General features: G+C 55.1%; 3 protein-coding genes and 1 long non-coding RNA gene across 6 annotated transcripts in view; 1 reads left to right on the top strand and 3 right to left on the bottom strand.

Moving 5' to 3' along the window:
- The window catches only part of BNIP5 (BCL2 interacting protein 5), a 15,187-nt gene extending 537 nt beyond the window's left edge, over positions 1–14,650 (bottom strand). Inside the window, exons 1-11 of the mRNA XM_017345069.3 lie at positions 14,375–14,650; positions 9,186–9,747; positions 8,486–8,605; positions 6,141–6,205; positions 5,767–5,953; positions 4,772–4,894; positions 4,144–4,202; positions 3,689–3,905; positions 2,442–2,573; positions 1,723–1,787; positions 512–775 (exon numbers count right to left, since the gene is read on the bottom strand). Of these exons, the coding sequence (XP_017200558.2) occupies positions 512–775; positions 1,723–1,787; positions 2,442–2,573; positions 3,689–3,905; positions 4,144–4,202; positions 4,772–4,894; positions 5,767–5,953; positions 6,141–6,205; positions 8,486–8,605; positions 9,186–9,744 (1,791 nt within the window). The 5' untranslated portion in view covers positions 9,745–9,747; positions 14,375–14,650. The remainder of the gene's footprint in view (positions 1–511; positions 776–1,722; positions 1,788–2,441; positions 2,574–3,688; positions 3,906–4,143; positions 4,203–4,771; positions 4,895–5,766; positions 5,954–6,140; positions 6,206–8,485; positions 8,606–9,185; positions 9,748–14,374) is intronic.
- On the top strand, positions 10,509–11,903 carry LOC138849669 (uncharacterized). The gene is made up of 2 exons (XR_011388692.1): positions 10,509–10,766; positions 11,595–11,903. It is a non-coding gene; the product is annotated as an uncharacterized lncRNA (long non-coding RNA).
- Positions 14,651–31,322: 16,672 nt separating the features above from the next.
- On the bottom strand, positions 31,323–46,302 carry ETV7 (ETS variant transcription factor 7). 3 transcript variants are annotated; one of them, XR_011388691.1, is made up of 9 exons: positions 46,005–46,302; positions 44,752–44,887; positions 39,569–39,733; positions 38,712–38,834; positions 35,794–36,042; positions 34,651–34,793; positions 34,320–34,517; positions 33,281–33,381; positions 33,143–33,179 (listed from the first exon to the last, which is right to left on the bottom strand). XR_011388691.1 is itself a non-coding variant. In XM_070074148.1 (8 exons), the coding sequence occupies exons 1-8, from the start codon at positions 46,008–46,010 to the stop codon at positions 33,080–33,082; spliced, it is 1,023 nt and encodes a 340-aa protein (XP_069930249.1). In that variant the 5' UTR covers positions 46,011–46,246; the 3' UTR covers positions 31,323–33,079. The 3 variants fall into 3 exon arrangements, 2 of the variants coding, with proteins under 2 accessions (XP_069930249.1, XP_069930250.1); XM_070074148.1 differs by lacking the exon at positions 34,320–34,517 and having other exon boundaries at positions 31,323–33,179; positions 46,005–46,246; XM_070074149.1 differs by lacking the exon at positions 34,320–34,517 and having other exon boundaries at positions 31,323–33,179; positions 35,794–35,868; positions 46,005–46,243.
- A 4,015-nt stretch (positions 46,303–50,317) lies between these two features.
- Positions 50,318–67,605, bottom strand: PXT1 (peroxisomal testis enriched protein 1). The gene is made up of 3 exons (XM_008263255.4): positions 67,421–67,605; positions 57,759–57,889; positions 50,318–51,435 (listed from the first exon to the last, which is right to left on the bottom strand). Exons 1-3 carry the CDS (start codon positions 67,590–67,592, stop codon positions 51,331–51,333), a joined length of 408 nt encoding a protein of 135 aa, XP_008261477.3. The 5' UTR covers positions 67,593–67,605; the 3' UTR covers positions 50,318–51,330.
- Between the last annotated feature and the right edge of the window lie 934 nt (positions 67,606–68,539).

Genomic DNA, 68,539 nt, shown 5'->3' with positions numbered 1-68,539 from the left:
TCTCATCTACCTCAGCCACACGTTATTTTGAGATAGAACCTCGCTATGTGTGTGTGATTTCAATTTCACGACAGCTGGAGCTGGGAGCCACGCAGCAGGAGCCGTGAAACCATAACCAAAAAAACGTGAGTGCACGTGGACCACAGAATCTACCAGATTCGACCTTTTCATTCCATTTCCACGGACTTTTTGAAGTTCCCCTGTAGTAGCCCATCCAATGTTCCGTGACATCCCAAAATGGGATACTGTACATAGATTTTGGAGACCAGAGTCAAATAAAGAAGTGCTAATTGTCGTAAGGTACGTGTGAAACCAGCGAGGGTTCAGACAGGAAAAGGGCCCTGGTGGCTTAGGGTTGTGTCTCAAGGCCTGCAGGGAGGTAGCGTTTGAGCTGGACTCTGAACTTTCTGACTCAGCCGGGGAGGGGCGAGGACAGTGGATCCCACTGGAAGCTGCCTACCAGTCGTGTCACACCCTCCCCTGTGCCACCGGCTCTCCCACCCTCTCTTACCAGCTGGCCCTCCGTGTGCGGGAAGTGGGCATAACTGTGTTGGCAGCAGTGGCCCCTGGAGCCCATGAGTCTGCAGCTGGCGTGGCTGTGGTTGCCAGCAAATTTGTTAGCCAAGCTCAAGACAAACGGGTAGGGTTTCCCGACGAGGCTCCGAGCCGAGCCGGGGGAGGGGGCCTCCTGGCTGCGCAGGGTGGCCACCAGCGTCCTGAGAGAAGAATCTGGAAACTCATAAAAAACCATCTTGAGGCTAGGGTGCCGCCTGATCTGGAAGCAGAAATAAAGACGGCCCATCAGGGTTGCTGGCAGGGGCCCCGCCCCCTGGGCACCCGCTGGTCCCCAGGATGGGCTCCGCTTGTTAGGGTTGCCGCTGCCCTGTGCCACCTGTGCACTGGGAGGAGCCATCTGCCCCTCCCCCAGAGGCCTGAGCTGCTCTCTGTGGAGGGCTCAGCATAGAACAGCCCTGGGTGGGTTCTAGTTCCCCCCGAACGTGCCAGGTGGGCTTGTCCCCGGGGCAGCCCCACAGACAAGGCCCTAGCATGCTTAGTCTGCTTTTGTTAAGTGACCCTGGGAAGGGCACAGGTGGAGCTTACACACGGGGAGCCAGCACAGAGCCCCTACCTTGGAGTGACACTGCCCAAGGGCTAGGGAGCTGGGGTCTTTATGCAGGGGAGGGCGGTGGCCCAAGAGCTCTAGGGCCCCAGGCAAAAGGATGCAGGGGCTGGCGGGCGGGAGTTGGGCTGCACTGGTGAGCGGGCAGCACACCCCCTGCTGGCGGCTCTGGGTGTGTCTCGCCAAGGGGCAGGCAGCTTTCTGTGGCAGGCAGGGGAACACCTCCAGCCATCAGAGAGCTGAGGTGTGTGGCTGGCAGAGAGGAGGGAAGAGGAAAGGCCGGGCGGGATGGGGTGGGGCCAGGCCTAGGCTTCCAAGGAGGCGGGCTAAGCAGCAGTGGGGGATGGGGGGGGGGGGTCCTGGCTGTCTGCGGACGCCACCTGTGCGTTGCATCATTTGAAGCCAACGTTTGCCTTATCTGCCATGTATCTGGCATTCTCTGTGCATGCACTAAGTAGGCCGTGAGTCCCCCTTTTGCCAAAGAGGAAGCTGAAGTTCAAGGAGGTGCAGCGGCCCCCAGAGAGGCAGATGTCTGAGCTCAGATGCGGGGTCTGGACAGATGAGGCCCTGGGCGGGGCTGGGCAGGAGGGGGCGCCACTCACCTGCTTCCCCAGCTGGCCGTCCCACGCTTGGAGAAGGGCCACCAGCTCCCGGACCAGGAGCTCCTCTACGGCAGAGAAGACGGAGTTAAGGGACTGAGTGATGCCCCGGTCCACCCCCGCGACACCTGCTACAACCGCACAGGACGGCCTGCAGCCACAATCAGCTGCCTGTGGCAGATGGGGACCTCCGTGCCAGGACTGAGACGAGGAACAGCAGACCTGCCATGGCTACTGACACAGCAGAACGTGCCCGCCCCGCCCCCTGGGTTGGACTTGGCCAAGGTAGAAATATGTATGCTCCAGCATTCTGCACACCCTATGTGTGGGGCCTTCCTCCCTCTGCACACCCCCAGCCTGCCTGCCAGCACACCACTGCCCTGGAGACCAGGGCCAGCCAGGATGTCACTGGAAACCTTCAACACGCCAGTGGGGTGGCCAGCACACTGGTGATCTGCAACCCTTCCTTGAGCAAGCCACTGCCGCCCCATCCAGCAACAGCCCACAGAAGGCACAGGTGCGAGCTGCCCACGAAGGAGCCCCCACTCACAACTCTGCTCCCACAGCCCCCATCCAGAGGCCAGGCCCAGGGCCCCGCCCCTATTCTAGAGTCTTCTGGGGTACTGGCCAGCGGCCCTCCCAGCTGCCCCCTTGGAAATGTTCCCCGTCCACCCTGGGAAAGCACCCAGGAACTGTCCTAAGCAGAGCAGGGCGGGACTCACTGGATCCATGCGTTTCGTCCAGCGGATGTCCCCCTTCGGCCTTGTGGCTTCCGGCCTGGGGAGCTGCTTCTGAGAAGCTAGCTGGAGCCCTTGCTGCAGGCGAGCGTGCCTGGAACTCGGGGTCTTCGGAATCTGATGAAAACAAAGGTTGGGTGAGTGTTTCGTGCTGGTCTCCAATGCACACGTGCAGAGCTGCGTCTGGGCCGGAGCAGCTGCTGTTGGGGGCACGGGCAGGAGAGGGCTCCAGGCTTACGGGCCCCACACAGAGGGGCCACGGTGCTCTCTTTTCTCCTCTCCAGAAATCTGGCTTTCATCCAGCGCCCCCTCTGCCTCCCACAGCCCGAGAGTGGGGCAGTGAGGAAAGCAAGCAGGGGGCAATGGGTCCCACCAAGTAGCCCGTTCCCCCGTCCCTCCTCAATGCTTGCTGAGCCTGTCCGAGCCTCACTTCCTCCATCTGTCTAATGGGAGTCATGAGATGGACCTCACAGGGTTGTGAGCCGGTCAGATGTGACAACATGTGTCAAAGGGGCCCGGAGCCAAGTGTCAGGGGGACCGTGGACGCCAGTGGTTCTCACGCTTTGATGCAGTAAAAAAAGCAAGCAAACAAAAGCATCAGAGAGAGAGGCCCAGGTCTTGCCGGCTGCTTTAGTTTCCCTGCTAGCTTCCCAGGGGGTTCTCTCTAAAAAAAATATTTTTTTCATTCATTCATTCATTTGAAAAAATTACAGAGAGAAAGGGGAAGACAGAGAGCTCTTCCATCTGCTGTTCACTCAATGGCTGCAGCGGCCAGGGCTGGGCCAGACTGAAGCCAGGAGCAATCACCCAGGTGTCCCACGTGGATGCAGGGACCCAAGCACTTGGGCCAGTCTCTGCTGCTTTCCCAGACCATTAGCCGGGAGCTGACTCGGAAGTGGAGCAGCCGGGACTCAAACCAGCACCCGTGTGCTGGTTAGGCACCAGCTTAACCCACTGTGCCACAGCGCCTTCCCTCCAGGGGGTTCTGACAGGTGCGGGGATCTCACACCAGGTGTGTGGAGGGAGGGAGGAGGACGTGTGTGGGGAGCCCTGGGTCCTGCCTTCAGCAGAACCTTCTCTTCTCCCTCTCTCTCTCCTCTGCCTCGCTCTCCCCGCGCTGCCCACAGCTCAAGGCAGAAGTCAAGACTCAGCCACCCTGGGGCCACCCCTGCCCTGGAGGAAGCCTCCGTTACCATGGCAATGCCCTTCTCACCCTCCCCCCGCCTGCTCACCAAAGCTGCCGGACACGGAGGGCCGGTGGCCTCCAACACACAGGGGCAGAAAGCCGGGCCTCTTGGGCGGCCGGGGGTCCGGGCTGCTGGCAGCTGCGGCCCCTGCCCTCTTGGGCTCCTTGGAGCCATGCCTCTTCTGAGCGAAGGCCTTCTTGCGTGTGGACTTTTTCTCGTGAGATGTGCTCCTGCAGGGCGGGGCCTCTTGGACTTGAAACCGCTGTGGGGAGATGCGAGAGGCTGAGTCAGGGCCCCACCTGGAGGCTGCAGGTGAGCTGGGGGAAGAGAACACTTCGGGCTGGAGGGTGCGACCCAGAGAGGAGAGTGGCAGGTGCTCGGTGCCCGGGGGGGAAACCAGTGCAGCCTTCAGGGAGCTGGGATGGAGGCTGGCTCGGGCGGGGCACCGAGCAGAAGGGGGCAGGGGAGCTATTCTGCCAGGCAGGGAGGGGGCTCCTCACCTCTGCCCCCTGCCCCTCCACGTCTTGAAGGAGGGCAGTGATCTTCCGGATGAATTCCTCTACAAAAGACCAAAGAACTCGCTTAGTTGCAGCGCTTGGGAAAGCTTTGCAGCCGGCCGTCTTCGTGCGGAAGGACAAATCGCCTCCATGGGTGGGTCTCCCAGGCCGTGACCCCTGCCCTCCTGGGCGCTGAGGTCCTGCAGCTGGCTCTCTGGGAGCTGACTGGGGGCGGCCGCTAGGGGCGCCACTCCGGCTGTGCGATGAGCAACGTTAGCCTCCCGTTCACATTACAGGAAACCAAAGCCAGAGAAAAAGTGAGTTGCCCCAAGTTCGCACAGCTCCCAGTGGCCAGATGCAAACCCAGACCTCCAAGGTGGCCGCATGCAGCGAGCTCTGTGCGGCCAGCACCTTCACCAACGGCCTCGTGACTGGCTCAGCAAGGCCGGCGCCGTCACCAATGTTGCACGCCGTTTGAGGCTCAGGCTGAGACAGACGGGCGGGGAGGGGATGCTCTGGGCCCGTGTTGCTTCCCGCCCGAGGCTCTCAGGAGAAGGTGAGGACAGTGCAGGAGCCAGGCATGCAGTTTCGGGGGCGGGGGAGGCTCTGAGCAGAGGAGGGCGGTACTGACTGGATTCTGAGGCTCTGTCCAGCTGCAGCGCCGCTTCGGGTCCCTGAAGTCCTGCCGGGGTGGGAAGCGCAGACGGGCTCGGACTTCCGCCACCTGCAGGCTGTGCCTCGGGTTCTTGCAGGCCTGAGAAGCAAAATGAGACCGCCGGTGGTGTCGGGGTCAGACTGCAGCGGGGGCCTGGCTGAGCTACCCGGGAGCCGGGGCGGGGCGACCTACCGGCCCACAAGCTCCCAGTGCATTCGCGCTCCTGTAGAACCAGCTCTGGGAAACTTGCTGCCCTCTCCTCCCTCCCCAGGCACCCCCAGTCTTCACTATTTTGGCTTTGTCCACAAGGTGAAGAGCAGGTGCCTGATTCTGTGGCTTCAAGTAGGATTATGGCCAGAGTCCTCTGCAGGACATCTGTCCCCAGGTGGCATGAGCCCTGCCACTGGGGACAGACTCTGGTCCCCTCTTTCGCCCAGCCAGGAAGGCCTGTTATTGTCCCTCCTGACACCCTGGAAGAAGCAGGTGGATCCTGTCTCCCTGTGGCCGGATACTGATGAGCCACGTGACCTTGGACACATCAGCCTCAGTCTCCCCACATGTAAGATGGGGTGATAATTGGACTTTCTGAGATGGTTGTGAGAACTGGTTGAGATACAGATATGCAGTGGGAAATGTCTTCTTTCACAGGCAGGGAAACTGAGGCACGGAGATAGGGAGGAAGTGGGACGTGCAGCTGGGATCCAGGTCCTAGCTTCTTCCTGCACACAATGCCCCCCCCACCAGGGGTCAAAGGTGAGTCTGTGGGGGGGTGAGAGGTGGGACTTATCCAGGCTGTCAGGATCACAGAGGGGCTGTGCTTGGAGGAGCCCTGCTGGCCATCATCCTCTCCTTCCCCTCCCCTCCCCATGCAGCTCAGGGCCCCCTGCAAAAGTCAGAACGGGAATGGCCACCCTTCTGGGGGCCAGTTCCAGCCCTGGGGATGTTGCTATGGCCACCGCGAGCCTGCTCACCTGGGCTGCCAGACACCGAGGGCCGGTGGCCACCAACGCACAGGGGCAGAAAGCTGGGCCTCTTGGGCGGCCGGGCGTCTGAGCTGGAGCCGTCTGCAGGCCCCGCCGCCCTGGGCGCCTCGGAGCTGGGCTTCCTGGGAGAGAAAGCGCTCTTGAGGCTGGACTTCTGCTTCCTGAGAGCGCGGGCCTGGGGGAGAGGAGAGAACCTGAGTCAGGCCCCTCACCTGGGAAAAACCCGAGGAGCGGCCAGGGCTGCAGGGCGGCCCCAGGCTGGGGCGGGGTGAGCTGGGCTTGAAGGACAGGACAGGAGGGGCCGGAAGCGGGGCGCGGAGGAGGCAGGGAGCCGCGGGGGTCCCCCCGCACCCCGCCCTCACCTCCTCTTCCAACTGGTCTCCCACTCTTCTGAGCAGCCGCACGATCATCTGGATCACCGCCTCCTCTGTAAGACAGCACACGCCCGTCACCCTTCCAAAGGATGGCCTCGGCCTGCACCTGCGGCGGCTCCCAAGGCCATGGGAAGCGGGGACAGCATGGCTCCCGGGGGCCGGTCCTTTCAAGAGCAGATTGGGAGACCCTCAGCGAAAGTGGAACGTTTGATGCAGGCACTAGCAGGCCAACCATGCCGGCACTCAGCTTGAGCCTGCTACTTCGTCACACTCCGCAGATGCCTTTTGGCAAGCTGTGTGACCTTAGGTAAGTCTGTCAGCCTCTCTGGGCCTTTATCTCTTTCCCTTCTGAAAGGAGGCTCATCATCCCTGTCCTGGCACCATCAGCAGGCTGCCAGGGGCCGGGCCTGGCAACACGTAGCAAGGCCAGTGCTGACTGCCCAACCTGCACATTTCCAGTGGGGACATGGTGGGTACCCGGCCTAGCTCAGGTGGAGGACACAGGGACATCAGCAGACGGGGCACAGAGAGCGCGGCTGTGCCACCTCCACCGCGTTGCCAAGCCTTCGAGCAGAGGCCACGAACCATGGAACAGGGTCCTTTCATGCCCTGGCCGACCCGCTCCGGGGCTGCTGCCCACTGTCCTCTGGCACTGCGAGCATTTGTGCTTACACCGGGAGAGGCAAACACGGTTCCCAAAGACCCCCAGGCTGTCCGCAGCGTTCTCTGCACCCTCACTGCCCTCCTTCAGCTCCCTCTCACTTGTGCGTGCTGTCTGGCTTATTACAAAATGGTTCTATGATTTTTTTAAAAAAGATTTATTTTATTTGAAAGTCAGAGTTACACAGAGAGAGAGGCAGAGAGAGAGAGAGAGAGAGAGAGAGAGAGTCTTCCATCCACTGGTTCACTCCCCAGATGGCTGCAATGGCCAGAGCTGGGCTGATCTGAAGCCAGGAGCCAGGAGCTTCTTCCGGGTCTCCCATGCAGGTACAGGGGCCCAAGGACTTAGGCCATCCTCCACTGCCTTCCCAGGCTGTAACAAAGAGCTGGATTGGAAGTGGAGCAGCCAGGTCTCAAACCGGCGCCCATATGGGATGCTGGCACAGCAGGGGCTAGGGCATTTACCCACTGCGCCACAGTGCCGGCCCCAGTTCTATGATTAAAACGATACCCATACAAGGGATTTCATAAAGCTCATGGAAAAAAACGGAATTAAAAGTTCATTTTGGCCGGCGCCGCAGGCTAATCCTCCGCCTAGCGGCACCAGCACACCAGGTTCTAGTCCCGGTCGGGGCACCAGATTCTGTCCCGGTTGCCCCTCTTCCAGGCCAGCTCTCTGCTACGGCCCGGGAGTGCAGTGGAGGATGGCCCAGGTGCTTGGGCCCTGCACCCCATGGGAGACCAGGAGAAGCACCTGGCTCCTGCCTTTGGATCAGCACAGTGCGCCGGCAGCGGTGGCCATTGGAGGATTGGAGGGTGAACCAACGGCAAAAGGAAGACCTTTCTCTCTGTCTCTCTCACTGTCCACTCTGCCTGTCAAAAAAAAAAAAAAAATAGTTCATTTTAGGGCTGCCGTTATGGCGTAGTGGGTAAAGCCGCCACCTGCGGTGCTGGCATCCCATATGGGTCCAAGTTCATGTCCTGGCTGCTCCACTTCTGATCCAGCTCCCTGCTAATGGCCTGGGAAAGCAGCAGAGGATGACCCAAGTGCTTGGGCCCCTGTACCCACGTGGGAGTCCAGGAAGAAGTTCCTGGCTCAGACCGGCTTAGAAGACTAAACTGAAAAGTCTCATTGGGCCTGCGCTGTGGCGCTGTGGGTTAAAGCCCTGGTCTGAAGTGCTGGCATCCCATATGGGCGCCAGTTCTAGTCCCAGCTGCTCCTCTTCCAATCCAGCTCTCTGGTATGGCCTGGGATAGCAGTAGAAGATGGCCCAAGTCCTTGGGCCCCTGCACCCGTGTGGGAGACCCAGAAGAAGCTCCTGGCTCCTGGCTTCAAATTGGCACAGCTCCAGCGGCCATCTGGGGAGTGAACCATCAGATGGAAGGCCTCTCTCTCTCTCTGGTTCTACCTCTCTCTGTAACTCTTTCAAGTAAATAAAATAAATCTTAAAAAAAAAAAAAAAAAAAAAAAAAAAGTCCCGTTACTACCTAAGGCAGAAGCATCTGCCAGCAGTCTTTCCAAACCGAGAGACTCCCTCCTGGGAAACCCTAAAATAAGTCAGCGTGGCCACAGCACGGGGAGAGGCGAGAGGGACCAGCGGCCCGGGCTCAGCGACCATTCTGAGTGATCGGCTCATCCCAGCACTGCCCTGGCCGCAGGGACAAGGACTCACGGTCGGGCTTCGTGAGCGCCTCTTCTTGCCGGTGATCTGTGGCTTGGGGACAGACGTCTGCGGCTCCAGCACCTTCCCCTTCGGTGAGCAAGGACTGATGGAGTTGGTCATCTTCCCCACCTGGAACCCAGAGGACAGCAGGTGGCGGTGTGCGCGGGGCGGGGACATGCTCCTGGACTGTTCATCTCCGGGAGCGCAGAACCCCAGCACCCCGGGGGCATGGCCAAAGCTGGCATTTGAAAAGCAGCAGCCCCCGCTCAGGCATCCTTCTCACTGCCCCTCTCCCTAGTCCTGGAGCTTCCTGAGCTCGCCTCAGGGAAGCTCCATCTTCCTGCAGCTGCGGTGGGATTTCAGCTCCAGGGCCCAGGAGTCAGGCCAGGGAGGCACCCTGGGGACCGGCTGTCTCACTGGGGGGGTCAGCCACTTTCTCAAGGTCACACAGCAAGTTCACTCCTGATGGAGCCAACTCTAGGACCAGGGTCTGCAGCCAGCTGGGTGATGGCGTTCTCCTCTCTCCCCCTTCCCATTTCTCCTGGGTCTGTTGCTGGCCCCAGGCCACACAGCTGGAGAAGGGAGGCCCTGCCAGCCATCAGCCCTGGTGCTGAAAATGTCACAGCAGTGCTGTCCCCAGCAGTCCCCCTTTCCCTGTCCCCCCTGGTGCTGGGCAGGGTGGTGGAGCCGCCAGGCGCAGTATGCTCACCTCCGTGAGCCGGGCTCAGCCTGGGCCGCCCTGCCTGTTGGTCTCCAGCCTCCATGTCTTGAGTCCCGTTGGTTTCCTCAGGGCTGGGTTTCTTAGAGCCAGATTTCCTGCGGCTGGCCTTCGTGTCCTGGACTTTCTTCCTGCAGGCTGGTTCCCCTGCAGCCTCTGGGGGCTCTGAGGCCTGGGGGAAGCCCTCCTTCCCTCTTGGCCTCCTGCTGGCCTTTTCTTTGGGCTCCTCGGACGCCCTCAGCAGGAAGCTCAGGAGTGTCTTTAACCATCTCGGCTGGGCCCACCACCTCGGGGCCTTGTCTCTCTTGGCGTCTTGTGGGGGCCTCTGCTCTCCCATGTCTTCCGGAGGCAGGGCTGCTGACCCCACAGACAGAGCCGGGCTCTCAGGACCCCTGGCGCCATCGCTGGCCGTCCGGCGGAGCGCCCTCCTGGGCGAGGCGGCCAGGGAGAGGTTCCCTGATGTGCAGCCCCTCGGCGGGGCCTTCGGCCTGTCCAGAGACCGGGTTCTCCTGGCTGCCGGGGGCTTCCTCGGGCCCCTCTGGTTCTCCATGGGCTGCAACAAAAGCAAAGAGCCGCTTCAGGAGAGGCCCACTGGACACGGGCGTGGGGCCCTCCCGGAAGGGGGTGTCCCCGTCCCCGCTCTCGGTGGGGGAGATGGGACCACGGGGAGACAGTGCCCCCATCTCACAGAGACTTGGCAGCCCCTCCTGGGATGCCAGCAGGACGCCAGCCCCGGCCACGCCTGGGTTCAGTCCTCAGACACTGATGCGGACTGGGGCCCCCAGAACTGCACGGTGCCTCTTTCCTGTTGCTCTGAGGCGCCGAGTGTGTGCGATTCTGTGCCCGCGCAGCCTCGGGAAACAGACCCCTTCCCCGCCCTGGGGAGCTCTGGCACCTCTGCGGGCTCACGTCCTCATCGGAAACGTGCCCCACCCCTGTCCTGTGCGTCTCCCGGGCTGCCGGGGGCATTTTACGGCTGGGCTCGGGCCACGCCAGCTCTGCACCTGCAACTGAAAACCTGCCATCTGCCCTGACTCTGTTCTCTCCCTTCCACGGCTGAGCCAGCCGTAGGGCTTCCCGCCTCACTCCAATGCCCGTCTCCAGCTGTGCTCACCTGGGCGATCACACTGGCTCCTGCGGGGTCTCCCTCCTCTCCTCTTGCCCTCCTCCCAGGAGCCCCTCCCTCCAGCAGCCCCAGGGGCTCCCTCCCTTCTGGGAGCTCCTGCACTGGCCATGGCCCCCTGGGCCATCACCTCCCCCTCCCCTCTCCCTTAGCCACCCCACCATGCCTGCTTGCTGTCGCTCAGTCCCGCTCCACCTCCTGGCCTTTCTTCTGGCCAGTCCCTCTTTCTAGAACGTTCTTCTCTCAGAAGCCAAGGATATGTTCAATTGTCTCCTGCTCCTGGAGGCCCTCCCTGGCCACTGCCTCTGAGCGCTCCCTCTGCCCGCCCCCCACCTGCCGCGGTGCGAGATGGGGCACTGAAGCCCCCCTGCCTTTGGTCCGTTCTGCCAGGTCTTGCATCCTCAGCGCCCACAACAACGTCCCCGGCAGACTCCTTGCTCCATGAACAGGTACATGTGTAACGCTGAAGCGTTCAGTAACCCGTGCGACCCACTGTGCGTCCGGGCTGGGCCCATGTGAGAGGCCCTTCTGCTCCCCACGAGGAGCCAAGCGGCTTCCAGGGGAACCGGGGAGAGAACCGCCTGTTCCGGCGGCGTCTCCTGCAGGCCTGGGTGTGGGCGGCGCCCTGGGGTGCGTGTCTTTTGTCCCCCAGGCTGCTCAGAAACCTTTGCTCCTTAATGGGCCATAAAAGAAAAACAGGATGTGGGTTAGAATCCCTAACCTGTGCTCCCAGGCAGCCGTGCAGTTAGGCCAGGGGGTCATCTACGCTGATTCCCCACTGTGGTTTTTCCTGTGTTGATGAAGGTGATTTAGTGGTAGGGGCCGTAAATGTTTTTACGTCATATCCCCTGCCTGTGCGAGGTGATTCATCTACTCTGAAATGTACCCCCTTGTTATGTCCAGCACAGAGGTGTGAAGCGGGCTTCCCATATGAACCCTGGCTTGAATCCTGGCCGTACCACTTCCCATCCAGCTCTCTGCTCATGTACCTGGGGAGGCAGCAGAAGGTGGCCCAACTGCTTGGACCACTGCTACCCTCAGGGAGACCTGGAGGATGCTCCTGGCTTCTGGCAGATGGAAGACCTCTCTCTATATATTTCTGCCTTTCAAATAAATAAATATTTTTTTAGAAAAGCTGCCATCACTATGGAGATGGTTTGCAGCATGGCTGATGGCCGCAGTGTCCCCTGCCCCATTCCAGGAACACCTGTGCCTCCTAATCCGAGCATCATGCAGCTGCACCAGAAAATGCTCTTCCTTCTTTGTGTTTTTTCCAGAAAACGGACTGATTTGCCCACCGCCTCCCTCGAAGAACCCAGATCCTCGGCCCAGAGGAAGGCGAAGGCCATTGCAGCTCCATTGCTCACCCTGAAGGTGCCCTGTCCGATTCCCCTTCCTGCTGTGACCAGCGCAGCCCAGCTCCGCCCACCTCTCTGAATGCCCCACCCCCTAGCTGCCCTCATGGAAGCCAGGAGAAGCACCGGTTTCCATAGCAACACCTCCCCGTGCACACAAGCCACAGCGACGTCTTCCTAGGCTTTCTGAACGACCATTTCCAGAATTCATCAAAGCAAGGCTTTCCTTTCCTTTCCTTGTTGTCTGTCTGTGCCTCACGGGGACTCCCTCCTGTTGGAAACAGTCCCCCACCACCACCTGGGCTGATACACCTAGGCAGCAGCACAGCCTCACTGCCTGGGCTCCCAGCTGCTCTCGGGAAATTGTGGATGGCCTTGACAGAGAGTGGTTTTCAGAGCAAAGTCCACACTGGCTCAGAAACACCCCAGGGACTTCTGATAAGACAGGGCAAGTCCCATCAGCAGTCAGCAGAGAGAAAGCTGACCCCGAGCAGGAAGCCGGCCTGTTTTCCTTGTCACGCAGCTGTTTGGTTTGCTTCTGAATTGCACGTTGACCTCATCCCTGTACTGGTTTCTAATGGGTGCACCTGGCTGGGTTCCCCTCTCTGACCTCACAGAGATCCTTCACCGCGCCCCTCCCAGCCCTGTCCCTCATTCAGTAAATATAACAGCCGGCTGGCTACACACCCACCAGCTGCGCCAAGGGACCGTGCGTGTGGCACTCATGTGTGGACCCACAGCCCACACCCAGCCGTGTGTGCACAGTCTCAGAAACCCAGGGCTGGGGCCGGCATTGTGGTGCAGCAGGTAAAGCCACTGCCTGCAAAGCCACTGCCTGCAAAGTCGGCATCCCATACAGGTGCCGGTTTGTGTCCTGGCTGCTCCACTTCCCATCCAGCTCCCTGCTAATGGCCTGGGAAAGCAGTGGAAGATGGCCCAAGTGCTTGGGGCCCTGCACCCACGAGGGAGACCTGGAAGAAGCTCCTGGCTTCCTCCTGGTCCAACCCCAGCCATTGTAGCCATCTGGGGAGTGAACCAACAGAAGGAAAACTCTCTCTCTCTCTCTCTCTTACACACACACACACACACACACACATCTCCATCATTCTTTCAAAAAAAAAATCTTAAAAAGGAAAGAAGCCCAGAGTTTCTCCCCCAAATCAATGGGTGACCGCCACCACCTTGCTGCTTGCCACTTGCCCCCCTGTCCGTGTTCTGTTCTGTGACAGCAGATCCAGGTCTTGTGGCTCTTCACTGCGGCCTGCGCCTGGGAGGCCTTCAGCATCTGTGGAATGTGTAAGCGATACACAGACACAGAGCAGCCCAACTCCGCGAGCCCTTTCCTCTCCATTGACTCACTGAAACTTTGCTGTGAGACAAGAGGCCCTAAGCTATACAAGACTCCCCCAAGGTCCCACAGAAAGCCAGCAAAGGGTTGGGACTGGAATCCACCTATCTAAGATTTTAAGCCTATCTTTTTGCTCCTACCCCAATTAGCTTCCTGTAAACGCAGACACGTGCACACAGGTGAGCAAATCTGCTGTCTCATGCCACCAGAGAGAGCCACACCCACACACACCCACTGTGACCTGTGGCTGTGGAACCACACGTGCACACACGCGCACATGAATGCAGGGTGAGGCTCCCCGATCCCTGGGCAGGAAGCCAGGTGGAGGGCCAAGGGCTGTGCCCTGAGCTCAGGTTCTACTTCTCACGGCCACACTCAGGAGCCCGGGGGGACAGCTGTACCACTTGGAGCAGAACCAGACCCCCGTCCTGGTGTGGCTCCGTCCATAGCCCTCACTTCCTTGCATACCGGGCTGGCCTGGGTGACAAGTGGTCACCTCCGCCCTCAACGCTGGACCCCTTCTGCTCCTGCACCTCCTACGAGAACATTGTATTCCAGCAGGCAGCCGTACAACCTCTGTTGCGTCATTTGCAACAGGGGGAATTCGCCCCCTTTCCAGGTAGAGCATGCCACTGTGGCCAGCCTGGACTTTAAGGAAAATCCACCTCGGGCTGAGACAAAGTCGGCAGTGGTCCCCTCATCGTTACTCCTCCCTGCTCCAGCCCAACACCTGGTTGCCTAGGACTCTTGGCGGCTCCTAAACCAGGTTGCTTCTAGACCCATCACCCTCCCCTACCCCCAAGCCCTCATCTGAGAGCAATGGAGTCTCCATGAGATCTGCTGTCCTTAGATTACTTCCAAGGACCTTAACCACCCCAGAACCTAATCCTCCCTCTAGCTGGATGATTCCTTTGCTACGCACCGCCACCCAAAGCCTGCGACAGAATCCCTACAACAGCCCACGGGAAACCCACAGGAGCCACGTGGAATGCTGTCCCCATTCTGCAGCTGAACAAACTAAGGCCCGAGGAAGTGAAGCATCTTGCTCACGGCGGGGGGGGGGGGGGGGGGGAGTTGGGGGGGGTTGGGCAGCTGATGGGCCAGGCTGGGATTTGGTTCAGAGCTTTCAAGGACAAGCTACTCTGGGGTTCTCTGAGCGACCCCTGTTTGAGATCACATCCATGAACTCTGCTCCGTCTTTCTAGAAAAAAAGCAAACTGAGGCTTGGGGGTGGGGGGCCCAGCAAGCTGGCAGCAGAATTGGAATGGGATTCAGAGCCCGACCCCTTCCTTCTAGAACAGCAGCGAACCCACTCACAGCCCATCCCCAGAGAAGCAGGCGTTGTTCAGCCAACCTTGGATCACAGAAGCCGCTCAGGTCCTCGATGCTGGGGGCTGGGGCCTCTAGACCAGGGCCCTCTGTGTCAGGCAATGCTCCTTGTCGGCTGCAAGTGGTGTCCGGCGCGGGCTCGGGAGCAGCTCTTGCCGGGAGAAGGTGCTGGCGATTTTCAGAGAAGACGCTCTGGCCGTATATATCCTAGCTCCCAGGAGCTGAGGTCACAGGCAACCAATCCTGGGAGCCAGGGGCCAGCCCGGCCGCCTCCACCTGTCGCCGCCCAGCCCAGGGCTGCCTCCCGCTTCTCTGGGGACGAGAGGCTGAGCTCAGCTACCCTGGAAAACAGCAGTTTCACTCCACGACTTCCTTATTGTCCCCAGGCCCCAGAAAGCAAGCAAAGCTCAGACAACAACCTCGTGCCTGGCTGGGGAAGGCCCAGCCTGTGGTATTGAAACCCGGGTGGGGGCGGGGAGCCAGGGCTGCCTCCTCACCGCCACACCCTCCCTCAGTTCTCCCTGAACATCAGCGGGGACGGATGGATCTAGAAAGAAAGGTTGTTGGTGGAAAAATACATTTCATGACCTGAAGACAAAACCTGGAAGGGCTGATAAGGATCCTGCCACCCCTGGATAGGGTGGCTGTGAATCTTGGGCAACCACTATACGTTTTTGTTTTGTTTTGTTTTTTAAAGGTTTTGTTTATTTATTTGAGAGGTAGAGTTACAGTGAGAGGAAGAGGAGGCCGAGAGAGAGGTCTTCCATCTGCTGGTTCACTCCCTAGATGGACACCATGGCCGGAGCTGCGCCGATCCAAAGCCAGGAGCCAGGAGTTTCCTCTGGGTCTCCCACACAGGTACAGGGGCCCAAGGACTTGGGCCATCTTCTACTGCTTTCCCAGGCCACAGCAGAGAGCTGGATCAGAAGAGGAGCAGCCGGGACCAACTGGCGCCCATATGGGATGCTGATGCTTCAGGCCAGGGCGTTAACCCGCTGCGCCACAGCGCTGGGCCTGATTTTGTTTTATAGAGAGCACTTGCATGTTTATAATCAGAAAAGGAACATGGGCTTTACCTAAATGAAAGCAAAAAATAGTTAGACATCTCATTTTGGTGATTGACAGGGAAGGCATTGCAAAATAAATATGGTAGCCCTGCGGTCGGGAGCTGCCCGTACCTGGGACCCTCTGCTGGCTGTGTGACCTCAGGCAGGGGCCACAGAGTCTCTGAACGTTCTCACTTACCAAACCAGCAGTCACGTTGGAGATCACGTGCCATCACGCTTGTAAGGAGAAGAAACTGTGCTGAGTGCCAGACACTTTTCTGTGCGCTCCCAGCACTTGGCAAATCCGCACCAGCAGGTGATGGTTCTATGGCGTGGAGCAGAGTTATCCAAGCTTCACTCACTCCGCCACCCAGCAGCCTTGGGATCCAGCTCTGGGCAAAGCGCTGTCTCAGCAATGCATTTAGGGAAGGCCTTAGCCCAAGGGTGACCCGGGCTTCGGCCTTGGGTTAGGTAATCTTATGCTGGTGAGCCAAGCCCTCCTCCCGTTCTCTCGAATCCTGTGTGTTCGTGTGAGGTTCTCTTTCTTATTCAGAGGGGAAGAAACCTGGCCTAGTTCTGCCTTGGTGGAGTCCACAGGGCGGTGAGAAGAGAGAAAGGCACAGAAATATCACCCAGGCAAGGAAGGGAAGGGTCACTGCTTCGTGGGAGGAGAATGGCAAGTGCCAGAAACAGACACACTCAACACCCCTGCCCGGGCCAGGCTCATCAAAACTTTCATGCAAAATGCAGATTATTATTAAAAAAAAAACTTTTTGCACCTAAATAAACTTCTCTTTGAATCCTATTTCCCATTATCCTCATACTCTTAAACATGGCTGGCACAGCTGACTTTATGTCGTGAGTGTTTTTCACATACAGTAACAAAACAAATGAACAAAAAAACCAGACAGAGGGCGGTGAGAGCGAGCCGGGGGGGTGGGGTGGGGAGAATTGTGCAGGCGCCTGCCCTCTGAGCCAGAGTTGCCTGCCTAGCCTCCCGCAGGACCGAGAGGCTGCCCTGAGCTTTCTCTGCCTCCTCGCACAGGGGCAGTCCAGCTCTGTCCTCGGTGCCTGGGATCTGGGGACAGACTGTGGCGGCTGCCAGCCGAGGGGACCAGGGCCAGCTACACCACATGTGAAGTGGAAGTGAGGGATCCCTTGTGTTGAGAGTTTCAAGACGGGGCTGGCGCTGAGGCTCAGCAGGTTAAAGCCGCCGCCTGCAGTGCCTGCATCCCATAGGGGCGCCAGTTCAAGGCCTGGCTGCTCCACTTCCGATCCAGCTCTCTGCTATGGCCTGGGAAAGCAGTAGAAGATGGCCCAAGCCCTTGGGCCCCTGAACCTGTGTGGGAGACCCAGAAGAAGCTCCTGGCTCCTGGCTTTGGATCAGCGCAGCTCCAGCTGTTGTGGCCAACTGGGGAGTGAACCAGCGGATGGAAGACCTCTCTTGCTCGCTCTCTCTCTCTCTGCCTCTCCTCCTCTCTCTGTGTAACTCTGACTTTCAAATAAATAAATAAGTAAGTCTTAAAAGAAAAGTTTCAAGACAGACACCATGGAGCGTAAAGCCAAGCCCCGGGCACTTGTGCAGGTCGCACACTGCGAAGGGGATTCTGGGGATTCAGGGGACAGCACCCCATTGGGTGCCATGAGGAGGGACGGCAGGAGACTGAGAGAGCGTTTCGTTTCTTTAAGTGTGCCATACAGAACAGAGCCCACGTCACAGGCGCACAGCCCCGTGAACGTCACAGATGCAGCAGCACCCTTGTAACCACCCCCAGACAAAGCTTTCTCGGCACCCCAGAGTCCCCCGTGTGCCCCCCACGGCTACCACTGTCCTAATGTTCTAGGTGTATATATCTATTTGAAAGGCAGAGTGACAGAGAGAGAGACACTCAGACAGACGGAGATCTTCCATCCACTGTTTCCCTCCCAAAATGTCCCCAGCAGCCGGGCAAGACCAGGCCAGAGCCGGGAGCCAGGAGTTCCATCCCGGTCCCCCACATGAGCAGCAGGGACTCAAGTACTCACTGCCTCCCAGGGCGTGCATTAGCAGGAAACTGGGTCCCAATCAGAGACAAGATTGATCCAGGGCACTCTGATAGGGGATGCCTGTGGGATCTGGGGACAGACTGGTTTATCCCGCTGCACCACAGTGCCCTCCCCACCAGCCCCCCGCCAGCTGAGCTGCACGCTGCCTTTTTTTTTTTTTTTTTTTTTTTTTGACAGGCAGAGTTAGACAGTGAGAGAGAGAGACAGAGAGAAAGGTCTTCCCTCCGTTGGTTCACCCCCCAAATGTCCACCACGGCCTGTGTGCTGCACCGATCCGAAGCCAGGAGCCAGGTGCTTCTTCTTGGTCTCCCATGTGGGCGCAGGGCCCAAGCACTTGAGCCATCCTCCACTGCCTTCCCAGGCCACAGCAGAGAGCTAGCCTGGAAGAGGAGCAACCGGGACAGAATCCAGCACCCCAACCAGGATTAGAACCTGCGGTGCCGGCGCCAGAGGCGGAGGGTTAGCCTAGTGAGCCGCAGTGCCAGCCACACTCTGCTTATTTTTAGCACTGTGTAAATAGGCACGGGACTGTGCACTTTCTCTCCCGCCCGGCTTCTTTCACTCGACTCTGAGCTGGTGAGATTCACCCGTCTGCTGTCTGTGGCTGGAGCTCTCCCTCTGATAGTGACAATGTCAGATGTCACTGTGAGAGGGCTTCCATCCACAGGCTTAGCAATTAGTCAGTAAGGACCCCAATGCCCAGGAGCAGGGGAATGGCTAGGTGAGAGGTGGGCTAGACACAAATCGAGACAAATCGAGGCTGTTCTCTCCCGTTTACCTTCCAGTGTGGCCTGGGAGTGCCACACGGGGCACAGGAGATAAACCTGCAATTAGCGGGTGGGCGGGCGAGCAGCTCCTGCCCCTGGGATGGCGTCAGGCGGTTCTGAGCAACAGCTCTAAGCATTTCCACGAGGGACGTGCAAATCTCCCGGATGGCGGAACCCCGCTTCCCAGAAGTCTGCCTGTACCTGGGCAGCAGACTTTGCCCTGGGACTCCCCGGGGTGCAGAGCCAAGTGCAGAGCTGTGAGCAAGCTCTCCTCTCCAGAGCCATACCCCTGCCTGGAGTCTGCCCCCACCTGGGTGTGAGCCCCCAGCCCACCCAGCTCCCTGGGACGCCTTGCCTGCTCCGGCCTCAGGGACACCGGAGGACCACAACCACACGCCGCCTCCAGCCCCGTCAGGATGGAGGACAAAGCTCTGTTGGGTGGAAGGACTGGGTTAGGGCTTGTCGGGCTACCCCGACACTCAGTTTTCACAGCCATATAATGGGAATAAATGGTACCAGCTGTGCAGGACTGCTGGGAAACTGCAGAGAGGGGATTGGCGTGGGCACTAGCAGGCCCCTGGGTGGGGGCAGCCCTCGCTGTCGAGGTGCCCACAGTGAGACCTCCCCTGTGAGTCAGGGTCCTCAGCCGGAGGAACTCCCCCAGCTTTTCTTCCCTGCACCCCCAAGGGGACGTGGGGCCCTAACTGGTCTTTCATACCTCCTACCAGCAAACAAAGCCAGTGTTTTCTTTGGACCAGATAGATATTTGTAGGCGGGCAGAGGGTGGAGGGCCGTGCTAGGCATTGTGGGGTGTCTATCAGCAAACCGGGCCTCTAACTGCTGGGTGACAGTACCAGGAGTGAAAAGCAGAGATGTTCCCAGGCATTGTCAACTGTCCAGCCCGGTCATGCGTCCACAGGTGGCTCCAGGCTTGGTGCAGCAGCCTGGGGATGTCCTGATGCTCTTTCCTCCTGATCACAAGGTGGCTGCCACTTATCCCACTATGCCGCCATTGCAATCCCATTCAAATGCAGAGGAGAGGGAGAAAGTGATGGTGTCACTTGTGCCTTAGGGGCCCAAACATGCAGCCCCAGATGAAAGGGAGCCTGGAAAGTCAGTGGCAGTGGAGAAGGGGACTGGGATGGAGTGCCCCCCTCCCCCAGGACCTGACATGGCAGTGCTGGCCCTCCTCATCCTTAGGGGAATCTCTCCTTTCAACTTATTTGTTTGAAAGGCACAGTTACAGAGAGACAGAGGAAGAAACAGAGAGAGACACACACATGCAGAGAGGAATTTTCCATGCACTGGTTCACTCCCCAAATGGCTGCAACAGCCAGGGCTGAACCAGGGTGAAGCCAGGAGCCAGGAACTCCATCTGGGTCTCTCCCATGGGTGCAGGGGCCCAAGGACTCGGACCATCTTCCATTGTGTTCCCAGGCACATCAGCAGGGAGCTGGATTGGAAGAGGAGCAGCCAGGACTTGGACCCGCACCCATATGGGATGCCGGTGGCATAGGTGGCTTTACCCTCTGCACCATGCGCCGGGTCCATGGGGCTCACTTCCCTCCCCATCTGCTTTCCTCATTAGACCGTGCGCATGCTCAGCACAAGGGTCCTCATGCTTTCCTCTGTGTGCTCAGCCCCGTGCACCACACTTGGAAGGTGCTCCATCCACGCTCGCTGGATGCATGGATCAGTCGGTGAGCTGACTGCCCTGCTTCTACCTCTCAGAGCCCAGAACCCGCAACTCTGCATTCCTCTGCAGACGCAACAGCATCCAAGCACAAGTCAGCCTGTGATGCAAGTGACCACGCGAACAGAGTTGAACATCCTCCGACCTCGGCCACCCCTCCCCGCCTGGCCAGCTCCCTCTCACCCAGGTCTCGGCTGTCATGGCCCTGCCTCTGGGGAGCCTTGGCCGGTGTCCCCAGGGCGGCTGAGCCCAGCCCCTGCTCCCTGTGTGTGGTCTCTGCCTGGCGGCCCGCTCCTCACCTGCAGGCTTCCCGTCACCCCAGGGTCTGGGAGCGCTTCTCTGCGGAGGGCTGGCCCCTGGGTGTGTTCCTCTAGTGGCCATCCTACCTCTGCCGCACCTGCTCAGCTCTGTGGCCGGGTGAGAAAGTGGCCTGGATGACGTGAACGCAAGTGAGCTTAACGGTGCCCAGTAAACTCTCTTTACGGCCCGAGAATTCGCATCTCGTGTCAATGGTATGGGTCACGAAATCGCATTCTTTACAGAAAGCGTCTTCCAACCATCTGAAGCTGCAGAAGCCATCCTGCGAGCATCTGGGGCCGCATGAAGACAGGTGAGAGGCCACCGTCTGCGGGCCCGTGAGGCCCGAGGGGCACCTGCTTTGGGTTTCCCAGGCCATTCTCAGCAGTTAATAGCCAGCATTTCTTAACATCAAGCAGCAAATTTACATGAAACTCTATTAATTGACTCAGCCATCACAACCCAGGAGACTATTTCCTGGAAAATAAAAGACCGGGGCTGGCGCTGTGGTGTAGCGGGTAAAGCCGCTGCCTGAGGCACTGGTGTCCCATATAGACACTGGCGTCCTAGAGGGCGCCTGTTCAAGTCCCGACTGCTCCTCTTCCTATCCAGCTCCCTGCATATGGCCTAGGAAAGCAACAGAAGATGGCCCAGGTGCTTGGGCCGCTGTACCAATTGCACCCGTGTGGGAGACCTAGCTGACACTCTTGGCTCCTGACTTTGGTCTGGCCCAGCCCTGGCCATTGCAGCCACTTGGGGAGTGAACCAGCAAATGGAAGATCTCTTTCTCTCTCTCTGTCACTCTGCCTTTCAAATAAACAAAATTTTAACAAGTTTTTAAAATTTAAAAAAATAAAAATACATCAAATAGCCCTAAAATTAATGTGTGAGATCTATGAGATATGAAAGAATTGAGGAAATATAGAGAAATCCATCTTTTGGAATGGAAAGCTTATGAAAAAAATTTAGATCCTCCCTGATTAATATGTAGTTACCACACTTCTAAACTAAAATTCTAGAAGAATTTGGAAATTGACAAAATTTCCCTGGCTATATTTTACCTGGGAGATCAATAGGTAAGATTACTATGAGATTTTTGGAAAGAAAAATAATTGAGATGCAGAAAGGATTTCTTTCTCTGTTGTTTATTAAAGGAATCACAAAGCTTAGGAAGTAAAACGTCTGGATGAACTTTTGTTTCATTAATGGAAAAAAAATTTAATATGCACCCTGGGAGCAGAAGTTGATAACTTACGTGTTTGGGTCCCTGCCACCTGCATGGGAGACCTGGCTGGGGTCCCCAGCGCCTGGCCTTGGCCTGACTGAGCACCAGCTGTGTGAGCATTTGGGGAGTGAACTTCCAGCAGGTGGAAGACCTCTATTTATTTATCTACCTACCTACCTACCTACCTATCTATCCATCCGTCCGTCCATCATCTCCCTATCTATCTATCCGTCATCTATCTTTCAAATAAGTAAATTATTCTTAAAAAGAATTGATGAGCTAACCAAAGTGGGAAAAGCTCTGAAGCCATCGTGTCTAACCCAGAAATTGCACACACGAGGCAGGAATCTCACCAAGAAGGAAGCAAGCATTGGAGAGCCCTGTGGGAGGCTGGGGGATCAGCTAGCATCCACGCGTTGTCCTGTGCCAAAAAAGTAACTTCAGCTAGACTAATGTATCACATGTAAAACTAATACCACTTTTAAAAACTCCCCAAATGGCAAGACGACTAAATTTGGGTGCAGAGCTTCCTAAGAAGAAACACCATCATGGGAGGAATCCTAGAAGGAACGAATGAAAGGCTTGACTCCATCAAAATCACAAACTTGTGCACATAAAACATCATAAAATTGAAAAGGCAGACAAACTAGAGCAAATCACTTGCAACAAATAATACAGGCAAAGCGTCACTCCTTTAAAAAGGATTCAAAAGTAAATACACGAAAGTAAATTGTGAAAATAACGCACCAATGCATAATAAGTGCGTTCAGTGTCACTGATGTACAGCTGTACCTCGTATACCTGGTTACTTCTGTGGATAGAGGCTTGACACAATATTAAACAGAAACTTTGGGATTGAAATTGCATATGCAGAATCAATCAAATATATTAAAACGCATACATTTATTTATTTATAAATTTATTTTATTTATTAAAGATGTATTTATTTATTTGAAAGTCAGAGTTACACAGAGAAGGAGAGGTAGAGAGAGAGACAGAGAGAGGTCTTCCATCTGCTGGTTCACTCCCCAATTGGCCGTAGCGGTCGGAGCTGTGCCGATCCGAAGCCAGGAGCCAGGAGCTTATTCTGGGTCTTCCAAGTGGGTTCAGGGGCCTAAGGACTTGGGCCATCCTCCACTGCCTTCCCAGACCATAGCAGAGAGCTGGATCGGAAGTGGAGCAGCTGGGACTCGAACCCGTGCCCACATGGAATGCTGGCACTGTACCAGCCCCTGTTCTTTTTTTAATGGAACAATAATTGCGTAAATATTTTAATGATTTCCCTTTGGAATAGAATCAAGATGATTTTTACTTACTTTCTTTTTTATTCTTTGTCAAGTGCTCAAAACGTGTGTGTGAGTATTATTTATGCAGCCAGTTGAAAATGAGTTAACAGTTTCTCTGGGTTGGACCCCCAAGAGGAGAATCACAGAAACAGATCCTGTTGAGGGGAGGGCATTTGGCTCAGCAATTAGGACACCACTTGGAATTCCCATATCCCACACTGGAGGGCCCAGGGTTCAAGTCTAGCTCCACCCCCAATTCCAGCTTCTCGCTGATGCAGGCTCGAGGAGTCAGCTCAAGCAGTTGGGTCTCTGCTATGTGTATGGGAGGCTTGGGTTGAGTTCCCGGCTCCTGGCTCGGACAAGAAGCAGGGAGGGGAGAGAGGGCTCTAGAAGGCCCGTGGTCCTCTGGAGCTAACTATCTTGCCCAAACGCCCTCCACGTCGCCTTCCATGGAGAGCCTCGCTCTCTCCTGCAGATGGGCCCAGGCCAGATCGGAATGGACTTAAAGGATGCAATGGAGGCTTCAGGAGCTGGGGCCTCTTTTACAGATGTGAGGTTGTGCAGATGACAGGGCAGAGAGCCCCGCGGCCACGCCAGCAACGTGCTGCCGTGGCGTAGCTGCTGTGGCTTAGACAGCAAGGAGCGCAGCCAGCGTCAACGGTGGCCTTGTGTCCCTCGCAGTACAATTTGGCTCCCAAAAGATATGTTCCAATGCTGATGCCCAGAACATGTCTGTGTGAAACTGATTCAGAAAAAGGCTATTGCAGAGGTGAGGAAGTTAGGGATGCCAAGCTGAGAACATCCTGGCTTTACAATAGGTCTTAAAATCCAATGATGGGGCCGGCGCTATGGTGTAGCGGGTGAAGCTGCCGCCTGCGGTGCTGGCTCCTGGCTCCTGGCTTCGGATCGGCACCGTTCTGGCCGTTGTAGCCATCTAGAGAGTGAACCAGCGGATGGAAGACCTCGCTCACTCTCTCTCTCTCTCTGCCTCTCCTTCTGTCTGTGTAGCTCTGACTTTCAGATAAATAAATAAATCTTTAAAAAAAGAAAATCCAACAGTAGGGGCTGGCACTGTGGCGTAGTGGATAAAGCTGCCTCCTGCAGTGCTAGCATCCCATATGGGTGCTGGTTCAAGTCCCAACTGCTCCTCTTCCAATCCAGCTCTCTGCTATGGCCTTGGATAGCAGTGGAAGATGGCTCAAGTCCTTGGGCCCCTGTACCCATGTGGGAGACCCAGAAGAAGCTCCTGGCTCCTGGCATTGGATCGGTGCAACTCCGGGTGTTGCGGCCAACAGGGGAGTGAACCAGTGGATGGAAGACCTTGCTCTCTCTCTGTGTGTGTGTAACTCTGTCTTTCAAATAAAAATAAAAAATCTAAAAAAAGAAGAAGAAGACGACGACGAAGAAGCACATAAAGGACATAGAAGGGCAATCGTTAACACCGAACACCCATGTCGAGGGAATTGAAGCCCAAACTCACAGCCTACGCAGCGCCTCGTGATGACCTCTGCTGGTAGGGACTTTCCTTCTCAGCCAGCGCAGACGTAGCAGAGGGCCCACGTAGCCACCAGCAGAGGTTTCCGAAAGGCGAGAGCAGAGCCCAGCCCGGGCGGCCCAGCAGCCTGTGAATTCCCGGCCGGCCGGCGTAACCTGGAAGCAGCTGGTTTCGGGAAGGGGCGGGCCCTCGTGTAGCAGGTGACTCTGAACTGATTAGAAAGGACACCCCAGGAACCAGAAAACAAGTTCAGGAGAAACCATAAAATTCTTATCAACGCAACAGCCCTGATATGTCTTGGTTTATGCTGTCCGATAACTGGCTCTTTTTTTTTTTTTTTTTTTTTTTTTTTTTTGAGAATGAAAGAGACAGAGGCAGACGGAGTTCCCATTCACAATTCACTCTCCCCAGTGTTTACGATGGCCTGGGCTGAGGAGGGCTGAAGCCCGAAGGTGGGAACCCAACGCAGCTCTTCCTGTGGACGACAAGGACTCAATTACTTGAGCCATCAGCTGCTGCCTCCTGGGGCTGCCACAGCAGGGAGCTGCAGGCAGGAGCTGGCATGCCCCTGGGGAATGAGGGTGTCCCATCAGGCGCTTAATCACTGGCCCAAATGCCCGCCTCCGGCTCTACAATAAACATTGCCCCAAGGAGTTTTTGGCCACAGAGCGGGAGGGGCTTCCTTCTCCTTTCCCACACCCCTAGCAGTCTCCTTTTTAAACTGAGTGGGCAAAAGACCTCAGAGCTCCAAGACAGATGGGTGGTGGGGTACTGTGGGTTAGGCCACTGCTTGGGACACCACATCCCATATCCGAGTGCCAGTTTGGGTCCAGGCTGCTCCACTTCCCATCCAGCTTCCTGCTAATGTGCCCTGGAAGGCAATAGGTGCTGGCTCAAGTGCTTGGGTCCCTGTCACCCACATCAGAGACCTGGATGGGGTTCTGGGCTCCTGGCTTCAGCCTGGTGCAACCCTTGCTGTTGTGGGCTTTTGGGGAGTGAATGAACAGGTGAAAATGTGTGTGTGTGTGTGTGAGAGAGAGAGAGAGAGAGTGTGTGTGTGTGTGTCTTTCTCTGTCACTCTGTCTTTCAAGTAGATGAGAATAAACATTAGAGAAAAGGGAACCCGGAGATCATTCGATGCTCGGGAGGCTGCTTGGCACATGAGATGTCACCGAGGAGTTTGCTTTTTACCCAACTTGCTCAGCCTTTAGTCCATGACCCTCCCTCTGGACGCCACTGTCCATCACGTGGGTCACTCTGGTTTCCATTTGGTCTTTATTTAATTATTAGGGAAGCTAACCATGTTTTATTTATTTATTTTTAGTTTTTGACAAATTCAATGTAGTTCATAGATATGGTTCTAAGAATATAATGATATTTCCTTCCTCTCTCCTTTTCTTTCTTTCAAGGTTTACTTACTTATTTGAAGAGTGGAGTTATAGAGAGAGAGGGAGAGACAGACACAGAGAGGTCTTCCATCCACTGGTTCTCTCCCCAGATGGCACAACGGCTGGAGCTGAACCTGTCCCAACCCAGGAGCCAGAAGCTTCTTCCAGATCTCCTACTCGGGTGCAGGGGCCCACGCACTTGGGCCACCTCCTGCTGCTTTCCCAGGCCATCAGCAGGGAGCTGGATCAGAAGTAGAGCAGCCAGGACTGGAACCAGTGCCCATATGAGATGCTGGCAAATGCTTAACCTACTACACCACAACACTGGCCCCCGTTAAGCATCTTCTTAAGTGCTTATTGGCCTCTGAGTTTGTTTTTGAGCTGATTCATAACTGAAAAAATAACATTCCACTTGGAAGTCATACTGCTTCCTCCAGAAAGCGCTCATCATGCTTGAGAGAATTTGTGGATGCCCTTTCTCCCCAAAACACACAGGTCTCGCCCTGGGGAGGGGGAGACCGCTCACGGCCCCCACAGCCACAGGCAGAGCCTGGGAGACCCGGGAGCCAGCACTCAAGGGCTGGGTGTCCACAGACAGGCCTCCCACGTGAATTCATAGGGGCCAGAGACAAATATTACTACGTATCGCAAAGGTGATTTTCATGCCGACAACATAGAAGTGTCCGATGTCTCCGGTACGAGTTGAACCACAATCAACGCTTCAGTCCTGGGGTGAGGAGGTGTCCTGTGGGGCCGGCCTCTCACGTCCATTCTAACCTCTCTCAAGGGCCCCTCGGTCACCTCAGAGTCTGCGAAGCGGAGAAGTGCACTTCCCAGACTTCCTTGCGGGTGGAGTTTCTCATGGGGATTGGGATCTGAACACTGGACGCTCCAGCCCGAGACTGGGGAGGAGGAAGCAAGAGGCTTCCTGTGGCTCCCAGCTACTGCGGGCATAAGCCAAGGTTTCCAGCAATGTTCCTGCACTTCCTCATGGGGTCACAGTGGCTGCCGCTGCCATGGTGGTGGTGACCAGCTCGTCCTCGGAGGCCTCACCCCGAACCCACTCCTGCAGTCTCCCCAGGGAATCAGAAACCCCTAACTCTTTCTGTCTGCCCAAACTGGCTGCAATGGTTTCTGTTTACTGCAGCTGAACCCCGACAGCTCACAAATCACTCTTCCTCTCCACGGAGCCACGTGAGAGATGAGAGAGAAAAGTCTAGACAAAGGGATACACAGTCACGAGTCATGCTTATTATGATTTTCGTAAAAGCATTGTAATCAGATCCCGTGTCCCTGGAGAGAATTAGAAAAGTACACAAAGACACAAAGAGCTACAGAAAAACCAAGTTGTTAGCCCATAAGTATCAATCACTGACGAGCAGAAAATAATCAGCCCCACTGAGATGCTGGCCCTGATTGGCCCGTGGCTGCCACTCATTTGCATATGGGAGTACTGGCTTAGTCCCCAGGGAGCTGGAGCTGACAGGGCTCACGTAGTGGCCCGGGAGTAAGGGGGAGGAACTGTGGTGATGATCACTTACCCTGGCCACCACCCTCTAGTGCCCAGGGATCTAATTCCACCTGTAGCATGAGGGTGAACCTTAGTATCTTCACCCTGCTCGCCTCTGGCCTCCCTCCAAGGAGCTGCACTGACCACCCCGTGGTGGCAGGGCGTCCTCCACACCCCTCCAGCTCCAGCTAGAACGAGCATCCGCTGGAGCTTTGACAGCGGGACTTGGCGAGCGTGCGGCCGTCTCCCGTCTCCTGATCCGAGAACAGGAGCTGTCCCTTTATTTAGATCTTTGTTTCTTTCAACCATGCTTTCTGGTCCTCAGAGTGCATACATTGTACTTTCTGTTTATTCTTAAGTGTTTTTTTTTTCCTTCTTTATGTTATGATATATAGAATAGTTTCTTAATTTTATTTTGATTGCTCATGGTTAGTTTTTTAGAACAAGTGATGACTTTCTTTTTTTAAAAAAGGATTATTCATTTATTTGAAAGAGAGGTATTGAAAAAATAAAAAAGAGAGGGGGAAATAGAGAGAGAGAGAGAGAGAGAGAGAGAGAAATCTTCCATCCGCTGGTTCACGCCCCAGATGGCTCCAACAGCCTGGACTGGGCCACACCGACGCCAGGAGCCGGGACTCTGATGCAGGGTCACGCATGAACAGATTCCCCACACAAAGGCCAAGAGAGCATGGAGGAGTCAGAGCAAATGGGAGACGCCCCTGCCTGGTGGGACCCTGTGGCAAGGGGCCAGCGGAGGCTGTGGGAGCCCCAGTAACCACGGTGGCCAACCCCCTGTCTGTGACTTCCCCACCAAGACCGGAGGCTGGCGGTCAAGGCTGCCCATTGGTGCCAGCTGCACCAGCTGGCATCCCAGCCACACGGCAGGGGGAGGACAGGTAGGGAGGGGTGTGAAAGGGCAGCCGGACACTGGACCAGAATGAGAGACATGCTCTGTTCACTACACACTGAAGTGCCGGCAATGAGTGTGGACATAAAGTGTGGGTGCCTCCGCAGGGCCCTGGTCATGAAAAACACCCCCCGCCCCTGCCTTCCCCCACCTGCTGTCTGCTCCCCAGATGGACAGCATATAAAAAAGGCAGCCCAGGTCCTGGGTCCCCAGTGATCCCTCCCGCTCTGCCAGGAAAATCACCCAAGATGGAGAAACAAAGCACATCAAGATGTCCATTTCCATGCCACACCCAGCGTTAGCGGAACAAGTGTGGTGGGAACAGACCCGCCAGGGCTGACTTCCTTGGATGTGGGCGGGGGGTGTTGATCTGAACGGGTCCCCTCACCCTGGGGTTCTATGAGTGGATTTGTGTCATTGGAAAGATGCTTTGGCTCAACCCGATGATGAGGTTGGGCCACCCACCACATTCGTGCTCCTGCTATGTCAAGGGGGCCGAGTGCTATTGGCGCTGGTTCTGAGCCCTGGTGGTCAAGGGCTCTGCTGTCTTAGCCCGGAGTTGAGGGAGCACTCTCTGGCAAGCCAGGACCACAGCCCAGCCCCAGTCATGTGGGCCTTTGGGGAGAACTGGAAGATGGGAATGTGCTCTCTCGCTCACTTGCTTGTTTTTGCTCTCTCTCACTCTGTGTCTCTCTGACTCTCAAATTAAAGAGAAAAATCTTCAAAGGCTGTTCTCACTTGACATTACGTCTCACAGTGCTTATCACCACCTGACATTGTATCCTGCATTTATTTGTTTACCTGTCTGTGTGGTCACCGTGGTCCTTCCCAGCTTCTGGACTCCTATCTTGTGTGGAGCAAGTGCTCAATAAGTACTTGTTAGAAAATGAATACGTGGCCGGTGCCGCGGCTCACTAGGCTAATCCTCCGCCTTGCGGCGCCGGCACACCGGTTTCTAGTCCTGGTTGGGGCGCCGGATTCTGTCCCGGTTGCCCCTCTTCCAGGCCAGCTCTCTGCTGTGGCCCGGGAGTGCAGTGGAGGATGGCCCAAGTGCTTGGGCCCTGCACCTGCATGGGAGACCGGGGAAGCACCTGGCTCCTGGCTTTGGATCAGCATGGTGCGCTGGCCACAGAGCCCAGCTGCAGTAGCCACTGGGGGGTGAACCAACGGCGAAGGAAGACCTTTCTCTCTGTCTCTCTCTCTCACTGTCCACTCTGCCTGTCAAAAAATAAAAAGAAAAGAAAATGAATACATTATTTTACTAGAAACTTCTCAAGAGTATCACATGGCAAGCAGGGCAGAGGGCAAGCCACTGGCTCTGCAGAAGCAGGAAGCAAGCCCCGGAGGGTGACTTCAGCAAAGCCACTGGGGATCCAGGGAGCCTGGGTCCTTCGGTTCCCGACCAGGAGTAGAGCAGCTTTTTTAAAAAAATAATTATTTATTTATTTATTTGAAAGTCAGAGTTATACAGAGAGAGGAGAGGCAGAGAGAGAGAGAGGTCTTCCATCCACTGGTTTACTCCCCAGTTGGCTGCCATGGCCAGAGCTGTGCCGATCCGAAGCCAGGAGCCAGGAGCCAGGAGCCAGGAGCTTCTTCTGCGTCTCCCATGCGGTGCAGGGGCCCAAGGACTCGGGCCATCTTCTACTGCTTTCCCAGGCCATAGCAGAGAGCTGGATTAGAAGTGGAACAGCTGGGTCTTGAACCGGCACCCATATGGGATGCCGGCGCTTCAGGCCAGGGCGTTAACCCGCTGCGCCACAGTGCAGGCCCCTAGAGCAGCTTTTGACACAGCCCTGGCACATGCCCCAGACCTGTAACTGGTCACATCTAGGTCCCACCCAGAAATGTGACAAGGTGATGAGGAGAGAAGTCATCCCCAACAAAGAATTCTAGAAATGATTGGGAGAGAAAGGTGACACAACTGTGCACAGAGGCTTTTTGGTGCCTTAGTTCTCACCCACCCCTACTACTTACTCAGATGGTGGGCTCTCCGTCCTTGGGGGGTGTTCAATTAGGGGCTGACAACCACTTACACAGCTTGCCTGAGTTGGAGTGTTTTACGCACCTGCCAGCAGGTGGCAGGTGCACTGGGAAGCTCCGCCCCAAAACCAACACAAAAGAGGCTTTGCGCCACCTGGTGGACGTGGTGTCAAACTGCAGGTCTCTCCCCGGAGAGCAGCCTTCTGCCGCTGTCTACATAATCCCACTTGCCCTGGGTTCTCCCAGACCCCTCAAGGATGGGAAGGCCACAACCCGTCCATACCTCCAGACCCCCGCATCCCAAAGGGAAGCAGAAGGGGATCAGAAGCCTGAGGGACTCTGTGTTGCCTTCCAGGCACCGCTTTGTCCGTGCTGTCCCCGGGCACCCTCCCTAAATATGGCGATAGTCAGCTTCACCCCCATGCCCCCCACTTATGTGCAGACCTGCCAAGGCCAAGGCCCATCCCCCTCTGCATGCTCACCACCCCCAGCCCGCCATATGCGAGCCACTGATCTACAAGGGGCTTGGAAACCTTAAAAATGGAGATGGTGAGGACAACGTTTCTTAAACACGCACATTCTGATCTCAGAACCACCCACTTTAAATTCCCACCCAAACTAGGGGCTGTCCCACTGGGCCTTAGTTCAGAGGGGCCGCAGTGAGCCAGCCAGTGGGGAAGGCTCCCGTGCACAATGCCGGCTTCCCACAGCACCTGGTGCTGGCATTTCAGGGGTGCCGGGCCCTCGCGCTGCGCATGTGTGCTTTCTGCCTTTCTCCAGGAAACCTCTGAGCCAACACAGCAGTAGAAAATGCACCAGGGCCAGTGTTGTAGCCTAACGGGTAGAGCCACCCCCTAGACGCCAGCATCCCATATGGACATCAGTGCAAGTCCCAGCTGCTCCACTTCCGATCCAGCTCCCTGCTAACATACCGCGGAAAGCAGTGGAAGATGGCCCAAGTGCTTGGGCTCCTGCACCCACCTGGGAGACCTGGAAGAAGCTCCTGGCTCCTGACTTTGGCCTGGCCCAGCTCTGGCTGTTGCAGTCATTTGGGGAGTGAACCAGCAGATGGAACAGCTCTCTCTCTCTCTCTCTCTCTCTCTCTCTCTCTCTGCCTTTCACATAAATAAAATAAATCTTTTTTAAAAAGTATCATCTAACTAAAATAAAGTGTGAACCAGGCTCCTGCCCAAGACGGGGACTGAAGCCAGTGCTGGAGCGAAGGGAAGACATGAGACAGGGCAGCCGGGACAAGGGAGCGGCGCCCAGGGTTCCCAGCAAGGGACAGGGGCTGCGTCATCCGTCTCGCTAATGGACTTCCCAACACGCTCACTTTTCTCCAAAGCTCTTTATTTGCTGCCGACACTGAAGTCAGGTGTCAACAGCAGAAGAGGCTGGGACTGGCGGCGACTTTTCCAGCCCTGGCCATCTGTCTCCTGGTTCCGACACCTGCTGTGGGAATCCCCCCCCCCATTCTCACACCGGGAGCTTTCCCGCCCCACCCTCCCCCCCCCCCCAGTGGAAAACAATGGACGTCCGCTTGAAGCTTGGTGCCAGGTCCACAGCAGGTGTTCAGTCTTCGAGATCCATCCCCAGACCAGGGCCCACGCCCCTGGGCAAATGGAGAAAAGGGTGGAGCCCCGCCCCCCATGGGGAGGGCAAGGGGAAAGTTCCAGAATCTGGGGCCCCTGACCCTGTGGTGCCAGTGCCGGTGCGGCTCACGGTCCCCGGCCACTGACAGCCATCAACACACTGGCCAGCAAATGTACCTGGGGCAAGTGACCCTGGGCACAGTGCCGAGACTGTGAGAAATGGGGCTTCAGCGGCAGCTGCGCGCCTGGCCAGGGCTGGGGCTCGGCGGGGGTGGGGAGAGTAGCAGCGCCTCCCTTTCCAGCTCCGTGGCTGGGGGGGGGCTAGGCATGGTGGGGGGTCAGGGGGCCACCCTGGAGCCTGGCCAACGGGCTGGGAGGGTGCAGCCTTTTCCAGCAGGCGCCAGACAGAACAGCCCGGAGCTCCCCTGGCCTGAGCCTCCCCAGCCCCGAGACCCAAAGGCTGGGAGTCCCTGGGGGCCCACACATGTTCACAGTGCAGTAAGAGCACCCCTCCCCCATTGCCCCCACACTGCGTCCCTTCCTCCGGGCTGGCAGGGACGGGGGCTGGGGGGGCGGGGGCTGTCCATCACTGGGACTGGGGAGGAGCCGTGTCCCTGCTGTGGAGCGGCTGAGGGTCCCTCCCAGCCGGCAGCCAGGTCCCAAGCACGTCACAAACGCGGCCTGGTCCCAGCCTCCTGGAGTGGCAGCCTCACTTTCGAGGTTAGAGACCGTGGACTCCAGAGAGGTGCAGCAGCTTGTCCAAGGTCACACAGCACACAGGAGGGCGAGGGATGCCAGGAGCATGGGGGGAGGGGTGGTCCTCATCCCCAAGGCACCAATGAGCTGAAAACTTCGGAGGAGGGCGGGGGCCAGGCAAACCGGACTGCTAAGGAGCTCAGAGCAGAGAGGTCGGGCCCAAGTGCATCCAGGGGCCCTGGAGGAAAATGGGACTCCGGCTGGTCTCCTCATCTCTAACCTCTGGGGGGCGGGAGGCAGGGGGCGTGAATTAAACAAGGTAAACCAGAGGCAAGACCTGTCGCCCAGGCTGGGCCCCGGGCGAGCACCTCGCCGCGGTCATTACTGTGCTGGAGGCTGGCGTGGTCCTGAGCCTCCCTCCCAGGCGTGCCTCAGCGCCTCTGACGGGGGTTTATAAGCGCGCCCCTTTTGTGGATGGGGAACGATGAGTCTCAATGAGGCACTGCCATCCCCTTCCTGTGTAACGCGCAGGGCTGGGCCTTGATGCCCGGCAGAGTGCAGATGGGTCGCCAGCCAGGGCAGGAGGACGGTCCAGCCCCGTCCTCCACTTAGCTCCATCCCTCCCGCCATGTCCTGGGTGCGGGCCGGAGGCTCCGAGCAGCGGGCAGCCCTGAAGCCCCCCAACCCCGTGACGTCAGATGCCATCTTCCAAGTACAGAAGCCACCCTGGGAGAGGGGCGCAGCCTCTAGGGGACACTCCGTGCCCCCTGCCCAGCCCCAGGTGCCTGCACCCAGCCAGCCCTCATGGAGAGACTTCCGGCATCTCGTCCTCGCGTGCCGTTCCATCCTGCTCCTGGCAGATGCCCTTGGCTCGGGCCGCCTTCCCTGGAGTCTTTAGAAACCTAGAATTCAGGCCCCAGGGGCAAATTATCAGCTCCCCCCACCCCACCCCGCCCAGCTGCAGGGGGCTTCCAGCCCGCCCAGCCCCAGCCCTGCTCCTCACCTGAACACGAGTTTCTGCCCGGGTTCCTTCCTGATGATGTTGAGCTTATAATAGTGGCGCAGGGCTCGGGACAGCTTCTCGTAGGTCATATTCACTCGGTTCTGGAAGGTGAAGCGGCCCGTGTCAGGCCCCTGGCCCAGGCCCAGCTGTACCGGGCATGTGTGTCTGTGTGTGTGTGTGTGTGTGTGTGTGTGTGTCTCCCTCTCTGCTGCTCTGCCTTTTGAATCAACAAACCTTTTATTTATTTTTATAGATTTATCTATTTGAGGCCAGCGCCGTGGCTAACTAGGCTAATCCTCCACCTAGCGGCGCCGGCACACCAGGTTCTAGTCCCGGTCGGGGTGCCGGATTCTGTCCCGGTTGCTCCTCTTCCAGGCCAGCTCTCTGCTGTGGCCCGGGAGTTCAGTGGAGAATGGCCCAAGTGCTTGGACCCCTGCCACCCCATGGGAGACCAGGAGGAAGTGCGCCGGCCGCAGCAGCCATTTGTGGGGGGTGAACCAATAGAAGGAAGACCTTTCTCTTTCTCTCTAACTCTGCCTGTCAAAAAAAAAAAAAAAAAAAAAGATTTCTTTCTCTATTTGAAAGAGTTACACAGAGCGAGAAGAGGCAGAGAGGTGCTGGCCCCAACAAACCTTTTATAAAATTCCTAAATTAAAAATAAATGATAGGAGCCAGCACTGGGGCCTAATGGTAAAGCAGCTGCCCGCAGCGCCGGCATCCCATATGGGCGCCGGTTCAAGTCCCGGCTGCTCCACTTCTGATCCAGCTCTCTGCTATGGCCTGGGAAAGCAGTAGAAGATGGCCCAAGTCATCTCGGGCTCCTGCACCCTCGTGGGAGACCTGGAAAAAGCTGCTGGCTCCTGGCTTCAGATTGGCGCAGCTCCAGTCGCTGTGGCCATTTGGAGAGTGGATGGAAGACCTCTCGCGCGCGCGCTCTCTCTCTGCCTCTGCCCCTCTGTGTAACTCTGACTTTCAAATAAATAAATAGAAATTAAAAAAAAAAAAAGATAAGAATGCGGGGCCAACCACCCAAGATCACCTGCCGCCGCTCCGTGGGTCCCGGCATCCCCCTCGATGGGAATTCGGCCTTCCCAGCCCAGACACCCGGCGCTCCCGCGGGCCAAGACACGGAGCGCTGCACACAGACTGTGAAAGCCGCCGAGCTGGCCAAGGCCGGGAAGAAGCAACGGACGACGGCGCCGGCGCTTCAGCAGTGCTGGCCATCCACCAGAGGCCCCTGCCGGTCCCCAAGCCAAGGGTGAAGGCCCCATTCGTGGAGGGCCGTCCCCCGGTGCTGGGGGTCCACGCTGGCCCCCGGGGCCGCCCGCGCCTGGGTATGCTACGCCCCCTGCCGGCCGGCTGGACTTCACCTTGTGCTTCCCCCAGAGTCCGGCGAGCCCGTTGGGATCCACAACGCGAAAGATCTTGGCGTCCTTGTCCTCCCACCTGATGTAGGGCTCGTACCGGGGATCGAGGAGCAGCTGGTACACGAAATCCCACAGCAGCCGGCAGTCTGCAACGCAGAACAGGGGTGAGGTGGGGGCAGGCGGACTCGAGGTCAAGGCGTGGGAGCGCAAGCGCGAAGATGAGAGTCATGGTGGGAGCAGGACCCCTGCCATCCTCCGCACTCCAGCGGGGGGCTGGAGCCCGCAGCTCCCAGTGGCAAGCGGAGCTGGCATTCTCGCCCAGCCTGCGCGCTCCGTCGGGGGTCCACGGTGGGGCTGCACCCCTGCCTCCAGATCCCCCAGTGCCCCGGGCTTCTGTGGGTCCCAACACGCACCCTCCCTCCTGCGCTGCTAACCGTGGGGCCCCTGCACCCACGTGGGAGACCCGGAAGAAGCTCCTGGCTCTTAGCTTGAGCCTGGACCAGCCCCAGCTGTTGTGGCCATTTGGGGAGTGAACCAAGAGATGGAAGATTTTCCTCTCTTTCTCTCTCCTTCTCTCTGTCACTCTGCCTTTCAAGTAGATAAATAAATAACCTTTAAAACAATCCAATACTTGGGTTTTTAGTGACTTCAATAATTCCCTAGCCCAAAGCCAAGCTGCGCCCCGAGGTCCTTCCAAGGCTGCAAAACAGCTCCCCGCACCCAGCCAGCTTCTCTGCCCATCTGGTGGCCTATTAGTCATTCAACAACGAATGCAAACAGAAGCCACTGGATCTTGGAGAAGGCCCTGAACTCCTCCGTGCCTCAGTTTCCCTATCTGTGAAATGGGGCTAACAACAGGGCCAACCTCAAACTCTGCTATGGAATTAAGGAAATGGGCTGGAACGTTGCCCGGCACTAGGAAGCACTTGACAATTTGTGAACAAAGTTTTAAAAGGGAGGCTACCCCATGCCAACCAAACGCCTGCCTGTGGCTGCAGAATTGTGCCTGCCCTAGAGACGGGCTGGGCTTGGCAACCCAGACAGCCACCTGGGAGCCTGCACAGACCCCAGGTCAACACAGCCCTGGTCCTTATCACCCTGGCCCCTCTGCCCATCCCCTCCTGCCCCAGAGCAGTTCCCACTCACCAGCTGTCCTGCCGTCCCTGGGGGCCCGTGGCACCCTGGGGAGGAGGCGGAGCCTGGAGGTCCTGGAGCCCAGCCCTGCACAGCGAAACACGTTGAGGGTCTCCTCCCAGCCCAGGGGCCACTTGGCCAGGGCGAGGGCGTCCAGATGGCTGAGGGAGCCAGCGAGCCCCGGGTGTGGTGGCTGCTGCAGGAGGCCCCTGTAGGGGGCTGTCCGGGGGGGCGTGGTTCCCTCTGTGAGCAGATCTGAGCCTGGGGGTGCAACACGCTTCCTGCTAGAAGGTCGGGGGGGGGGGGGCTGCAGAGAGCGGCGGGCTGGTGGGAATGAAGCCAGCTCTCAGACCAGCTCCCTGTTAAATGTCCTACAAGGCTAAGCGGGTGGGGGGTGGGGGGAGGCAGGTGCTGTGGCACAGTGGGTGAAGCCACCCTCTGTGACGCCACCACCCTCTGTGACGTCAGCATCCCCTGTGAGTGGGCATCCTGGGTCCCAGCTGCTCCACTGCTGTGACCTGGGGAAGCAGCAGAAGATGGCCCAAGTGCTTGGTCCCCTGCACTCACGTGGGAGACCCAGAAGAAGCTCCTGGCTCCTGGCTTTGGATTGGCCCAGTGAACCAGCAGATGGAAGACCTTTCTCTCCGTCTCTCCCTCTCTCGCTTAACTACAGTGCCAGGTCTAGAAGCCAGCTGTCCTCTGCCCAGTGCCCACTCCACTGGGAATATTTATGGGGAATCCAGGCACTGGTCTAAGGATTTTGGCAGTACATCTCTGAAGCCACCCCATCCCATGCCCCCGACAAAAGACAAAAACAAAAAACAAAAACAAAAAAAAACCTGCCCTCATGGAGCTTATACTCTAGCAGGTGGGGGTCTGGGGGGGTGGAGAAAAGATGATTCATATAGGCCGGTGCCGCGGCTCACTAGGCTAATCCTCCGCCTAGCGGCGCCGGCACACCGGGTTCTAGTCCCGGTCGGGGCGCCGGATTCTGTCCCGGTTGCCGCTCTTCCAGGCCAGCCCTCTGCTGTGGCCAGGGAGTGCAGTGGAGGATGGCCCAGGTGCTTGGGCCCTGCACCCCATGGGAGACCAGGAAAAGCACCTGGCTCCTGGCTCCTGCCATCGGATCAGCGCGGTGCGCCGGCCGCAGCGCGCCGGCCACGGCGGCCATTGGAGGGTGAACCAACGGCAAAGGAAGACCTTTCTCTCTGTCTCACTCTCTCTCATTGTCCACTCTGCCTGTCAAAAAAAAAAAAAAAAAAAAAAAGATGATTCATATAAAAGGAGGGCGGGCATTGTGGCACAGCAGGCTAGGCTGCTGCTTTGGGTGCCCGCAGCCCACATCACAGAGCCAGGTCAAGTCCCGGCTCCAGTCCTGGCTGCTCAGCTTCTGCTTTTTTTTTTTTTTTTTAAGATTTATTTATTTATTTATTTATGTATTTGAAAGTCACAGTTACACAGAGAGAGAAGGAGAGGCGGGGGGGGGGGGGGGGCTTCCATCTGCTGGTTCACTCCCCAGATGGCTGCAATGGCTGGAGCTGCGCTGATCTGAAGCTGGGAGCCAGGAGCTTCCCCTGTGTCTCCCACGCGAGTGGAGGGGCCCAGGACTTGGGACATCTTCTACTGCTTTCCCAGGCCATTGGCTGCTCTGCTTCTAATCCACCTTCCTACCAAAGTACCCTGGAAAGGCAGCAGATGACGGCCCAGGTGCTTGAGTCCCTGCCACCGATGTGGGAGACTCTGATGGAGCTCCTGGCTCCTGGCTTTAGTCTGACCCAGCCCTGGCTGTCATGGGCATTTGGGGAGTGAAGCAGCAGATAGAAGATTTCTCTCTCTCTCTCTCTCTCTCTCTGTGTATGTGTGTGTATCTTTCTATGTCACCATGCCTTTCAAGTGGATGAAAAGGAAACATTTAAAACATTTAAAAGATAAAGAAAATAGAGGCAATATACAATATGGGAATTAAACACCATAAAGCATATGGGAGCCAGAGGGCAGTTTTAGAGAAGCTGGTCAGGGAAGGCCTCACCAACAAGCTAGCCAGAGACTTGAGGAGATAGAGGACAAAGTGGCTCATGCAAAGGTCCTGTGGCAGGGTGGGTCTGGCTCCTCTGCTGAGGAAGGAGGCCTGCAGTTCCAGCGACATGACAGCAGGGGGCGCCAGAGGAGGAGGGCAGGAGTCATGGTAAGACCTGCAGCTTTGATGCGGTGCAAAGGGAGCCCAGGAAGATTTGAGGGAGAATGACACCACCTGGCTCTGGCCTCTCTGTGAGAACAGGTCACAGGACGCCAAGAGCTGCAGCAAGGAGACCAGCGAGACGGCAGGTCTCCCAGAGGGCTGGCCAAGCAGCTGTGGACGGTGGGAAGGGGCTGCCTGCGGCAGGGGGCGGCAGGATTTGCTGACCTCCAGCGTCTGGGTGTGAGCACAGCAGGGGTGGGGCTGGGCTGGGGAAGACGGCAGGGGCTCCTGGGGTCGAAGCGCCTGCTGGGCAGCCCAGTGCAGGCGTGGGGCAGGCAGCGTGGGGCGCGTAAGGCTGCGATCCAGAGCCACCGAGGCCCGAGTGGGAATCATGGGCCCAGGAACGCATCCCACCCGTCCAGCACCAAGTGTGGTGAGGAGAGGAGAGAAGAGGCCCCGGGCCTGTGCTCTGCCCCCAGTGACGTGCAAAAGGGGACAGCAAAGGAGTGGTGAGGGTGGGTGGAAGTCCAATGAGGCAGGGGGCCCGCAGGCAAAGCAAGGAAGGGCTCAGGGGTGCAGTCCAAGGACCCTGGGGTCCCTGCAGCCGCGTCCCATGGGGCCAGCGGGAGGACAGGAAGTAGGGACAGGCGGTAGGTTGGACAGGAGAGGGGCCAGGGGGAGGGGGAGAGGGCCCTCCAGATGAGGCAGATTTAGGGGAGGGGGCTCAGGGCTCCCCGAGGAGCGTCCTCACCTGCCAGGGGCCGTGGGGAGGGCCGCGCGGACAGCTGCCTCCACGCCCCTCCAAACCAGGGCCCGCGCGCCAGGGCTCGCCGCTGGGTCTTGATGCACTGGAGCAGCTCATACAGGACGTTACCTGGGGTGGGAGGGGGCAGGACGGCAGGCTGCGGTCACTGCCTCCCAGGGTGAGGGCGGGAACACCTGGAGGCAAGCTTTGTGCTGGGGCGGGGGGGGGGGGGGGGGGGGGTAGGCTCCCACGGCTGCTGGCGGAAGTCCCGGCCTGGCAATGGGCAGAGCCCCCTGGTGAACCAACTTCTAAAAAAAACCTCTCTCCCCGCTGGGGATGCAGCTGCCCCCAGGGCCTGTCCTTTGCAAGGTCAGGCTGCTTCCCAGGCCCACTCTGTTGTCTGAGAACCTGTGGGCAGTGCACACACTGCACACCGTACCTCACATCCCTAGGAGCAGAGGCAACTCTCCTAACGCCCATGGGATTCTCCAGGCTTTATGAAGACTGTCCCTGCCTTCCAAGGCACAAAGCAATGGCAGACTCTTCTTGCAAGGTGGGAACGGGGCCCTGGCCATGGCACCAGTGAGAGGACAAGAAAGAGAGCAGTTGGCTGAGAGAGGCGTCCTGGGACCCCCAGCGGCGGTGGTCACTGGGGGCTGGGGCTCATTTGGCTTCCTTGGCCAAAGGCCAGGCCCCGTGGAACACACGGGTGTGTTTTTTTAAACATGCCAACTCAGCCTAAACAGGAAGAGGTGAGTAAACAGGGACAGGTGGGAGCCCGGCAGCTGAGGGCGGGGCCAGCCGGCGCCGGAGCCCGGAGCAGGGCGCCTGCAGGGCCCCCAGAGACCAGAGGGAAGCCTGACCTGAGCCGGGAGCGCGAAGCCGGAAATCGTCCTTGGTGAGGAAGCAGAGCGCGCGGCCGTTCATCTGGAAGCCGAGCTCGCTGGGACTCCGCAGCGCGTACTCCCGCTCCGCCCAGCGCAGCCAGTGCAGGACGTCTTCCCGGCTCCACAGGGCGGGCTGCAGGCCTGCAGGGGCAGCGTGGGCTGGGGAAGCCGGGGCGGACCCCTGGGCAGAGCCGGCCCTCGCCGCTGCCGCTTCAACCTCTGGCTTGTAGGCCACCTCCCCAAAGAAGCCCATCGGGATGGCTGCATGCACGCAGACGCTCTCCGGTCCTGCCCGGCAACCCCGTGGTCACCTCCCCTGTTACTGAGTTACTTGCCCCTCCCGGCACCTTACTTTGCAATTGCATTGTACATTTGATAAAACTTTTATTTGCATGTGTTTATCATTGCATATGTATCCACTTATTGCTGGTACCCCTGCCTGCTTCCCAATCATTCACTTGGCAAATGTTTACTGAGGACTTACTACATGCTGGGCCCTGGATGGGTCTGCTGGGGCACAGCAGGTGCTCACTAAACACAACTTGAACCATTGCCGGCAATACCCAGACGAGTGGCTATTTTATTTCTCCTGTTTTGCCACTCTCCTGGGCTTGTTATGCTCCTATGCCAATTAAAAAAAAAAGTTTTATGTATTTATTTGATAGCAGAGTGACAGAGAGAGAGAGAGAGAGGGAGGTCTTGCATCCTCTGGTTCACTCCTCAAAATAGCCTGGAGCCAGGTCTGAAGCCAGGAGCCGGGAACTCCGTCCTGGTCTCCCACAGGGATGACAGGGATCCAAGTATGTGGGCATCATTTGCTTTCGCAGAAGCATTAGCAGGGAGCTAGCGGATCACGAGTGGAGCAGCTGGGACTCAAACCAGCACTTCCCCGTGGGATGTGGGCGTGGCAAGCAGCGCTTAACCTGCCGCACCGCAACACCGGCCCCTCGGACACAATTATTGGCTTCCTTGGTTTGGGTGAGGGTGAGCATGGCTGTGTTATGACTTCTGTGGGCCCTCTGTGCTTTTGCCTTTATGGGCTCCTTCCTCCACTAAAAAATAAATAGCTAGGGAATGGTGTTTGGCACTGCGATTAAGACACTGCTTGGGACACCTGCGCCCCATATCAGAGCTCCGGGGTTTGAGCCCTGACTCCTCCTCTTCCGGTAGAGCCGATCTGCTAATGTGTGCCCCCGGGGGGCCAACAGACTCTGCTCATCCAGTCCAGTTTCTGCAGCTAAGCAGACTGAGGCAGAAGAGAGAGGAAACTGTCCAAAGCTGCACCTCTGTAATGACAAAGACTAAACCAACCTCTGCCTGCCTCATGCCCAAACAGCACAAGAAATCAAATTGGGTTCCATGTTCAAAGCGGGAAAAGCGTATCTGCCCCATCACTGCTCCACTCACTCAGCAATAGCTGATGCGCTAATGCACACGGGCCACCTGCCAGGCGGGCTCAGTGCTGGGGACGAGGCGCGGGGAGAGGCCGGCAGGAGGAGGGTCCCACATGGGAACCAGCCAGGGGCGGGGTTGATACTGCCCAGCAGGCAGGGGCAGGGGCAGAGCAGCGGGAAAGTGAGAGATGCAGCCGGTTTGGGAGGACGGAGAAGTTGCCCTTCTATGTGAAAAGAAAGAAGAATAAATGTCTGAAGCCAGCCGGAATATGAATTTTAAGGGGAAAATAAAAAGAGTAGAAGCAAGAATTAGCCTTATACAGCATTCCCTACCACAAAGCCTCGGGATTACGATCTAGTGGTCACACACTATGGTGGACAGGTGTCGCTGGGAGAAAAGACGGAACTCCAGAATAAGAGTGTGTGTGTGTGTGTGTGTGTGAGAGTGTGTGTGTGTGTGTGTGTGTGTGTGATGTTAATAGATGACTGAGGCAGGATTTCTGTTTTGAGAGGCAGAGAGAGACAAATGGAGACTGGGCTGTCAGCTGCTGGTCCATTCTCCATATACCCCCAACAGCTGAGGCCAGGCCAGGGCCAAAGCCAGGGGCCAGGAACACATCCAGGTCTCCCACACGGGGGGCAGGGACCCACATACTTGAGGCATCACTACTGCCTCCCAGGGCGTGCATCAGCAGGAAGCTGGAGTCAGGAGCCAGACCCAGGACTCCGAGCCAGGAGCTCCAGTGGGGGACGTGAGGGTCTTAACCATGAGGCTAAATGCCCATCCCCTTTATTTTGTTTTTATTATTATTTTTTTTATTTCTCTGGACCCACTCCATTGCTTTCCTCTCCCCGCTGAGCCTTGATGAGTGCTGTGACAATTGCAGAAGGTGGTCCTCAGACCTCCAGCAGCGGCATCCCCATGAGCTTGCCAGAAATGCAGTCTCGGGCCCCTCCCAGACCTGCTGAGCCAGGTTCCCAGGAGATTTGCCCTGGGAACCAGCTGGCCCAGGAAGGCAGAGCAGCCCAGGTGGCTCCTGTGCCCAGTCTCTGTCACTGAATGAGGCTGCGGGGGTGGTCACACAGGGGGTCCTGGGGCCTGCACTGTAGCCGCATCCCTGCCTCCTGCCCCACTCACCGGCCATGGGTAGACCTGCGTGGATGTGCACCAGGGCGGGGGCACAGTGGGAAGCCTCTACCCTTTCCCAATCCTGCATGAGGGTCACTCTGCCGGAGCCCCTAGGGATCCCTCTCCCCACATGTCCTCCTAGTGGACTTCCCCTTGCTCTGCTGACGATGGTCTTTGTTTACCAAGCAAATGCACACCCCCAGGGAGCTCCATGGAAGACGGCCTGTGTGCTGCACTGAGCACCGACTCCCAAAGCTAAGCACCATCCCTTGGGTGCGTTCACTTCCTGCAGAGGCAAAAATCTGCCCTGATTAAGGGGGTAGAAGTCGGGGGTGGGGAACAAGTGTCAGAGAGGTGTCCCGAGGTGCACATCCGGGACCCGAGAAGGTGGGGCCCGAAGGGCTGAGTCAGCCCCGCCTCCCGGGTCACCTGGCAACGGTTTGCTTATCAGGGATGCTGTTGTCAGGGAAAATGGGTCACCTGGTGTTAGACAAGAACTGAGGGCCAGCACTGGGCTGTCTGAATACTTCCAGAAGTTTCATTAAAGACGAGTCACGGAATCTAAGATGACAGATACAGAAGATGTGGCTGTCACCCCTGCACTCCAGCCCCGGGCTCTGTCTGGGGACATTTTTTCTGGCTGCAGGAGCTCCCCTGAGCTGATAAATACAGGGGAGCGTGGGCATGCTGGAGAGTCCATTTTCAAAGAAACAGCCCTCACCCCATCACCGCTGGGCAGGGGGTGGTAAGGCCCCAGCTTCCTTACTGTGTAGCTGGAGAACTTTGGGTGTGTGCCATGTGCTCCCCGGAGGTCTGCAGTGGGCACGAGGTCCATGCGCCCACGGGGATGATGGCCCCAAGAACAATTTATGCTTTTTCTTTTCTCTCTCCCCCCCTCCGCTGCTCCCTGGTGTTCTAGGATCTGCTCCAGGGAAGTCTCAACAGAGGAGCAGGAGAAGTGTCACAGGAGCGCTAGTCTAGGATGCAATGGGCCACAGCCTCTGCTGTGCTACCAGGGACGAGGGCGCCCTGGAGGGGAGGAATGCTGCCACTGGGTGTGCGGGGAGACTGGCGACCCCCCACCCAGGCCTCCCACATTCTTGGGAGGTCTTGGTGTCCCTGAGGAAGGCCCCTGGTCTCTCATTCATTCAACAACTGCTGAGTGAGCCTCTGAGCTTGGGGAGGTCGGTCTTTCAGAAATTCAACCTCCCAGTGCTTGGAGGAGAGTTGTAGGTCTTGTGTTTGAACCTCACTATGGGAAGTGCGGCTCAGAAGTTGTGTTCAAATTTCCACCCTCAGGGCTGATGCTGTGGCATAGCGGGTAAAGCCGCTTCCTGAAGCGCCAGCATCCCATATGGGTGCCGGTTCTAGTCCCAGCTGCTCCACTTCTGATCCAACTCTCTGCTATGGCCTGGGAAAGCAGTAGAAGATGGCCCAAATCCTTGGGCCCCTGCACCACAATGGGAGACCTGGAAGAAATTCCTGGCTCCTGGCTTCGTATCGGTGTAGCTCTGGCTGTTGCAGCCAGTTGGAGAGTCAACCAGCAGATGGAAGACCTCTCTCTTTCTCCTCTCTCTGTGTGTAACTTTCAAATAAATAAATAAATCTTTAAAAAAAATTTCTGTCCTTGGGGCTGGTGTTGTGATGCAGCAGGTGAAGCTGTGGCCTGTGGTGCCGGCATCCCATAGGAGACCCAATTCAAGTCTCAGCTGCTCCACTTTCAACCCAGCTCCCTGCTAATGCACCTGAGAAAGCAGCGGAAGATGGCCCAAAGTCCCTGGACCCCTGAACCCGTGTGGGAGATGCGGAAGAAGCCCCTGCTCCTCTCAAGATGGGTGAAGTCATACCCGACGTTCCACTTCGCTCTCAGCTCTGTCCTCTCAGCGGCTCCAAAAGCTGGCTGTGGCCAGGAAATCAGACAGGTGTGAAATCGCGAAGGCATGTTCCAGCTCCTGGGCCGGCTGAGCCAGAAGCAGCCCGGATGCTCCATAACCAGGCTAGTCCGCAGCTGCCCAAAAAGCCCACCCAGACCACAGAACACAGCCAGCGGGCAGCCGGCACCTGTCCGCTGATTTGCACGACTGACAAAGCGCATGTTAAAACCTCTTAGAAGACCATCAGCAGGACCAAGGTTTGCCTTCGCCTCCACGGAGTCCCTGTGTGATCTGAGCATGCGTATTCATCTGCGGCCAGCTCGGGAGGGAACACAGCCTTGGGGAGGAAGGCTCTGACCGCCGACTCTCCCCCGGTCATCTTTGGGTGAATTTGGCTGTTCTATATGTCTTGCTTATGCTTCTCTGTCCTTGCCCAGATTTTGACAATAAGCACATGCGATTTGGTAACAATTGAAATTAAACAGAAGTATTTCCAAGAAGACTCTGCGTGTATGTTACAAGTGTTCACGGTTTAGCTTCCCCACTGGCAATGTCCCCGACTCTGTCTTTAAGTTGGAAGAGATGCGGTCACTCACTCAACTCCAACCCTCATCTCTCCAGGGAGCACTGGCGCCCTTCCGTGTTTGCTGTATGCCTTCTCTGATCCCTCCCCAAGGAAAAACTGAAACCCAGCACAGCAGTAGCAAACGACAGAAGGCAACTCCTTAGGTGAGAAGAGCTCTTCTGCACCCCTCTACTTACGGAGTCTCCCGGGCAGCTTGCAGATGCCCGCCCCGCCCGGTAGGTTCACTTGAGCGTCACATGGGGCTCGGCCGTGGGCTCCCGGGGGTGGTCGAGCTGCTGGCGGGCGGAGGGGAGAGCCAGCCGCTGCAGGCTCCTAGTGAGAGCGAAAGCGAGGGCATCAAAGGAGAGCATCCTGGGAAGGCTCGGTCTCACTTACGGTGGCAAGAATTATTTCAGAGGGGAAGAGAGGGAGAACGGCTCGGGGAACCCCAGGGGCTGGAGCTAGATAAGCCAGCAGGAGAAGTGTCTGAACCCAGGGTCCGGCCGATGGAGGACGGGCTGCACAGTCCCACCGTCAGCCGTGGCCACCTGAGAGTGACTGACTCACCAGGCTGGGGGAGGAAACCCGTGGCAGGATTTGGTGGAAACAGGAAGTTGCCCCAAGGTGCAAAGGAGAAAAACCCGGCATTTCCCCACTGTGGGAGCTCCCAGAGCTGTGTGCTCAGCTCCTGAGTCCGGGAATCAGGCTGCAGGGAGAGACTTTGGCATCTGCTGCCAGCAAAGCAAACTCCAGAAATCACGGTGTGGCAGAGCAGGGTTCAACCCTTTTGGGGTAGTTCCCAATCACTGCTGGTGGGCCCCTAGCCCCCCTCCCCAAGTTGGTGCTGTTTCCCAGGCAACCAAGCCCGAGAACCTGAGGGGTGGGGCCAAGGGAGGGGTTACTCAAGGCCTGGTCTTGCCTGGGACTGGCAGGAGGTGCCTTGTCTACTCCTCCTGGGCTCCAGCGAGGGATGTGGGTTTGGAGAGAGGGCAGAGAGGGGAAAGCTCTCGGAGGGGGTGACAGGGGCCCCGTCTGGGGAAGTTCTGAGGCTCCTAGGGGAAACAGCAGATCTTATAGGGGTCGCTCCGGAGGGGACGGGGTGTCGTTGCCCACTGCATTTGCAGGCTGCGAGGATATGGCTTGTGGGGGGACTTCACATGTCGTCGGTGTACGGTGACAAGGAGGCAAAGGGACAGCAGTGGGGGGGCCTGCAGGGGCCGTGCGTGCGCCTTCGGAGCCGCACTTAGCACCGAGGGGGTGTGACCAGCGTCTGCGGATGCGGGGACCCCGGGGGCGGGGGCGGGGGGGGCATGGAAGGTGAGGTCTTGGACTGCGTTGGAAGGTGAGGTCCCAGCCAGCAGGAAAGTCAGCGAAAAACGGGTGGAGGAGAAGGGATCAGGGCCGGGTGGCTCTGCGTGCGCGCTGCGCGGTTCGGTCACGGGGCTCTTACCTGCATTACAGGTGGAGGCGAGGGAGTCCCCCCGGCTTTCTGTCGTCAGCGCTCCCCTTGCCGAGCCCCTGAGGCCCTCGGCCTCCTCTCCCGAAGCTCCTCACTGGGCGTGGAGAAATGGGAAGCTCGCGAAGCAGGAAACTCCTGGCGAGAAGCGCCCGGGCGAGTGCGTGGGTGCCCCGTCGAGCAGGCGCGCACGGAGCTCCGGTAATCGCTATCCTTCCGGGAAACGAAATCGAAAGAGCCGGATCGGGCATCCTCGGGGCAGGCTAGGGGCGGCCCCTTGCGGGCAGAACCCGGGGATGCTGCACGCTGGCCGGCGCGGGAGGCAGGGATCCCGGCTCGCGGTCTCCCGCCGGCGGCACTCAGCGCCTCGGGCAGCCTGGCCACGACTCCCAGGGGGCACTGAGGCGGGACTCGGCGGGATCCGAGCAGCCGAGGGAGCTGGGGCTGGCCCCGCGGCCCTCAGATGGGTTGGGACGCTGCCCCTGACCACCAGAGGAGCTGTCTGACACCTTTCCCAGACAGCATCCACAGTGTGCGCTGAGACCGGAGGATCAGGAGGCTCTGGAAGTGCAGAGTGGGCACCCCACGGAGGGCAGCGTGGCAGGGTCCAAAGCAAAGCCACAGACCACTTACTCCTGGCCCGGCAGTCCTGCCTCCAGAAATTTGTTCAACAACTATCCCAGATGCAGGTGGCTGTTTATCGCAGTTTATAATAGGAAGTGATTAGAAGCAACTCAGATGTCTCTAAGAAGTGGCTGTGGACCATGGCAAGCTCTCCAAGAGGCAGGATGGCACAGTGGCTCCATTGAGAATCTGGGCGATGGGCCATGGCGGAGTGGGTTAAGCCCCTGCCTGCAATGCCAGAATCCCATATGGGTGCCAGTTCGAGTCCCAGCTGCTACACTTTTGATCTTGCTCCCTGTCAATGCACCTGGGAAAGCAGCAGAAGATGGCTCAAGTCCTTGGGCCCCTGCACCCATTTGAGGAAGCTGGATGAAGCTCTTGGCTCCTGACCTCAGCCTGGACCAGCCTCAGCTTTTGAAGCCATTTGGGGAGTGAACCAGAGGATGGAAGAATCCTTTCTCTCCCTCTTTCTCTGTGATTCTGCCTTTCAAATAAATAAAATAAATTTGTTTAAAGATTTATTTACTCATTTGAAAGGCAGAATTTACAGAGAGTGAAAGAGACAGAAAGAGAGAGAGAGATCTTCCATCTGCTGGTTCACTCCCTAAATGACTTCAAGCTGGGCCAGGCTGAAATCAGGAGCCAGGAGCTTCTTCCAGGTCTCCCAAGTGGGTACAAAGGGCCCAAGTTCTTGGGCCATCCTCCACTGTCTTCCCAGGCCATATAGCAGGAAGCTGGATAGGAAGTGGAGCAGTCAGGACTTGAACGGGTGCCCATATGGGATGCCAGCATTGTAAGAGGCAGTCTTATCTGCTATGCCACAATGCTAGCCCCTAAAATAAATCTTTAAAAAAAAAAAGGAATCTGGGCCTGCAGAGCATGCGTTTGGTACAGCAGTTAACTCAGCTTGGGACCCTGGCACGTCATATGTGAGCGCTTGGTTTTAGTTCCAGCTGCTTTGCCCTCCATCCAGCTTCCTGGTAATGCTCACCCTGGGAGGCAGCCGGTAATACTCAAGCACCTGCTCCCTGCCACCCACGTGGAAGACGAGATGGAGTTTCAGGCTCCCGGCTTCGCCTGACCCAGCCCCAGCTGTTGCAGGCATTTAGGGAATGAACCAGCAGATGGAAGATCTCACTTTGTCTGGCTGTCTCTTTCTCTCTTTCTCCAAACAAAATGAAAATAAACTAAAAAAAAAAAAAAATCTGGGCTCAGGACAGCCTATGTGGCTTGGAATCCCAGCCGTGCCTCCTCCTGGCTGTGAGCCCTTGAGCCTGCTGCTCCGTCTCTCCACCTTCTCTGTACCAACCGCTGCCTCTGTCAGCATCAGCAGAGCAGCAAGACAGAGCAATGTTTACTGGCTGTCACGAACAGTTACTGACGTAACATCTGCAAAGCACCACAGCAGTGCTGGGCTGGAAAGTCAACATACACAGCAGCGGGTGCTGCTCCCTTCCTGTGCGTGTGTGCACACACACTCGCAATACACACATCCACACTATACACACACTCACAATATACACTAAACACACACTCACAATATACACTATACACACACTCACAATATACACTATACACACACGCTCACAATACACACTATACACAAACATCCACACTGTACACACACTCATAATACACACTGTACACACACATCCACACTATACACACACACTCACAATATACACTGTTCACACACATCCACACTATACACACACACTCACAATACACACTGTACACACACATCCACACTTTACACATACACTCACAATACACACTATACACACACACTCACAATATACACTGTTCACACATCCACACTATACACACACTCACAATACACACTGTACACACACATCCACACTTTACACATACACTCACAATACACACTATACACACACATCCACACTATACACACACTCATACTACACACTATACACACACATCCACACTATACACACATGCTCACAATACACACCAGACACATCCACACTGTACACACACTCACAGATCCACACTATACACACACTCACAATACACACTGTACACACACATCCACACTATACACACACTCACAATACACACTGTACACACATCCACACTAAACACAGCACACTATACACACACTCACAATACACACTATACAGACACATCCACACTATACACACACTCACAATACACACTGTACACACACATCCACACTAAACACAGCACACTATACACACACTCACAATACACACTATACACACACATCCACACTATACACACACATCCACACTGTACACACACAATACATTCTGTACACACACATCCACACTATATACACACACTCACAATATACACTGTACACACACTTCTACACTATACACAGCTCACTATACACATACTCACAATACACACTATACACACACATCCACACTTTACATGCACACTCATAATACACACTATACACACACATCCACAGTATACACACTATACACACACACTCACAATACATGCTATATGCACTCTAACAATACACACTATATACACACTCACAATACACACTGTATACACACATGCTCACAATACACACTATACAAACATCCACACTATGCACACACTCACAATACACACTATACATACATCCACACTATACACACACTCACAATACATGCTATACACACATGCACACTATACACACTCACACACTCATACACACACACACTATCACAATACACTCAAACACACTATACACACGCTCATAATACACACTATATACACACACAATACATGCTATATACACACTCACATACACAATCATACACATCCACACTATACCCACATTATATACGCACACTGTCACAATATACACACTCACACGTATGCACACTCCTACACACACAGGGCTTCAAAAAGTCCTGGACAATTGAATTAAAGGATAATGTGGATTGTTCGTGAATGTTTTAAAGCCCCATCTCTCTGTATAATGGTCAGCCTTCCATAGCCAAGGGCTCTGCACCCACAAATTCCACTAAATGGCAATCGCAAACACCCATGTTGGTCCTGAACATACACAGACCTTTTTTCTTGTTACTATTCCCTAAATCAACGCAGTACAGCATCTATGTACACTGTATCAGGTGTCGTAGCAATCTAGAGAAGAGCTCGGGTGTGAGGAGTGCTCGTGTGCAGGCTCTGGGTAAACACTGCACCATTTTATCGGGGGACTTGAACATCTCTGCATTTTGCGTCTATGGAGACCCTGGAAGCAGTCCCCGGTGGGTACCCAGGGTGACTGTCTATGCGAGGCATAGGTCTGTCACTGCTGCTTGTACAAAGAAGCCCCGGAAGGCACCTAACAAGCTAATAAGCATAACTGAAATGTGGGGAAGAAAGTAAGAGTGGCTTTTTTACTGTAAACCTTTTTATATCATTCTGATTTTCGAACCATATGAAAAAGTGCCTACCTCAAAAGAATTAAAAAATAAATAAATAAATAAAAGGGAGTTTTGGAGTCTGCTCCAGGCCAGTTGGCCATGACCTAGATGATGATGGAGATTCACAGACTGAAAAAACCGGAGCCACGAAGGCGATGCGTGGGTCTTCAGCGGCACAAATCGTGGGGAACCCAGGCAGGAAGGCAAGGGCTCCCAGCTTCACAGAAGAAATACGCACCCCGGGTTCATGCTCAATAATGTAACAACATTTATTTCTCTGTTAAAGTTAGTAGTTCTTAACAAGATACACACGTGGAACTTTTAACTCTTAACAACAAACTTTCTTAACGGATGTGGTTATTTTAACAGGGGAGTGAGGGACTGTGGGGCAGACAGACAGGTTAAAGGGGCAGAAGCGAATGAGTAACACACACCCAAGCAGCAAAGGGCCTAGCACTCAGAGCACGCGGCCACGGCCGAGAGGAACCCGGTACAGGTTTGTGCCTCGTGATGAGCTCATAGCTCCTCTGGCCCTGCAGTTCAGGTTTCTAGAAGGCAGGGCTGCTGGCCAGGGTCCACACAGGCCCAGTTGGAACAGAGCAAGCCTGAAGGAGGAGCAGCAGAGCAGACAGGCCTGTGGGCAGGGCTGGGAGAGGTGGGAAAACGTGGAAGTGATCCGGGAAGCCAGGGTTGGGGCTACCTGGGAGCAGGCTGGCCAACCGTGGGGGGCGGGGCTCAGGCAGGGGAGTGGGATGTGTCTGAGCCCCCCCAGCTTGCACTGGAGTGTTGGCCACAGCGAGTTCCAGAGAAGTAGGAGCTGGGACTGCAGGGAAGTGGAGGGGTATATGGCTGAAAAGGACGGGGAGAAGATGGCCCTGCAGGTCCGGACACAGGCAACGAGGCTGGGGCCACCAGGTCACTGTTGGGCATGGCACCTGGGGAGAGGCCCAGGACACAATGCCCGCCTCCGTCATCTTGGGTTTGATGATGGGGTCCTATTTCATCCACAGGAAGAAGAGCTCAAGGGGAGCCAACCAGGGGCCCTGAGACCAGTCAGGCGCCTGTGTCTCCTGGGTCCCTAACCACTCCACGGGCGATCACACGCTGTTCTGGTGGCTGCTCAGCCGGTCAGGCCACAGCTCCCCAACAAGGCGGGCGGGGGCCGACAGGGACGGGCGAAAAGGGAGGGGGACCGAGAAGTCTTGCTCCCGTCTGCGCCTGCAGGATCCACATTTCTCAGAAGGCGGAAGGCAGGCCGAACGTGACGTGGACCTTTCTTTTTACAACAAATGGTCATTCCAGAAGAAGCGCAGCAGCACCTGAACTCTTCTGAAGAAAAATAGGACAAAACGAGGCAGGGCATCCCTGCCATCCAGCGGAAGAGCCTGTTTTCAGAGAGAGGGAAGAGAGTGTTAAGAAAGCAAAAGCAACCAAGAAACCCGAAGTTTAAAGCAATAGACAACAGCGGCTCCATCCTGGGCTGCTCCGTGAGTGGCACGAGCCGAAGGGGCTGAGCATTGCAGGCGTCCCGGCCTCTGTGTGGCCCGCTGAGTTCTCCCGCGGTGACCACCAGCCATTTGCGCACTCTGGCCAGCGACAGCCAGCTGCTCCTCTGTCCCCAACCCCCATGACGTTTAGGGAGGCCTCCCCAGGAAGCCAGCAGGCTTTCGAGGGTATAGAGCAGGCGTGGGTGGATGAAGGGAATAAAGTTGCAGGTGACAAGGCTCACCGGAGCAGTGAGTTAGCGCCACTGTTTTCCTGTGGGGACATCAGGAGGAGGAGGCTGAGGGGCAGACCCAAACGCGGTCCCCACTGGGCAGCCGCATGTGGCTGCTATGCCCGGGGCTCTTCCGTGGCGTCACCTCCCTCACGAGGACTGCAAGGCCCTCTGCCTGAGCCGTTCACGTCCACGTCACGTTCGGCCTCCTCCCATTCCCTCTCTCATCTTCAGCCACTCCAGCCTCCACGCACGCCAGGCCCGCTCCTGCCCCAGGGCCTTTGTTGCCTGCCTGCCTCTGATGTCCCCACTGCCATGTCCCCCATCTCTTCCCAGGTTTTCCTCAGAAATCACCTTCTCCAGGACGCCTTCTCCTCACTCCTTTTCCTCAAGATCGCAACCCTGGGACCGGTGCTGTGCCGTGGCAGGTAAAGCCGCCACCTGCAGTGCTGGCATCCCATTTGGGCGCCGGTTCTAGTCCCAGCTGCTCCACTTCCGATCCAGCTCTCTGCTATGGCCTGGGAAAGCAGTGGAAGATGGCCCAAGTCCTTGGGCTTCTGCACCCACATGGGAAGACCTGGAGGAAGCTCCTGGCTGCTGGCTTCAGATCAGCACAGCTCCGGCCACTGTGGCCAATTGAAGAGTGAACCAGCGGATGGAAAATCTCTCTCTTTCTGCCTCTCTTTCTCTTTCTGTGTAACTCTGACTTTCAAGTAAAATAAATAAATCTTTAAAAAAAAATATTGCAACTCCCCCCCCCCCCCCGGCATCTTCAGCCTTGTTTGCTTTTTTACCAAAACAGCCGCCCCCACCTGATCCCCTCAACCCTTTGTCTCCCTTATGAACTCTGAAATCGGGCAGCTTTGTCTTTTGACTGCTGCCATATCTCCAGCACTTAACCAGGGCCTGACGCACAGCAGGTGCTCAACAAATATTAATTCACTGACTGACTGAATGAATGAGAAATCGTTAGCAGCAAGCTCAGCAATCCAGATTATGTTTTGCCAGGACTGGAAATCGTTAAAGGAAAACCAAATGCATTTCCTCCCGGTGTGGCAGAAGAGAAAAGAGCCTTGCACCCTTAAGTCCAGCTTTGTCACTTAGAAGCTCAGTGGCCTCAGACAGGTTACACAGTCTGTCTGACACTCAGCTTCTCCTGAAACACCCATGATGTAATTCACAGGACTGTTGGGAGAACTAAATTGTTCAGTCATTCTTAAGGGACAGGCGTTTGGCATAGCAATTAGAACACACACAGCCCGCATCCGAGTGTCTGGGTTCAAGGCCCAGCTCTGCTCCAGATCCCAGCTCCTGGCTCACACATGCCTTGAGAACAGCAGGTGTTCTCTCAGGTAGTTGGGTTCCCGCCACCCACGTGGGAGACCTGCATTGAGTCCCTGGCTCCTGGCTTCAGCCTGGCCCAGCCCTGGCTGTTGTAGGCATTTAAGGAGTGAACAAGCTAAGGGAGATCCCTTTCTCTCTCTCTCTCCTTCTCTCTCTCCCTCTCTCCCTCTCTCCCTCTCTCCCTCTCTCCCCCTCTCCCTCTCCCTCTCCCTCTCCCTCTCCCTCTCCCTCTCTGTGTCTCTGCTTCTCAAACAGGTAAGTTGGGGCGGCTGACATTGTGGGGCAGCAGGTTAAGCATCAGCTTATGCTGCTGCCATCCCATATCGGAGTGCCAGTTTGAGTCCTGGCTGCTCTGCTTGCAATCCAACTTTCCACTAGGGGAAGGCAGCAGATGATGGCCAAGTAGTTGGGCCCCAACATCAACATAGGAGACTTGTTTGGAGTTCCTGGTTCCTGGCTTCGGCTACTGCAACCATCTGGGGAGTGAACCAGAGAAGGAAAGATTCTGTGTGTGTGTGTGTGTGTCTGTTGCTCTGCCATTCAAAGAAATAATAAGTATTTTTAAAAATAAATAGTAAACTTGGCCGGCGCCGCAGCTCACTAGGCTAATCCTCTGCCTTGTGGCGCCGGCACACTGGGTTCTAGTCCCAGTCGGGGCACCGGATTCTGTCCCGGTTGCCCCTCTTCCAGGCCAGCTCTCTGCTGTGGCCATGAAGTGCAGTGGAGGATGACCCAAGTCCTTGGGCCCTGCACCCCATGGGAGACCAGGAGAAGTACCTGGCTTCTGCCATCGGATCAGCGCGGTGCGCCGGCCGCAGTGCGCCGGCCGCAGCGGCCATTGGAGGGTGAACCAACAGCAAAGGAAGACCTTTCTCTCTGTCTCTCTCACTGTCCACTCTGCCTGCCAAAAAAATAAAAAACAAAAATAAAAATAAATAAATAGTAAACTTAATAAGTGAATGTCTGTTTCCCTTCCCTTTTTCTAACAAACTAAGAAAAGCATTCCTGTATCAATCAGGGTCGCAGAGGAAGCAGATGGCACAGTCGAATTAGGATAATGCAGGGAGGGGAAATGAGAGACTGCCGATGGAGGCGTGGGGAAACCACAGGACTGTGCAGGCCCCAGGGCTGTTTACGGCAGAATTGTAGCAGCTCCTTGGAGAAAAATGCCGCAGGCACCGCATTTAAGACCCCAGAGGCAACGAGAAGCCCGTGTTAGAACACATTTTATACTTAGAAAAATGACAGGCCCCAGATTTAAAAGAAACAAAACAGGTGCTTGAACAAAAATCCCTGCGAGAGAACAAAAACCATAAACAGTTGAGGAGACAGAAATAAAAGGTGGCGAGCTCCTTGCTGGCAGTGTCCAGGGCAGACTGGCCATTTCTGCGAGAGCATGCGCAGCAGGAAGACTTCCAGAGTCCCCGCGACAGCCTGGCTAAGCAGGCACCAAAGGCAAACAGTGAAGCCCTGTTCCCTGCCAGGCGTGACATCCCGCAAAGGCGCTCACAGTTTTAGAGCCAAACACAGGAGGAGCTTTCTGAATTACCATTATTGTTTACTGGTTTGTTTATTTATATGAGAGGCAGAGTTACAGAAAGAGGAAGAGACAGAGAGGTCCTCCATCTGCTGGTTCACTCCCCAAATGGCTGCAACAGCCGCAGCTGGGCTGATCCAAAGCCAGGAGCCAGGAGCTTCCTCCAGGTCTCCCATGCAGGTGCAGGGGACTAAGCACTTGGGCCATCTTCCACTGCTTTCTCAGGCCATGCAGAGAGCTGGATTGGAAGTGGAACAGCTGGGACTCAAACAGGCAGAGGCTTAACCTACTACACCACAGCACTGGCCCTGGGACATGATATCTTTAAAAGTCTGGGTTGCAGCCAGGTTTATAAAATATTGCAAGAAAAGCTGGAACAGGCTAAGGTCAGACACATAGATCCATGGAATAGAACTGAGAGTCCAGAAACACACCCTCACGCTCACAGCCAATTGACTTCCAACAAGGCTGCCAGGAGAAGCCAATGGGGCTTTTCGATAGTGGATGCTGGGACAGCTGGATAACCACATTAGAACAAAAAAAAGAGTTGTATTTATAACTCAAGCCATATAGAAAATATAGAAAAATTAACTTCAAATGGATCAAAGATCCAAATTTAATAACTAGAACTATAAAGCTCTTAGAAGAAAACATAAGAGTAAATCTTCATGACCTTGAACTAGGCAATTATTTATTAGATACAACACCAAAAGCACTAGCTACAAAAGAAGAAATAGATAAATTGAACTTTATCAAAATTAAAAAGTTTTCTACTTCAAGGAACATCATCCAGGAAAGTGAAAGGACAACCTACTGGGTTGGGCAAAATATTTACAAATCACTTAACTGACACCTGGAATACATAATTAACTTCTTCAAGTCAGTAATAAAAAGACAAAGCTGTATCTCTTGTCCAAAGAAAAGATGTGCTTGGCTAGCAATCGGGAAGATGCAAATCAAAACCACAGTGAGATACCACTTCTCACAGCCCAGGCTGGCTGTGTTCACAGGCAATGATAAATGTTTTGACCAGGAAGCAGAAAACCAGAACCCTCCTGCACTGCTGCTGGGCCACAGTCCAAAACGGTGCAACCACTTTGGAAAACAGCCTGGAAGTCCCCTAAAATGAAACATAGAGTGGTCACATGACCCAGCACCTCCTTCTCTAGGTGTATTCCCCAGAGAGTTAAAGGCATGGGGGCCGCACTGTGGCACGGCGGGTTAAGCCAACTCCTGCAACACCGGCATCCCACATGGGCACTGGTTTGATTCCCGGCTGCTCCACTTCCAATCCAGCTCCCTGCTAATGTGTGTGGGAAAGCAGTGGAAGATGGACCAAGTGCTTGGCCCCTGCCCCTACATGGGAGACCTGGGTGGAGTTCCTAGCCCCTGGCTTCAGCTTTTTTTTTTTTTTTTTTTTTTAAAGAACTTTGAGTGAAATAAGCTTCACCAAAAGGCTATATACTGTGCTGCTCTACTTACATTAAATGCCCCAAATATCTCTGTCTCTACATTTCCCTCTCTGTGTAACTTTGCCTTTCAAATAAATAAATAAATCTTTAAAAAATAACAATTGGGGTCAGCGTTGTGGCATAGTAGGTAAAGCCACCATCTATGATGCTGGCATCTCATATGAGCACCAGTTCGTGTCCCAGCTGCTCCACTTTCAATACTAATAGCTCCCTGCTAATAGCTTAGGAAAAGCAGCAGAGGATGCCCCCAAGTTCTTGGGTCTCTGCTACCTATGTGGGAGACCTGGATGAAGCTCCTGGATCCTGGCTTTGGCCTGGTCTAGCCCTGGCCATTGTGGCCATTTGCGGAATAAACCATCAGATGGAAGATCTCTCTCTCTCTCTCTGTAACTCTGAGAACAAATAAACACATCTTAAAAACAACAGAACAACAACAACAATAATAATAGGGGCCATTGCTGTGGCACAGCAGGTAAAGCTTCCACCTGCAGTGCCGGCATCCCATGGGAGTGCTGGTTCAAGTCCTGGCTGCTCCACTTCCAATCCAGCTCCCTGGTAAATGTGCTTGGGAAAGCAGTGGAGCCTGGCCCAGGTGCTTGAAGACCAGATGGAGTTCTAGGCTCAGGCTTCTGCCTGACCCAGCCCTGCTAGTTGCCATCATTTGGAGAGTGAGCCAGTGGTTGGAGGATCTCTCTGTCTCTGTCTCTCCCTCTCTCTCTATAACTTTGTCTTCCAAATAATAAATCTTTTTTTAAAAAATGCCCCAAATAGGCAAATGAATAGAGACAGAAAGAAAATTGGTGGGGAGGACACAGGCTCACTGAGGACAGCGTGGAGGCAGTGATGGGGATTAACAAGAATCCTCACCGGCCGTGAAGTTAAGGGAAGAAGCTGGGTTCTGAGGCACAGCCAGCCCTCCACCATGGGCCGCCATGCAATGGTTCCTCCTCTGTTGCCCACTGCAGGTTGTTCTAGAGGAAAACTAGGCTAGCTGTGGGTGTCATCACCCCCAAGATTTCAAACAGTAGCCTTTTAGTCTTTCCTAATTCCCTTATCATCTCTAACCATAATCAGAAGTCCCTGGGGGCGGGACTCGAGCCACAGCCTTCGGGTTGGTTTAAGGAGGGGAAGCCAGAGCTAAGGCACAGCTTCTGCTCCAACTGCACATTAGATTCACCCCGGGGAGCTAGGAAAATGCCAATTACATCAGAATGTCCCAGAGGTGGGCCCAGGCATCTCTAGTAGCTAAAACTCCATAGGTAATTCTAATCCTACTGTGAGAGGGTGCATCAGTTTCTCCCTAATTGATGTGCACACGGATCCCCTGGGCCATGTGCAAAAAGGCCCATTCTGGCTTGTGACTTCCTGGTGGTGTGGGCAGGATTTTGAGCATCTAACCAGGTCCCTGGGGATGCTGCTGCTGCCAGTCCACGAATCACAGCGAGGGTAGCAAGGATGACAGCAAACGCTGGCCTTGACACAGGCTCACGATTTTTAGATCTGCTGATTGTGTGTGGCATTGTTGGTCCCAGAGCTCTGACCACTCCTGGGCACCTTGGCCACGGGGCAGCAATTGCTTGCTGTCTTTGCTCTTTCCTCCCACCTGACAGGCCCTTGCTGGGAAAAAGGAAGTCTCACCTCTTGAACCATCCTGTGATTGATGCTGTCCCCAATGAGTCTCAATTGTATGGCCAACTTCTGAATTATCTCTTCCTGGTGATGGTTCTGGCCGATGCTATTCTCTTTGGGCTGAGAAGGGGGGTTGTGATCTGCATTGACAGGAAAGAGTTTGAAAGAGAAAACTCTATTAACCATGGGTAAAATGATTCACCACTAGTTACTGAAAACTACATCAGACAATGAGAGAGATGAAACCCAATCAAGAAAATAATTATCAAAAGGCAAAACCTGGGAGCATGGTAGTTAAAACCCCATTTGGGACACACGCATCCCATATTAGAGTGCCTGGGTTCAGTCCTGCTTTCTGCTAATACACACCCTACGAGGCAGCAGGTGATGGTTCAAAAAGTCAGGACGCTGCCACTCATATGATGGGAGACCTGGACTGAGTCCCTGGCTCCCAGTCTCAGCATGGCCCAGCCCTGGCTGTTGTGAGCATTTCGGGAGTGAACCGCAGATAGAAGTTCACTTGCTCTCTCTCTCTTCCTGTCAAATAAAATAATCTTTTTAGAAATTAAAACTATTTATTTATTTATTTTTAAAGATTTACTTACTTATTTTTTTATTTATTTGACAGATAGAGTTAGACAGTGAGAGAGACAGAGAGAAAGGTCTTCCTTCCGTTGGTTCACCCCCCAAATGGCCGCTACAGCCGGCACTGCACTGATCCGAAGCCAGGAGCCAGGAGCCTGGTGCTTCCTCCTGGTCTCCCATGCGGGCACAGGGGCCCAAACAACTGGGCCATCCTCCATTGCCTTCCTGGGCTACAGCAGAGAGCTGCACTGGAAGAGGAGCAACCGGGACTAGAACCCGGTGTCCATATGGGATGCCAGCGCCACAGGCAGAGGATTAACCAAGTGAGCCACAGCGCCAGCCCCACTTACTTATTTTTGAAAGAGTTACGGAGAGGAGACAGAGAGATCTTCTATCCACTGGTTGGCTCCCCAGATAGCCACAACAGCCAGCACTGGGCCAGGCTGAAGTTAGGAGTCAGAAGCTTCATCTGGGTCTCCCACATGGACCCAAGGCAAGGACCCACACACTAGGAATGTCCTCTGCTGCTTTTCAGAAGGCCATTAGTAGGGAGCAGGATCAGAAGTGGATCAGCCTGGGGCCGGCGCTGTGGCGTAGCAGGTAAAGCTGCTGCCTGCAGCGCTGGCATTCCATATGGGTGCCAGTTCAAGTCCTGGCTGCTCCACTTCCAATCCAGCTCTCTGCTATGGCCTGAGAAAGCAGTAGAGGATGGCCCAAGTCCTTGGGCCCCTGCACCCGTGAGGAAGACTTGGAAGAAGCTCCTGACTCCTGGCTTCGGATTGGTGCAGCTCTGGTCATTAGTGGCCCACTGGGGAGTGAACCAGCAGGTGGAAGACCTCTCTCTCTCTCTCTCTCTCTGCCTCTCCTCTCTCTGTGTATCTCTAACTTTCAAATTAATTAATTAATTAATTAATTTAAAAAGAAATGGATCAGCTAGGACACGAACCCGGCACCCGTATGGGATGCTGGTGTTGGCAGCTTTACCTGCTGTGCCCCAGGACCTTTTATTTTTTAAGGCCTGCCCTCAAAGCGATGGGCATTTGGTGCAGTGGTTACAACACTGCTTGGAATGCTCACATCCCACATCGCAGTGCCTGTGTTAGAGTCCCAGCTCCACTTCCAATTCCAGCTTCCTGTTAATGCACACTGGGAAGCAGCAGATGGCGGCTCAAGTGCTTGGGTCCCTGCCACCAGTGTGGGAGGCCTCGACTGAGTTCTCAACTGTTGGCTTCAATCTGGTCCAACGAGAGCTATTGCATGCATGTGGGAAGTGAACCAGGTGACAGGAGATTCTTTCTCTCTCTCTCTCTCCCTCCCTCCCTCCCTCCCTTTTTCTCTGCCTTTCTAATATATTGAAAATTTTAAAAAAAATCAAAGAGCCCAGGGTAAGAAAGAAAAATACACAACTTATGATTTACTAGGTTAGAGCAAGAGTGAGGTTTGCACAGAGGGGCCAGGAAGATGTCCCAAAGGAGCTGACAGCTGAGCTGAGTCCTGAAGTTTGAAGGATGGCCAGGAATTATCCAGGAGGGGCCAGCGCTGGGGCTTGGCAGGTGAAGCCATGGCCTACAATGCCAGTATCCCACTTGGGCATCGGTTTGTGTCCCAGCTGTTCCACTTCTGATCAAGCTCTCGGCTATGGCCTGAGAAAGCAGTAGAGGATGGCCCAAGTCCTTGGGTCCCTGCACCCACGTGGGAGACCTGGAAGAAGCTCCTGGCTCCTGGCTTCAGATCAGCTCATCTCTGGCTGTTGCAGTCATTTGGGGAGTGAACCAGCAGATGGAAGACCTCTCTCTCTCTCTCTCTCTGGTTCTACCTCTCTCTGTAACTCTGCCTTTCAAATAAATAAAATAAATAATAAATCTTTTTTTAAAAAATTAAGCGCCTGAGGTAGGCACTTGGCCTACAGCATATGGCCTGGATTCAGCATCCAACTCCAGCTTCCAGTTAATGTGGACGCTGGGAGGCAACAATGATGGCTCAAGTAATTGGGTCCCTGCCACTCATGTTGGAGACCTGGACTGAGTTCCTGGCTCCACGCGGTAGCCCTGGATACACACTTTTTTAAAATATTGAGCCTTTACACTGAAGTTGGATCTACATTAAAAAAAAAAAAAAAGTAAGTAAACTTCCTGATAATGGGAGGTTGTGTCTGGGGTTCTGTCCATTTACTTCATAAAAGTTAACGTAAAATGGGTTGAGAGCTCTGCTATGGCCCACCTGCATATGGCATTACTTGCTAGCTGAAGAGAGCTGGTGCCCCTGCCCTGTGACATTCGCACACCAAGACAGCGACACCATCATATTACAACATTGTAGCCAGAGAATATTCAGGTCATATATTGGAGGCAAGTGAGAGTCTTCTGACAAGATCATCAGACTGAAGGAAATAAGGGTCAAAATTGGCATTATTTTTGAAGAGTTGGATTTTGAATGTCCAGAGGACAAAAGTATCCCACCTAATACAATAAGGACTACTGAAAAGTTATGTGACTATATAAGCACACATGGTTCTGAAAATAAAACCTGAATCTAAATGGCCTCGTAAGAAATTTGGACAGAAGTCTCGTGTGTAATCTCTACTTAATTCCTTTGTAAGGCAGATCATCCTCCCAGTGTTGGAGCCTTCCGCCACGGCTGTGTGGCGAGGGCCCTGCAGGGGCACCAGTGCCAGCTGTCCTGGTTGCCTTCAGGGAAGTTCCTAAGCAAACCTGCTCCAAATCGGTGTGCAAGTGTCTTCCACAGCCACTTATAATGTAAATATTATATTGTCTCCTGTGCTGGTCCTCCTGCATACTCCCGATTTCATTCACTGAAAATGGGAGTTGGGTGACTTCTGGCTCAAGATTGGCTTCTCCTCCCTGAATCCCCTCCAAGACATCACCAAAATGGAGTAGAAAAAAGAAAGCCAAAACACTGAACAGGATGGGAGTCCCAGCCAACAGCAGATGAGTGGGCTGTACACGTTTCTGGAGGCAGGAAGCAGGGATAAGATGTGGACAAGTGAATCAGGCAGAGAAAAGTCCAAGGACCCATCTCAGGGGCTCCTGAGGCTTAGAAGCCTGTCTATCCCACGGAGACTGGGAGGCTGCGAGGGGGAGAGAGATGTGCCCCTTACAGGAGGGCTGATGCGGGAACAAGAGCCCCGCCTGGCACCCTTGGCACCCCCAGCCCAGTGTACTCAGCACAGATCGCAGGCACAAAAGCCCCAGAAGAGTCAGTCTTCTGCTAGCACTTAAGATTCCAGCTGAGATGGCCACATCCCCTGTCAGAGTGTCTGGGTTCCAGGCCCCACCTAAGCTACTGGCTCCAACCGCTTGCTGATGCGAACCCTGGGAAGCAGCATGTGATGGCTCAAGGAGTAGGATTCTCAAGTAGTTGGAGACCTGGCTTGAATACCTGGCTACACGGCTTCAGCTCAGCTCAGTTCCAGCCATTGCAGATATTTCAGGAGTCAATGGTAGGCAGGTAGATGGAAGCTCTTTCTGTCTCTCTACAACTCAAATTAAAAAACAAACAAGGAGGGGCCAGCACTGTGGCTCACTTGGTTAATCCTCCACCTGCAGCGCCGGCATCCCATATGGGCACCAGGTTCTAGTCCTGGTTGCTCCTCTTCCAGTCCAGCTCTCTGCTGTGGTCCGGGAGGGCAGTGGATGGCCCAAGAGCTTGTGCCCCTACACCCGCATGGGAGACCAGGAGGAAGCACCTGGCTCCTGGCTTCGGATCGGCGCAGCGTCGGCTGTAGCAGCCATTTGGGAGGTGAACCAACGGAAGGAAGACCTTTTTCTCTGTCTCTGTCTCTCTCTCTCACTGTCTAACTCCGCCTGTCAAAAAAACAAAACAAACAAAAAAACAGGGGGCTGGTGCTGTGGTTTAGCCCATAAAACCATAGCCTGCAGTGCCGGCACCCCTTATGGATTCAATTCCTAGCTGCTTCACTTCCAATCCAGCTCTCTGTTGTGGCCTTGGGCCCCTGCACCCACCTGGGAGACCCAGAAGAAGCTCCTGGCTTCTGGCTTTGGATCGGCCCAGCTCTGGCTGTCGTAGCCATTTGGGGAGTGAACCAGTGGATGGAAGACTTCCTTTCTTTCTGTATCTCCCTCTGCTTCTGCCTCTCTGTAACTCTGCTTTGCAAATAAATAAACAAATCTTTAAAAAACAAATAGAAGAACAAACACAACTCCCAAGATGATTCCAACCTGCAGCCACAGCGGAGGATCACTGACCTAGAAAACGGGAAGACATGGTCAGCTGAACTTTTCCTTCTGGGAAAGGGAGAGTGAAATGCGGTGGGGGTGAAGGTGAGGGGCTGGATGCAGACTTTGCACTCAGTCAACAGAGATCTTTTAGAGGGCCTGTGTGTTCCAGGCACTGGTCCAAACCCTTTGTCACCGTAAGCTCTCTGTACTAGCTGATTTGTCCCCATAGACATGAATTGCTTTGATTCAAAAAAAGTTTAAAGCAGCAACAATGCAGGGTCATTACCCAAATTCACACTTTTAAATACACTGGGCACCCAACAGGATCCACTTCTGCCTGGGTGGAGAGGTCAGCCACCTACACAGGGTGACACGGCTGGAAACAAAACACCTTTCAGGGGAAGTGGTCAGGCTGTGAGCTGACTGGGCAAAGGTGAGGGCCCTGGGGAGCACCCGCCCCACTTCCACCGCCATACACACCCGCAAGGCCCCCCAGCTGCGTCTCAAAGGTCCCACCAGAGCTCCTGGACCCCAGCACAGAGTTAAGAGTGGCGAGGAGATAGTGTCAGGGAGGGCCAGAGTCCCAGCACATGGATCCGCCTCAGTTATGGGTAAGCCTGTAGGTAGCCTACACGGTAGGTAAAATACATGGCCTTTGGATCAAAATGCAACTCCACTGCCTGTCATTTGAGTTCTCTATTGTTGTCTGCAAGAGTATCTTGAAACATACACATATTGGGGCCAGCATTGTGGCGCAGCAGGTTAAGCCACTGCTTGCGATGCCGGCATTCTATATCAGAGTGGCGGGTCCGCTTCCAACACAGCTCCCCGCTAATGTGCCTGGGAAAGCAGTGGAAGATGGCCCCAGTGCTTGGACCCCTGCTACCCACGTGGGGAACCTGGATGGTGTTCCAGGCTTCCAGCTTCTGCCTGGCCCAACCCTATTTGGGGAGTGAACCAGCAGGTGGAAGACCTCTCTCTCTCTCTCTCTCTCTCTCTGTAACTCTGCCTTTCAAATAAATAGTCTTCTAAAAATACACATATCAATGAGATTCCCCCCTCACCAGCCATCAGCAGAGAAGAAATGATGACACCAGTAAGGACTAGAGCTCACCCAGCAGAGAAGGAAGGGAACGGAGTGGGGAGACCCTCCAAAAACCCCACCTGCTTCAAAATGGGTCTAGGGGCGGGCCTGCCTGTGCTAATCAAAAGCATATTGATCTGCAGCTGTTAGTTCAACAGATTAACTGTCACCTGGGAAAGACAAACTCCAATATCTGCATTAGGAAAATGAAATATAAATTGGATAAGTTTCAAAAATGGACATTGGAGGGCTGATTTTGGCACAGTGGGTTAAACAGCCTCCTACAATGCCAGCATCCATGTAGGTGCCAGTTTGAGTCCTTGCTGCTCCACTTCAGATCCAGCTCCCTGCTAATGCATGCTGGAGGGCAGTGGAGGATGGCCCAAGTCCTTGAGCCCCTGCACCCATGTGGGAGACCCGGAAGAAGCTCCTGGTTCCTGACTCCTGGCTCATCCCTGTCCATTGTAGCCATTTGGGGAATGAACCAGCAGATGGAAGACATCTCTCTCTCTCTCTCTCTCTCTCTCTCTCTCTAATTCTGCCTTTCAAATAAATAAAACAAACTGGAGCCAGATATCAAACCTAGGTACCCTGATGCAGGATACAGGTGTCCTAACCAATCTTATCTGGTAGGCCAGACACCCATGCCAAGAAAATATATTTTCTTTTTTTTTAAACTTCTATTTAATAAGGGAAATATATTTTCTAAGCAAACACTTACAGCACTTCTAATGTGTCAACCACTGTTATAAGGCGTTTACAATCAATAAATCAATTCTTGTTTGTTTGTAAGTACAGTTCTCAAATTTTAAAATACCTCAGAAATTTCAGAATTGTGGCTATGTCGAAAAATACCTTTGTTCTGAGCAGACAGTATGTGGAAATACTTAGGGATGAAATGAAATGATTTCTCACAAATGGCTTAGCAAAAAAAAATCTGTGTGCATGTGTTCACAGGTGTGTAGAGAAAGATGGAGAAAATAAGTCAAATGTGGCAAAACATTAAACAAAAAAAGCGAGTCCATGTGAAGTGTTTGATTAGCTATAGACTCACTGTTGCAAATTTCTGGAGATTTAAAATTTTCCAAGACACACATTGCGGGCAGAAAATGTACCACAGAACAGTCTTAATCTACAAGTAAAGCTTTAATTCACGTCTAATCTCTTTAGGTGGTTTCTCAGAGCCCTTAGAACGTAAGTGAAGTCACTCATCCAGCCGCCTTACTCTTCTCGACAACAGTCTCTTCATCTGACCACAGCTTATCTTCAAGGGTTTCTTGAAAACTCCTTTCCCTAAGATACCTTTTCAGTCTTCCAAAAAGAATGTGATCTCTCACTTTGAACGTGTGCAGCACTTTTTAGCGCTCTACATTTTGTGATCATTGTATGCTTTTTATTATATTCACTATATAATGCATATTAATTATATATGCCAACATACTTCCCTATTTAGATGTACTCTATCTACAACAATAATCACAGGTTACAGCAAGACACTCCCTAAAAGCTAGGAATTAAAAGGAAAGACGTGTCTTCTGGGAACTAGGAGGCGAGATGGACGTATGCCCAGTGGGAGAAGGGCCGTCCGGGCAAGAGAAGCTGCCAGCTCCCCCTGCGCCTGCGCCCCTCCCCTCCTGGGGTGTCCGTCCTGGGTTACACCCGGGAGAAACGTCCTCTGATTTCCAGGGGAGGCCCACGTCCCGTTACGGCGTCTGGGCCTCCTCATAGGACTTAGGGCGCCACACTGAAGGCTTCTAAGTGCGTCTGCCTGCCCCGTGCCGTCTATACCAGACCCCACGCGCCAGGAGGGAAGAACCTGCCTTGTGCCCCTTCCTATCGATCACGGTCACCGTTCTGCCCACCCCGCACGGCGGTGGCGGCAGGGCCAGCCTTGACCCACCCTCCGGTCCCTTCCCTTCCCTTCAGGGACGCGTCAGAGGGGCTGCTCTGGGCTTCCCACCTCCCTACCCAGCCCTCGGCTCTTCTAAGAAAAAGTGGCTTCAAGTTCCCCGATCAGAAAATGAACGTATTTCCCCCGCCCCGAGTTAACGTTTCTCTGTGTCGATTTCCCCAAAGTAAGAAATCCCGGCTTTAGCGAGTCATTTTCCAGGCATCGGACGGCTGGTGATTTCCGTCGTGGGTCTCAGTGTCACAGCCCGGACAAAAGCCCCCGGGGGACGAGGCCGCCTGCTCAGCACGAACTGTGCCTGGGCCCCTCCTCAGGGAACGTTTTGTAAGGTCGCCTGCTACGGAGCGCTCTCTGGCCGGACCCCGGACGCGTGCCTGGGCGTGCAAAGTGCGCGCTCCGCCGGTCGGCCCGGGTCGGCCCGGGTCACGTGGGCCGGCTGCGACCAATGGGGCGCGCGCACCGCGGCGCGAGCGGGGGCGCGCGCGATGCTCGCTCCCGGCCGCCTGGGCTGGGTCCCGGGAGCCGGAAGCCGGCGGCCGGCGGCGGGCCTCCGGCACGGGCAGCAGACGGATTTCGCGGCCCAACCTTCCTCCCGTGTGTCTGTCCCCTTGTGTACTGAGTTAATGCCCCTCCTGACGCCGTCGTGACGGCACGGTGCCCCTCTCACAGCGCCCCCCCCCAAGCCTGCAGCCCCCACCTCACCCCACCCCGTGACTGGAGCGAAATCGTGAACTGTGAGGGGAGAACCGCGCGGCTGCCGGAATAGGGGCGCCAGCGGGGTCCCCACATGCAAGGGGCCTCCCCTCGGAGGACCCCCGTGCTGCTGCTCGGCCGGCGCCAGTGGCCGCTGGGCTAAAGTCGCAGTCGCAGCTCAGCCCGTCCACGGGCGCGCGGACGGAGAGCAGGCTGTTCCAGGCTGGGCGCGCCCTCGCTCGGCCTCCGAAGCGAAGCCGTAGGTAGGAGAGCGAGTTAGGTCGACCTGGCGACGCCAGAGAGCCGTCGGCTTCCCGCGGAATCAGGCCGCGGTGGTGCGGCGAGTGTGAACGCGCCAGGGCCACGGCAGGTCGCTGCAGCTGTGCGGGGCCCCTGCGCGTTCGCGGGGTGGGCTGTACGGTGTGTGCAGCACCTCGGGGGCAAAGGCCGAGAAACGCGCGCCCCGGAGGTGTTCTTAGGCGGCAGAACCTCAGGCTTTGAGAAATAGCTGTTGACTCTTGCCAACCAGGTAAAAGTCAGGAATTGGGGGTCTTCGCTAAAGGTGGTTAATGGCCACATCTGTGGTGGGCGAGCAACCGCCGGGATATGTGACATTTCCACTTTCTCAGTCGCATGTTAAAACTGCATAATAGTTGAAATTCATGTTAATAGTGCCTTTCGGGGGCCCAGCATATACTGAATCTGAAAGCAGAAGACTATATATAAATTGAACCCCAACACTTTCCTTTTAATGCTCCTCAAAATATACATATTTTAATTTTCCAGCATTTGGGAACATAGAGGACTCACACATTTTTGAAAACATTTTTTTTTTTTGCAAAAAATAATGTCTCTCCCCTAACAATGCAGAAATGCAAATATCGTCGGGTCAAGTTTAAAGACACATTTTTATTAAAAGTTGAATTTGATCTGTGTTGGCTAACTTGGGAATCATCTTAATGAGTTACCACATCAATAATTCAGGGCTGACAGAAACCAAGAGATTTAGAACCGTGAAGCAAAGTCACTTTTAGATTTTTTTGCCAACTAAGAATTTGAATGAATAAATTAACCACTATTTTCTTACAACTAACTTTTAAATAACACTTGCATATTTAGGTCCAAATTTAGGTCCCTAATACTGAGAAAAATACGTGCTAAATGTAATCTTTATTTTAGTTTAATGCAAAAAAAATCTTACCTGGATTCCTTGACATGGCTGGAGCTGGCCTGGAGCTGACAAGTTGGGTCATGTATGCCTTCTGAATACTATATTTTGCCCACTGTGATTTGCAACAATTTGTTACTTTGGGAGATGGATTCAGAGCTTCTGTAGGTTCATAAACAATGCTATGGTGTTTTTTCTTCTTCATGCTTTTTCCCTGTTGAAAAATATATTTTGAGAGCATTTTCTCCATTTCTCTGTAAAATATTTGAAATGTTAGATGAATATTGATGTTTTAACAGCATGGCCAGTGTTTATTCCACGTGCAAAAGGGCTCTGTATTTGGGTGGTAGGTGGAACCAGCTGATCCCTGAGGTCCTTTTCTATTTAGTTCTTCTTTCTAGGTCACTTGGTCTTTAGGTCTGCTGCACCACCACCCCACATCCTCATCTCCCATTAGTTTTTCTTTATCTTTTCCAGAGCCTCATTCCATTGGGGGGGGTGGGGGTTAACACACAGAAAGAGAGGTAAATTAGCTTGGCCAAAAGAAAAATAGATCAAGAGGCTGGCACAGTGGTGCAGCCAGTTAGGAGCACTGGTTTAAATTCAGGCTACTCCACCTAGGATCCAGTTCTGTGCTAATGCACCTGGGAAGGCAGTGGAGATTGGAAGACCTGAATGGAGCTCTAGGCTCCTGGCTTTGGCTTGGCCCAGCCCTGGGAAGTGAACCAGAGGATGGAATATCTTTCTTTCTGTCCCTGCCTCTCTCTTTGTCATTTTATTTTTCAAATAAGTAAAATAAATCTAAAAGAAAAAACAAAAAGGTCAACACTTAGAGGGGTAGGGAGGGGTGGGGGTAGAACACATTGTGTGTCCCGGGGAGATTCTGATTTGCTCTCTTTCACCCTCCCCAACTCCCCCAGCCCCCACCAGGCCCTCTCTGATCTTACAGCGCCAGTCCAGTGGGAGAAAATTTGAACCAAGACTTATTCTCTTCCTGGGCATTTAATTCTCTTGGCTTAAAGGTTGGCCATGAGTTCAACTTCCTCGTCTATCTTTCAAAACTAAGCAGTCGCCGAAAGGGAAAGAAAAGGTGAGAGTACACTCTCTCTCTCTCTCTGCCTCTCAAATACATTAAAAAAGCAATTTTTAAAA

Source organism: Oryctolagus cuniculus, chromosome 5 (genome assembly GCF_964237555.1).
Source record: "Oryctolagus cuniculus chromosome 5, mOryCun1.1, whole genome shotgun sequence".
NCBI classification, from domain to species: domain Eukaryota; kingdom Metazoa; phylum Chordata; class Mammalia; order Lagomorpha; family Leporidae; genus Oryctolagus; species Oryctolagus cuniculus.
The sequence above is the reverse complement of the archived record's forward strand: the minus strand, read 5'-3'. Positions and strand labels throughout refer to the sequence as shown.

Bases quoted from the DNA above. Each gene is read 5' to 3' on its own strand.
- ETV7 (XM_070074148.1), bottom strand. The intron at 36,043-38,711 runs GTGAGGACGCTC...TTGCACCCCCAG, and splicing joins CTCCCCACGGCCCCTGGCAG to GCTCAGATCTGCTCACAGAG. The intron at 33,180-33,280 runs GTGAGGAGCAGG...CCTGAATTCTAG, and splicing joins GGGCAGAAACTCGTGTTCAG to GTTTCTAAAGACTCCAGGGA.
- PXT1 (XM_008263255.4), bottom strand. From the start codon at position 67,592: ATGAAGAAGAAAAAACACCATAGCATTGTTTATGAACCTACAGAAGCT. The intron at 57,890-67,420 runs GTAAGATTTTTT...CTGTCAATGCAG, and splicing joins AGCCATGTCAAGGAATCCAG to ATCACAACCCCCCTTCTCAG. The intron at 51,436-57,758 runs GTGAGACTTCCT...CTCTGAAAACAG, and splicing joins ATCACAGGATGGTTCAAGAG to GCTCTTCCGCTGGATGGCAG.